The 53,883-nt window shown below is 43.2% G+C and overlaps 1 protein-coding gene across 1 annotated transcript; it reads left to right on the forward strand.

The window, feature by feature from the left end:
- Positions 1-2,679: 2,679 nt before the first annotated feature.
- Positions 2,680-43,849, forward strand: LOC311118187 (leucine-rich repeat and calponin homology domain-containing protein 1-like; the record flags this gene model as incomplete). The annotated part of the gene is made up of 15 exons (XM_084193040.1): positions 2,680-2,701; positions 4,665-4,809; positions 9,213-9,339; positions 9,970-10,075; positions 11,945-12,081; positions 12,259-12,389; positions 14,188-14,275; positions 14,974-15,079; positions 29,184-29,314; positions 31,648-31,715; positions 32,829-32,909; positions 33,707-33,784; positions 33,873-33,915; positions 42,359-42,437; positions 43,733-43,849. Coding segments are annotated over 15 exons (1,459 nt in total), but the record flags the coding sequence as incomplete, so codon positions are not given.
- Positions 43,850-53,883: the final 10,034 nt, after the last annotated feature.

Genomic DNA, 53,883 nt, shown 5'->3' on the forward strand with positions numbered 1-53,883 from the left:
ATATATACACCTGTCAGCAACGGGTGTGGCTGAAATAGCCAAATCTACTAATTTGAAGGGTGTCCACATACTTTTGTATATATAGTGTACTGTATATTTGACATTTGTATCTAAAAGCATAATTGAGAATAATGTATTAAAGTTGGCATATTTTTTTACATTTTTGCCTTACCCAGGCCTCCTTTAAGACTCCATAATGTTTCATCTGTAGAATTGTCATATGCTCTGGATAAGAGCATCTGCTAAATGACTAAAATGTAATGTGAAATGTTAGTGCTAAGCTGCTAAACTGTTTTCAAGAGTTGCACAGGACTCAGGTGAACATTATCTAGGTTACTACTGTATTCATGTTCAGAAAGGTACGCAGTACGTACTGTATGTACGACACAAAGCTGACCGTGTAAAATCCCCTCCTCAGTGTACTACAGAACATTGGAAAGGAAGCAGGAGTAAGAGGAGTCAGTTTTGACTAAGCGTTTGCACCTGTGGAAGGTTGGCACCTGTTATTTTCAGAAGGGAATGAAAGAGAAGAAAAACAAAGCTGAAAACATGACCCAATAGCAGTTTCTCTAGAACTTTTGGTCCTATTTTCTTCTCCTTTTTGTTCCATCTGTTTCCTTCTTAAAAACAGGGTGTAAATACTTGGTATTTCAGGGCTCCCAGACTGTACACACTTTATATCAACTGTGCATTGTCTTCATTGCGCTGATCTGAATACAGCCTGTTAAAATCAGCTAAAATAGGAGAGTCCCCTGTGTGTGAGTGTGTGCGTGAGCGTTTCCCAGCACTATGGGGTCATGTGAAGGGCAGTGGGGTAGGATACTGACACATTTCACCCTTGGGCCTTGAGCATGTGCATTGTGTTTGTGTGAACGGGAATGTTTTTTCTGTTGATTTTGGGTTGGCATATGGTACTCCTACTACATACACTCACACCACACACACTAATCATAAAGTGTTTCAGGTCAAGAGGCTGCTAGAGGCTTTGTGTGTGTGTGTCAGGGTTTCCTTTAGGAAAATGTGGTGTCAGACATTTGACCGGCAGCATTTTCATTTACCGGACATTTGGTCCCCTGTGGCTCAGTTGGTAGAGCATGGCGCTTGCAACACCAGGGTTGTGGGTTTCATTCCCACGGGGGACCAGTACGAAAAAAGTATGAAATGTATGAAATCTGGATAAGAGCGTTTGCTAAATGACAAAAATGTAAATGTAAATTTGGGTGTATAACCTGATTAGGGCATCCACCCACGGTGCTCAGAATGACAGAAATCACATTTAGATTATGATAGTTCATATTAACAGAACATGCAAGTCAAGGATGCAATGATGTGCAGTCCATCTTACCAAATTCTGCTATATTTAGGTCACAGGTGTCAGCTGTAGGCACAGTGATTCACCCCTCCACCTCCACCTCCACCTCATTTTACATTTTAGTCATTTAGCAGACGCTCTTATCCAGAGCGACTTACAGTTAGTGAGTGCATACATTTTCATACTGGCCCCCCCGTGGGAAACAAACCCACAACCCTGGCGTTGCAAGCGCCATGCTCTACCAACTGAGCTACACCGCCACCCCTCCACCTCCACCTGTCTGTCTCATTTCTGCTTCTCCTCTCCTTCTATTCCCCCCATTCCATTCCCCCTCCAACCATCAGCTGTGTGTGTGCGGTCTTTCTCTCCGTCCTCTCTCTCTCTCTCTCTCTCTCTCTCTCTCTCTCTCTCTCTCTCTCTCTCTCTCTCTCTCTCTCTCTCTCTCTCTCTCTGCAGATGGAGCCTGTGGTTCTGTAGACACAGATAATGTAGCATACAGCAGTCAGTCAGCCCTCTGTCTTCTTTCTTTTCTCTCTCTCCCTCTTCCCGTCTTCTCTCCTCTCCCACACACAGATGTGTTCCATGCCTATGGGTGTGCTGGATAACACATACCTACGACACACAATCACGCACAGAAGTACAGAGACTCCACTCTCTCTCTAACTCTCTTTCTTTATCTCTCTCTCTCTCTCTCTCTCTCTCTCTCTCTCTCTAACTCTCTCTCTTTATCTCTCTCTCTCTCTCTCTCTCTCTCTTCACATAAAGGAGGAGTGGAAATTATGTAAAGCAACATATGTTTCTGAGTGCTCTCTGTAGGGAGATGTTAGTGAAAGAGGTCTGGTCTCTGATAACTCTTAATGACACTGTTTACTGCCTACACACACACTGCTTCCTCTCCATCACATACCTTGTATTATACCTTTTATAGAGTCACATAGTTATAGGCCACTCAGAGCCTAACCAGGATACTTGTCTGCGTGGGTTTGTGTAGGCTACATGTATACGTGTCTGCCCATGTGATTGTATAGCTACGGTGTTAAGGGTGAATCCATCCCATGGGGATTGTTGTTCCCTTCACTTCATTTCCTGGACTGGTTCTGGGGGAGTTTCCAGCATGCTGTGCATTGACTGATGGCCCTCTGTGTGTTTCAGACATTACACACACACTTTCAAAACACATTTGTGTGTGAGTGTTAGCGTGGGTCTGTCTGCGTAAGTAAGTATATACTGTAGGTCTAAAACTAACTAGGCCCCTATGTGCGTCTATGTATTTAGACTATGTGCGGAGTGAGTGTGTGAGGCTTGATGGCTAACTCTGCAGGGAGAGATGGAGAGAGAGGGAAAATGAGGGAGAGCTTGTGAATGCGATGGATAGCGAGAAAGAGGGAGGTGGGAGGTAGGAAATGAGGAGGGAGGGTGGAGGGGTTGTTAGTTCTCTGTTTCTCAGGGAGATGCGGTTCAGCTGCTGTACAGTGGAAATATGAGGTCTTCAGAGAGCTGTGAAAGAGAGAGGGAGCTAGAGCAGAGGGAGAAAGAGAAAGAGAGAGCTGTAAAAGTCTGCTTTCTGGAAACACTTCAGTCTGGGGTAGCTGAGGTCGGGGAGGGGAATGGACTCACTGCTCCAGAAGAGTAGTACAGAGATTAACATTAATGTGTGTGTGTGTGTGTGTGTGTGTATGTATGTATGTATGTATGTATGTATGTATGTATGTATGTATGTATGTATGTATGTATGTATGTATGTATGTATGTATGTATGTATGTATGTATGTATGTATGTATGTATGTATGTATGTATGTATGTATGTATGTATGTATGTATGTATGTATGTATGTATGTATGTATGTATGTATGTCTACTAGTGTGTGTGTGTCTGACAGGAGGGTTGTCATGGAAGCTATCTGAACGTTAATTACCCAGAGGGCATTGCAGTGCGAGGTGCAGGATGTCACAGTCACATGGTTGTCTCCTTGCATGGAATGTCACGCATGCACAAACATACGCAGGTGTGTTAGGCCTAATATGTGTATAAATATGTTTACATTGATGCTCCTTTGTCTATGGTTTGTGTGTATGTGTCGTGGGGTGGGGTGGTTACCATGGTGACGCTCTAATATACAAGGGTGGTGGTGTGTGTTAGGGTATGTGTGTCTATGGGGGGGGGGGGATTGACCCTAGGCCATGTCATCATCAGTGTCGCGTCACATGACCGTTGTATAGCCCATAATGCCTGCCCTGCAAACACATACACACACACATGCACACGTCCCCACCCCCTAATATGTGTCTCAGTTTGAGCCTTAATTTGTCTGTCATGCCATACCCAGGTACCCTCAGGTAACATCCATGTCCTTAATGTTGTTGTAGCGTAACAGGAGCTGTCTCTCATTAGATGTGTAGGATAATAGTATAATAGGAGGTGGTCGTAATGATGTGATGCTACGTGACACGGTGACACCATTCACTGTGGGTGATTTGTCTTTATAAATACACACCACAGGAGGTTGGTGGCACCTTAATTGGGGAGAATGGGCTCGTGGTAATGACTGGAGCGGAATCAGTGGAATGGTATCAAGTACGTCAAACTCATAGTTTCCAGGTGTTTGATGCCATTCCATTTGCTCCGTTCCGGCCATTATTATGAGCCGTTCCCTCCTCAGCAGCCTCCTGTGATACACACATACTACACACATATAAGCACACATGCACACTCACACACATCGTGATGTTATTTTCAGGCCTCAGTCCTCATTATTTCCAGTCAGCACTACTAGTGCTAGCAGGCGTTTGAGTCACACTGAAGCTGTTTTGCTTGAACGGAAGATCAACTATGAGTAGCATTTTGATTCTGAGTGTTGCTGTTTTTAACTGAACTTCCTTCCACTGTGGTGTCCATGACGTCATACAGGCTTCCATATAGACGTGAGCGCTTTAGGACATCACAGTTGAATTCACTAAATCACTGTGGAACAATAGGCAGGAGTGGAGTAGAGTGGAGCGAATGTGAACACTGAACAGTGAACACAGTAGCTAACTGATATCACTGTTGTTATTCGCTGTTGTGAGCCAGTAGCCAAGAATACAGGAAGTATTGTGTTAACCTGTAGCCTTGGACAGCTTAGCTCAGTCCCCCTCTAAAGCTATTATCTCCCTGTTGCTAAACTGGGTTGTATGGAGGTACTGAGCTTGGGAGAGAGACACCTAGTGGCACTAGTATACAACTGCAGGTGATATCTGTCTCTTCTTCCTATTTCTCTCTCTCTCTCTCTCTCTCTCTCTCTCTCTCTCTCTCTCTCTCTCTCTCTCTCTCACACTCTCTCTCTCTCTCTCCCTCTTTCCCTCTCTCGTCAGACCTGTCGAGGAATCGTTTGGCGGAGGTCCCCTCGGAGGTGTGTCACCTGGTCGCCTTGGAATCGCTGAACCTCTATCACAACTGTATCAAAACTATTCCTGACACCATTATCAGCCTACAGTCACTCACCTCCTTAAACCTCAGGTAAGACTTGGACCTACAGTTAACAGGTGACTGTGTTGAGTGAGAAACACATTAGTTTTCAATGATATTAGAAACACCTCCATTCTTTTTCCAAGAGTTGCTGAATATCAGTGGTTGATCCTTAAAGTTGTGTTGGCACAGTTATCCCTATGAGGTGCCAGTATTGGTTCAGTAATGGATTAAATACAATAGATGTCAGTTGATATTTGATAAGCAGAAGAGGGTTAACAGTTAGCAGTAGTCTGTTCGGCCCATGGCTTGTTAAGACCCAGGTGTTTGGTGCCAACTGTTCCCCAGGGCTGACACCCTTGTTAGCCTTCATGCATCACGACACCTCTCAACGGGCTGATGTCACCACTTCCAAACTCATGGCAGGACCACAAGGCAACAGCACATCCTGTCTGTCTGTGTTTGTGTAATACGCTATGATCTCATACCCAGGTCACTCTTACTGTTTCATTCTATCTTTCTCCAGTGTCCACTCACTCTTTATCTAGCTATCGACAGAGAGAGATATAGATAGATAGAGAGAGATAGATAGATAGAAAGAAAGAAAGAAAATGAGAGCGCGAGAGAGAAAGAAGAGCAGAGAGAGAGAGATGAGAGAGAGATGAGAGAGAGGTAGGGAGAGAGAATGGGGAAGAGGGAGAGAGAAAGACAGACAGAGCGAGAGAGAGACAGATGGGGAGAAGGAGAGACATAAAGGGAGAGGGAGGGAGAGCGAAAGTGTCATCATATCAGTGCTAACCTGTTTTTCTACTGCCAGCTGTATGCGTCATCAACCTGAGACAGACTCAGTATTCTCTGTCCTTCATGTCTCTAATGTCTTCATCCATGCTCACACCACCGTGTAAGGCAAATGCATTAGTCATATCTCTGACACACACACACACACACAGATAGAAGAGCAAACATACACGCACATGCGCATGCATGAATTCACGCATGAATACGCATATCGTGTTGCGGTCATATCACTCAGGTTAAGTTAATTAGTAATTTAATAAGTGATTAATTTAATTAGTTATCTAAATGATACATCTGAAGGAAGTCTAGTTTATCTTCTCATCACTGAGCTGATGTAGGGTAAAGTGTGTGTGTCTGTGTGTGTGTGTGCGTGTGCGTGTGTGTGTCTGAGTATAATGTGATGTGAGCGCCACAGTGACAGCGCCAGGGGATGTGTTTTACACCACTAGACATGAATGTTATCAGACACCGGCAGATATTCTCATTTAAATATGTGGCTTTTCATAACGGAGTCAAAACAGGAAATAGAGAATGCTCTCCATGTCTGCACCAGGAACACATAAAAAGGACTGCTTTATTTTTAGGATCGTTCTGTTCCTGGCCTGTATCATGGTGGAAAGAGAATGAAAGCTCTTTGTTGTCTAGATCAGTGGTTCCCAACCAGGGGTACTAGGACCCCTAGGGATACTTGGCCTATCCACACGGGATACTTGAGAAGACTCATGAGACCATAGGCCTGCTGGAAAATGCACACGAGGGTGTACTTCAGGGATACTTCGGGAAGAGCAAAGTTCAGTTGGTGGTACAGTAACTACAGTATCTAGACCACTAGTGTAGATTGAATTTGGCAGTTGTAAAAAAACAACAACCTTATTTTGAAGTTGTCTAGGAAATTTACATTTTAGTCATTTAGCAGACGCTCTTATCCAGAGCGACTTACAGTTAGTGAATACATTTTTTATTTTTTTATACTGGCCCCCCGTGGGAATCGAACCCACAACCCTGGCGTTGCAAACACCATGCTCTATCAACTGAGCTACATCCCTGCCGGCCATTCCCTCCCCTACCCTGGACGACGCTAATTGTGCGCCGTCCATGAGTCTCCCGGTCGCGGCCGGCTGCGACAGAGCCTGGATTCGAACCAGGATCTCTAGTGGCACAGTTAGCACTGCGATGCGGCGCCTTAGACCACTGCGCCACTCAGGAGAAATGGGATGAAGGCTGTTTGGAGCTGTCAGCTGTTGTTGTCATGGAGTTTGCTGATTTCTATTGCTGCATTTTAGTGTGAAGTGCTTTCATTCTGTTAGCTTTTATTTAGGCAGGCAGCTTTTAATGTGCACTGTTGTAATGCTAGCTTGTTGCTCTATTGCGTTAGTTTGTGCTGTTGTGCTAGCTGCAGTGCAGTGTAGTGGGAGTGTAGTGTGTGCTCTTTATGATTGTGTTTTTGTCTAATGATGTGATGTCTCTTCTTGTGTGGTCCTAGCTGACAGCTCCTAGCTCCTCTCTCTTGGCCTGTGTGTTGTTATGTTACTACTCCACAGGGCTTTCCATTCTGCTAACACAGTTAGCTAATGCTAGCTAATGCTGTTATGAATGAAAAAGATTTGTACCTACACACTGAAGAAGGCTGCAAAGTTGAAACGTATGATGCAGTAAAAAATAAATAAAAATGAAGTAAGCTTTATCTTTTTGAGTGCAGACCGATCACACTTAGATAAAATTATGGGATTCAGCCAGTGTTGTCTATACCTTCTCCCTCATCATAATGGAGTGGATCTAAGTGGATCTTGTGGGAGGATCCTAGAGAGGAACTCATCCCGTCTATAATCTCTTGGATCAGAGACGGAGACAGTGTTTGACAGCTCTGGCTTTGTGGAGGCTTTGGCAAGCCCCTGGACTGCACTGTTCCCCAATACTGGAAGGGGGGCCTGAGTGAAAAAGTTTGGGAACCGCTGGTCTAATTGATTCAACGAACAAAAACACATATCTAAGTTTTGCTTTTTTAATTAACCAGAAATGTAATAGTTACTTCTGGTTGCTTTTCAAAGTTAGCTGGCTAACTCATTGATTCTGCTTTGTAGTATACCCCTCAGAACAAGAGGCTTTCCTGTGTGTGTGTGTGTGTGTGTGTGTGTGTGTGTGTGTGTGTGTGTGTGTGTGTGTGTGTGTGTGTGTGTGTGTGTGTGTGTGTGTGTGTGTGTGTGTGTGTGTGTGTGTGTGTGTGTGTGTGTGTGTGTGTGTGTGTGTGTGTGTGTGTGTGTGTGTGTGTGTGTGTGAGAGAGAGAGTGAGAACAGCTGGATAAACTCAGTTTCATTTCATTTCCGGAATATTCCTCCCAGTGCTGAGTCAGAGGACTTTTGCAGCCTCATGGTTTTGTGTGTGTTTGTCCATGGGTTGGTTCTTCTGTCCTTGTGGGGACCTAAAATCCCCAAAAGTCCCCACAAGTAAAACAAGGAAAATTCTCCCTTGAGGGACATTTCCCATGTCCCCATGAGGACAAAGGCTATTTTAAGCTTAAGGGTTAGGGTTACAATTAGGCTTAGGGTAAGGGTTACGGGTTAAGGTTAGCTTTAGGGTTAGGGGTTAGGGAAAGTAGGACTCTGAATGTAAATCAATTTTAGGTCTCCACGAGGATAGAAGAACAAAGCATGTTTGTGTGTTTACCGATGGGTCAATTCCAGGATAATTTGGAGCCTTTGTTGTGGAGTGGAGAACTTAATTTATCTGGGGTCATCTGTAATCCACTCTGCTCATACTCTGCTCCGTCAATGTTAAAAGACCTCTCTCCCAGTCTCTCTGTCTGTCTACATTATGAGGCCTCTCTCCTATCCTCCCCTCCCTACACTGCTCTGCCACTGACATCCTGCTGTGTGCTTGCTAACTGCAGCTGTAAGCCGGAGACAGAACACCAGAAGCCTGTTTTTATGAGAGGTTTAAACTGTTTGGAGGTGTTCTGCTCTGTTTTGAAAAGGGCTTGGATTGTTTTCAAGCGTTTGGCTAACTGCTAATGTAAGCCAGGGAAGGAACACCAAAATCCATATTTTTATGAAGGGTTTTTGGAGGGTTTTGGGACTGTTTTGGGGCTGTTTTGTCGTGCTGGACTGAACTGGATTGAGATTCAGGTTGTGTGTGTTTATGTTTTGCAGAAGTACAGTACAGTGCTGGCAGAGGAAGTGTTTATTGGAAAGCTACACTACACTACACTACACACAAACAGCCATAAACACTGACTCACTGACTCGTGTACTGTAAATATGAATACCATTATGCAACACATTGTTACAATGCAGATAGTGTCCCTTTGCCTTCTCCCTCTTAAGTTGAATTGATTTAAAAATATTAAAATGTCTATTTTCCCATGTAAACAAAAGCTCCTTAACAAGTCTTCCTCCCACTGGGTATATCCATGTCTTTCTTAAGGAAATTAGTTCAGTTGGTATGGGTCATGGATCATGTACTCTAATGTAAATTAATAAGGTCCAACACACATCTCATCTGACACCTTTATTGAAGTTTCCATCCAAATGGATCTTTGTCAGCTCTAGATGGTAGACACTCTGGACATCCCATTCATCTCTCTCTGATCAGCATCTCTCAGTGTCAGTCGTCATGCTGTCTCAGGCTGTGTGTAATATATAGCGGTTTGTGTTCACAGTCGGAACCAGCTGTGTGCTCTGCCAGCCTGCCTGTGTGGGTTGCCCCTACGAGTCCTCAATGCCAGCAACAACAAGCTGGTGTGTATACCTGAGGCCATCGGTCAGCTCAGAAGCCTCATGGAGCTGGTAAGAGTCTCTCTCTCTCTCTCTCTCTCTCTCTCTCTCTCTCTCTCTCTCTCTCTCTCTCTCTCTCTCTCTCTCTCTCTCTCTCTCTCTCTCTCTCTCTCTCTCTCTCTCTCTCTCTCTCTCTCCTCTCTCCTCTCTCCTCTCTCTCTCTCTCTCTCTCAAAATGCCAGACACAGCTCTTAGTTTCCTGTGTGAGTTCCTGGCCAGGCTTAGCCTTACGTAACTGTACTGTTCTTCACTGAGTGGTGAAATGAATGGAACCAGTCCTCATGGAGGTAGCGCTGCCAGCAAACAGGGGAGGAGGGGAGACTTTGTTTGACTCCATGTGAGGAGACAGGCTAGACCAGTGGGATAGGAAGCAATGGGGCTGTAATAGGGATGTGTCATGAGCCATACAAACCCCTTACCTTAGGTCCTGTACACCAGGTGTGACCAACCATCCTCGTGTAGAGCTACTGGGTTTACAGACCAGACCTTCTCTGACACACCTGATTCTACTTATCTGCTGCTCATCATTACCTTGATTAGTTGAATCAGGTGTGTTTGAGTAGGACTAGAACAAAATCCTGCACACACACCAGAAAGTAATATTTGTGTGTGAGTTAACTCAGTGTGTTGTGCCCCCTACAGGATGTGAGCTGTAATGAGATCACTGCTCTGCCCCGTCACATCGGCCGACTCAAGGCCCTCAGAGAACTCAACGTCCGCAGGAACCTGCTCTGTGTCCTACCTGAAGGTGAGTTTAACCTCTGTTCACAAGAGGAATTCTACAGGAAAACTTCCACAGGTGCGTCTAGAAAATATCAATATATTCCAAGCTGTATTGCAAGCCCAGCCAAATAAGAGCCAGACAGATCTAATTTATAATCACTGTGTCTGTGTCTCAGACAGATCTATGATCCAGTCTCCTGGTATGTCTCATGGCCCAAGGGTATTGAGCAGCACTAGTCTTTGTGGTTTGAGATGTCTAGTAGAGCAGTGTTTCCGAACTCCAGTCCTCAAGTACCTCAACAGCATTCATTTTTGTTGTAGCCCCGGACAAACTCACCTGATTCAACTCATTGAGGGCTTGATGTTGAATCAGGTGTGTTTGTCCGGAGCTACAACAAGAATGTGTGTTGTACTGGAGGACTGGAGTTGGGAAACACTGCTGTAGAATAAAAGACGTCTGTGACAGGACGCTCTCTAAGTCCGAGAGACGCCACCCGTCATCTGTCAGAACCTGGCAACCTCTCGTTGTCTGAATGATGGACGAGTATTGTTCAGAATATTCTTCCTACATATTTTCCCCGGATGCGTCTCTGTTGTAGATTTACAGTCAGTGATTTCTGATCGCGCTGCAGATGCTCCATCTATAATTTTTGGGTTTGATTGATGAGCCTGGATCTGGCCAGGCGGCTCGACTCCCATGGGTGGAGGACAGGAGTGGAGACAGGAGATTGGACGAGAAGCCTGGGGAGGAGGGGGATGTTGGGAAATAGAGTTTTAGATTATTTGTTGAACTTTTGGGGCATCACTCCTCAAATTTATTTTGGAGAGACCCCCTTCCTGGGCCACCAAGGCACTAAAGTATTGTAGTTACCCTGCCAAAGATTGTCAATGACAGGAAAGTGTTTATTTTTATTGTATTTTATTCCTATGGTTACCTATACGGTAGGTGATATGGATGCTGAAAATATTGTCTGAAGGTTGAGATCCTGTTGTAGAATATGTTGGTAAAGTCCTTGAAAGCTTTGGAAATGGAATTGATTCACTGGACTCTATACAGGATGAGATTTCCCCCTTTTTATACTGAATGATGGTAAGAAATCCCTCATAGAAGTTATTCTAAGGGGTGACCTTGAGGGAAGAGGACGTGAGAGACTTTCTCATTTCAGCTAATTAAGAGAAGTGTACTCTGCTGGTTGGTTTTAAAAATAATATTTGGGGCTCTCCCTCATGGCCTCCCTGCTAAGATTATCTCCGTTGTCTCAGAGTGATTTTAATTATAAAAGGTTGTCAGAGAGATAAAGTCATAATTGTTTCGCTTGAATTACGACCTCTTGGGGAATGTGTTGCTGGCACAGAATTGCTGAGACTCTCTCGCTCTGTCTTTGTTACTATTTCTCTGTTACTCTCTCTCTCTCTCTCTCTTTCTCGCTCTCTGTCGTTTACCTCTCACTGTCTATTTTCTCTATCCATCTGATTTCAGGACTACTTTATCCCATTTGCCCATAAAATGCATGTGATACGACAAAGTTACACCAGTAACACCCAGCGCTGCTATTTATTGTAACAGTATTTTCCAAGTCTGTGGTTTTCTTCTGTTTCCTAGCAATGTCTCTCCTCTCATATTGACTGGGTCATAGTGGTTTGTGCTGAGGTTAGCGCCTAGGATACGTTCCTTCAGTAAATTTTTAACTTTTGGCATGGTCCACATTAGCGGAACTTTGGCAGTGAGGGAGTCTTGAAGTATCAGGGCTGCTGGGCTCTGTGGGTTTCTAGGGGGGAAAAGTTCTGTCTGAGGATCCCAGTGCACAAACACACACATGCACACACACACACACACACACACACACATAACAATTACTCCTTAAACTCTAGGGATTGTGTGTTTGTCCCTCAGACTTGGCGGAGCTTCCCCTGGTGAAGTTTGACTTCTCCTGTAACAAGGTGTCCACCATCCCAGTGTGCTACAGGAAGATGGCCCAGCTCCAGAACCTACAGCTGGAGAACAACCCCCTACAGAGCCCCCCTGCACAGGTCGGTCTGGGGCTACGGCTGTCTCCACAGCTTGGCATGTCATACGGAGCAATGGAATATAGCATTCATCATAGGGCATGTCTCTCTGTGTGTTCTGTTTTAGCTATTTGTGTACCTTCTACTTTTGTATCAGTCATCTACTTGCTCTAATTCACCCATTGATTATCTGTTTTCTAGATCTGCATGAAAGGCAAAGTTCACATATTTAAGTACCTGAGCATTGAGGCATGTCGGAGTGACAAGATGCCTGATTCTCTCTATCTGCCTGTCATGGAGCGCCTCAGCCTATCACGACCCGCCGCCGGCAGGTGAGTTGCTATGCCAACCCTAACGGAGGCAACTGTTAGTGCTGGGCTGGTTCAAAAGCCTGCACACACTTTGGCTCTCCAGGACCACTGATTTACCAATGTGTATTGTGCCAGATTCTCCATCAGACCTGGGTTCAAATACTATTTCAAGTGTCTCAATTACTTTCACATACATTTGAAGTAAGTATTCAGATATATTTTATTTTAAAAGACAAGTAGTTGAATATTGTAATTTTTGTAAATGCACTTGGAAAGTTTTTGAAATACTCAAGGACACTGACGCAAATACACTCCCATGCATTTAACCCAGGTGTTTAAAAATAGTATTTGAAATAAGTATTTGAAAATACTGTAATATACAATTTGTCAGACTATTTGGTTTTTACAAATAACCATTCAAATACTCAAATAAAAGTACTTGTTTTGGGCTGTGTATTGGAAAATACTCCAATACAGAGAAAAAGTATTTTAAATACCAGATACTCAAATACATGTGTTTGAACCCAGGTCTGTTTTCCATTAATAACTGTTGTTTTAGTGCTGTGGCTGAGCCTTCGTCTTTCAGTGTGTATGAGAGTGAAGTGTTTTACAGGAAGGTAGGATCTTATGTTCTGTAATGTGCCTACTGAGGTATAAAGAACTGCGTCCAAGATGTCCAACCGTTGTTTTCAAGGTAATCTACTCACATTCACATACGCCAATTCATGGATCGTCTATATCCGGGTTGCATCCGGTTTACATGGACCAACATTACATGTGCACTAGCATTCAGTGTCATCACGTCATCCAGAACATTGGATGAATATAAAATGTTAATATCTTCGGCTGTGAGAGATGGATTTTCTTTGTTGCCTCACAACAATTATTTCAATAATTCAATGGATGTTTTGTGCACAAAGGTGATGACTAAAGTCTCGTATTATGAATTTTCTAATCTAACTTCTCTATGTAGCCATCAATGGAAATTGTCTTTCTGGGCCAGGTGTCAGTTAAATTGCAGGACCGAAACAAGACTGTAGGAGCAGTCGAAACTGTGCTTCTAGACCGGAACCCTGGGCCTTTGTTTGTGCCCTTTAATGCCTGCCCCCACCACTATAACCCACCCCACTGCAACGCGTGGGCAGGAAAATGGTTCCTTTTGTCCGGGAGAGCTTAGAGACTCACACTCACATCCCACTCACATACACACACTCCTGGCAATGGAGGAAAAGAGCAGCAGAACTATTTATAATACAGCCATAGAGACCCACAGTACTGGAATCCAACAGACTTGTCCAATGTTTCAGTAGAACTACATTCACATTGATTCTCATTTGACTGATATATTGAATGATGATAGTGATGGCGAATGTGTGAGGCCAGAATGGGCTAGATATGAATGAAGACAAGGACAGATATGCCATATGCTTCACAGTGATCAGTGAACATGCTCCCTAGGGATGCAAATGTAGGTGGCCTAGAAACAACGAGACGTGTGTGCGCGTGCATCTGTGTGTGTGAGAAGTGTATCTCAGACCACATCACCATTCAGTTGTCTGGAGACTCCGTTAGTAGATCACTTCCCTCGAATGTAGCTTCCATGAGTGTGTGAGAGAGCGTTTATGTGAGTATGTGAGTGAGAGCAAGAGAAAGAGAGAGAGTGACAGAGCCCTGCTGTGTCTGTGTGATCGGAGCGATTAGACGCTGCTATCTCTGTCATTTTCTCTCCTCTTTCCTCTCTCCTCCGCGTGCCTTTTTACCTCCTGACCCTGGCCGTCCCATAATCCTCCTCTCTCACCCCTCACCCCTCTCTTCTCAGCACGGAGGACATTGACCAGAATAAGAAACAGGACACTGACTCAGGAGTTGGCAGCGACAACGGGGACAAGAGACTGTCTGCCACCGAGGTAGGATGAGGGGGTGTTTGTGAGTTTGTGTTTGTGTGTGTGTGTGTTCACGTGAATGCATGCATGCACACGCTTGCACTCATGCATGCACATACTGTATGTGTGTAACATATGCATTTTGTATTCTACAGTATACATTCTCAAACAAAAAACTATTATGGTTCCTTTGTTTTGCGTCATAACATGAACGTTTAGAAATGTACATTAATGTAAAGTTATGCAAGAAAGAACACATCTGCCTGGTGAAGTTGAATAGTCTCTTCAAAGCAGTTCTGGACTCTGACAGTTGAGCACACAGCCACAGCCTGATATCTTCTATCTTTCTTTCTATCATTTGTTTGTTCTTTCATTTTTTTCTTTCTTACTTTCATATACGCTTGTTCACCATGACCTCACTGTGTTTTGTGGTGACCAGATAAAAGTAATGAGTAAGATGGATATTGTCAGGTATGATACGACACTTCTCTAGAATGATGCATTTGGGATGTGTTATTGAAGAGAACCCAATTCTGAGTATCTGTTCAGCAGTATGTTGCACTTTGATGTTTGAAAAAAAAATGAGTAGCTGAAACATTTGGCTTATTTTGACTGAAATACACACTGTTGCGTTGTAGCAGTTGTAGAGATGCTTTGATTTTGTTTCAGTAACATAAATGTTTGCTGGTGTTTTTGATAACTGAGCTGTGTGGATGTTTCAGCCTTCAGACGAGGACAGCTTAAGTCTCAATGTCCCCATGTCACACATCACAGAGGAGGAGGGGCTAAGCAAAGACGACTCCAGCGAACACATCAGCGCTCTAACAGGTAAACCCCCACCCCCCACCCCCCACACACACGCGCACACACGCACACACAAACACACACTTTTTTGACACCACACTCCACAAAGCAAGTCCTGCAGGTTTTATCTAGTTTTATCTTATCTTGATTATTGACCAATCATATGGTGAAGTGCTGCAAAGAAAGACCTAGTTAAGCTGTCGCCATTGGCATCGGCTAATCGGGATCATAATAATTTAAAGAAATTGAATTTAAAAAACACACACACAAAATGAAAGTAACCACAACATGGTCTGAATGATTCCTAATCCAACATATGACTAGACACTCTCAGTGTGGATATCTCAATCCTAACCTGTCAATGAGTAACCGTCCACCCCTGATAACAGCCCTCCTGAATGGGAGAAGGGGACAGCCTGTGTGTGAGGCACAATGTCTGTCTTTCCGGATGCCAGACATGGTCAGGTTGGGATAACACAGTAACACAGCCCAGACAGATACTGTAGAGAGGCCTCTGGTTTATGTCCCTATCTGCCACCAGAGGAAACAGAGGATAGAAACATTGTCACTGTTGCGCTAAAGAGAGGAAGTGGGATAAAAGAGATGTTTCCGGAGCCTTCACTATGTCTCTCTGTGGCTCAGTGGGTAGTTTTTCCTGATTTGTTGTTTTTGAGGAGTGTGTGTGCGCATGAATGTGTGTGTGTGGTGGGGACAGGGAGTAAAGATATACACCAGGAAGGCTATGTCAGCACACCCAGGGAGTAGTCTGGGAGGGCGTCACTGATAGGCTGGCGGGCCTCAGACTTGGTGGGAATGGCGTTGAAAGTGACTGTGTGTACAGTACAAATGTGTGTGTTAAATGGCAGGCTTAATCAGATTGACTTAGATAAGAGAAGTTGGGGTCCGTCACCTTTTAGTCCCTAAGCCCTCTAATGGATTGGAAGACACCAGCCTGGTACAAAAATGGTGGACTCATCCATACTGTAGAATATAGTAGCAGACAGCAGAATACAGCTACCTCTATCCAGAGCTATCAGAGTTTCTGGGCTGTTATAGCATCTGATGGATTCTCTGTAGACCATCACTCCCGGACCAGAAGAGTGGCTTTTAATAGACCACCTCGATCTCTCTCAATCAGGTCAGAGAGAGGGAGAGAGAGTGGGAATTGTGCAGCTTCTCTCTGTAGGTTTCTAGACCATGAGTTAAAATCCTACAGCAGCACTCTGATAAACCCAAATGATAAAACAAGGCAAAAAAACCGATATATATATATACAGTGGGGAGAACAAGTATTTGATACACTGCCGATTTTGCAGGTTTTCCTACTTACAAAGCATGTAGAGGTCTGTAATTTTTATCATAGGTACACTTCAACTGTGAGAGGCGGAATCTAAAACAAAAATCCAGAAAATCACATTGTATGATTTTTAAGTAATTAATTTGCATTTTATTGCATGACATAAGTATTTGATACATCACAAAAGCAGAACTTAATATTTGGTACAGAAACCTTTGTTTGCAATTACAGAGATCATACGTTTCCTGTAGGTCTTGACCAGGTTTGCACACACTACAGCAGCAATTTTTTTAGCCCACTCCTCCATACAGACCTTCTCCAGATCCTTCAGGTTTCGGGGCTGTCGCTGGGCAATACGGACTTTCAGCTCCCTCCAAAGATTTTCTATTGGGTTCAGGTCTGGAGACTGGCTAGGCCACTCCAGGACCTTGAGATGCTTCTTACGGAGCCACTCCTTAGTTGCCCTGGCTGTGTGTTTCGGGTCGTTGTCATGCTGGAAGACCCAGCCACGACCCATCTTCAATGCTCTTACTGAGGGAAGGAGGTTGTTGGCCAAGATCTCGCGATACATAGCCCCATCCATCCTCCCCTCAATACGGCGCAGTCGTCCTGTCCCCTTTGCAGAAAAGCATCCCCAAAGAATGATGTTTCCACCTCCATGCTTCATGGTTGGGGTGGTGTTCTTGGGGTTGTACTCATCCTTCTTCTTCCTCCAAACACGGTGAGTGGAGGTTAGACCAAAAAGCTCTATTTTTGTCTCATCAGACCACATGACCTTCTCCCATTCCTCCTCTGGATCATCCAGATGGTCATTGGCAAACTTCAGACGGGCCTGGACATGCGCTGGCTTGAGCAGGGGGACCTTGCGTGCGCTGCAGGATTTTAATCCATGACGGCGTAGTGTGTTACTAATGGTTTTCTTTGAGACTGTGGTCCCAGCTCTCTTCAGGTCATTGACCAGGTCCTGCCGTGTAGTTCTGGGCTGATCCCTCACCTTCCTCATGATCATTGATGCCCCAGGAGGTGAGATCTTGCATGGAGCCCCAGACCGAGGGTGATTGACCGTCATCTTGAACTTCTTCCATTTTCTAATAATTGCGCCAACAGTTGTTGCCTTCTCACCAAGCTGCTTGCCTATTGTCCTGTAGCCCATCCCAGCCTTGTGCAGGTCTACAATTTTATCCCTGATGTCCTTACACAGCTCTCTGGTCTTGGCCATTGTGGAGAGGTTGGAGTCTGTTTGATTGAGTGTGTGGACAGGTGTCTTTTATACAGGTAACGAGTTCAAACAGGTGCAGTTAATACAGGTAATGAGTGGAGAACAGGAGGGCTTCTTAAAGAAAAACTAACAGGTCTGTGAGAGCCGGAATTCTTACTGGTTGGTAGGTGATCAAATACTTATGTAATGCAATAAAATGCAAGTTAATTACTTAAAAATCATACAATGTGATTTTCTGGATTTTTGTTTTAGATTCCGTCTCTCACAGTTGAAGTGTACCTATGATAAAAATTACAGACCTCTACATGCTTTGTAAGTAGGAAAACCTGCAAAATCGGCAGTGTATCAAATACTTGTTCTCCCCACTGTATGTATATATATATATATATATATATATATATATATATATATATATATATATATATCGTTTTTTTTGCCTTGTTTTATCATTTGGGTGTATCAGAGTGCTGCTGTAGGATTTTAACTCATGGTCTAGAAACCTACAGAGAGAAGCTACACAATTCCCACTCTCTCTCCCTCTCTCTGACCTGATTGAGACGTTTACATAGACTTTAGCCAAATACATTTAGTCAAATACACAATTCCTGACATTTAATCCTAGTAATAATTCCCTGTCTTAGGTCAGTTAGGATCACCACTTTATTTGAAGAATGTGAAATGTCAGAATAATAGTAGCGAGAATGATTTATTTCAGCTTTTATTTCTTTCATCACATTCCCAGTGGGTCAGAAGTTTACATACACTCAATTAGTATTTGGTAGCATTGCCTTTAAATTGTTCAACTTGGGTCAAACGTTTCGGTTAGCCTTCCACAAGCTTCCCACAATAAGTTGGGTGAATTTTGGCCCATTCCTCCTGACAGAGCTGGTGTAACTGAGTCAGGTTTGTAGGCCTCCTTGCTCGCACACGCCTTTTCAGTTCTGCCCACACATTTTCTATAGGATTGAGGTCAGGGCTTTGTGATGGCCACTCCAATACCTTGACTTTGTTGTCCTTAAGCCATTTTGCCACAAGTTTGGAAGTGTCATTGTCCATTTGGAAGACCCATTTGCGACCAAGCTTTAACTTCCTGACTGATGTCTTGAGATGTTGCTTCAATATATCCACATAATTTTCCTTCCTCATGATGCCTTCTATTTTGTGAAGTGCACCAGTCCCTCCTGCAGCAAAGCACCCCCACAGCATGATGCTGCCACCCCCGTGCTTCACGTTTGGGATGGTGTTCTTCAGCTTGCAAGCATCCCCCTTTTTCCTCCATACATAACGATGGTCATTATGGCCAAACAGTTATATTTTTGTTTCATCAGACCAGAGGACATTTCTCCAAAAAGTACGATCTTTGTCCCCATGTGCAGTTGCAAACCGTAGTCTGTCTTTTTTATGGCGGTTTTGGAGCAGTGGCTTCTTCCTTGCTGAGCGGCCTTTCAGGTTATGTCGATATAGGACTTGTTTTACTGTGGATATAGATAATTTTGGACCTGTTTCCTCCAGCATCTTCACAAGGTCCTTTGCTGTTGTTCTGGGATTGATTTGCACTTTTCGCACCAAAGTATGTTCCTCTAGGAGACAGAACATGTCTCCTTCCTGAGCGGTATGACGGCTGCGTGGTCCCATGGTGTTTATACTTGCGTACTATTGTTTGTACAGATGAACGTGGTACCTTCAGGCATTTGGAAATTGCTCCGAAGGATGAACCAGACTTGTGGAGGTCTACAAATTTTTTTCTTAGGTCTTGGCTGATATCTTTTGACTTTCTCATGATGTCAAGCAAAGAGGCACTGAGTTTGAAGGTAGGCCTTGAAATACATCCACAGGTACACCTTCAATTGACTCAAATGATGTAAATTAGCCTATCAGAAGGTTCTAAAGCCATGACATCATTTTCTGGAATTTTCTAAGATGTTAAAAGGCACAATCAACTTAGTGTATGTAAACATCTGACCCACTGGAATTGTGATACATTGAATTATAAGTGAAATAATCTGTCTGTAAACAATTGTTGGAAAAATAACTTGTGTCATGCACAAAGTAGATGTCCTAACCGACTTGCCAAAACCATAGTTTGTTAACAAGACATTTGTGGAGTGGTTGAAAAACGAATTTTAATGACTCCAACCTAAGTGTATGTAAAATTCCGACTTCAACTGTGTGTATATATATATATATATATATATATATATATATATATATATATATATATACAGTGAGGGGAAAAAAAGTATTTGATCCCCTGCTGATTTTGTATGTTTGCCCACTGACAAAGACATGATCAGTCTATAATTTTAATGGTAGGTTTATTTGAACAGTGAGAGACAGAATAACAACAACAATAAATCTAAAAAAACGCATGTCAAAAATGTTATAAATTGATTTGCATTTTAATGAGGGAAATAAGTATTTGACCCCTCTGCAAAACATGACTTAGTACTTGGTGGCAAAACCCTTGTTGGCAATCACAGAGGTCAGACTTTTCTTGTAGTTGGCCACCAGGTTTGCACACATCTCAGGAGGGATTTTGTCCCACTCCTCTTTGCAGATCTTCTCCAAGTCATTAAGGTTTCTGGAGACTGGCTAGGCCACTCCAGGACCTTAATGTGCGTCTTCTTGAGCCACTCCTTTGTTGCCTTGGCCGTGTGTTTTGGGTCATTGTCATGCTGGAATACCCATCCACGACCCATTTTCAATGCCCTGGCGGAGGGAAGGAGGTTCTCACTCAAGATTTGACGGTACATGGCCCCGTCCATCGTCCCTTTGATGCGGTGAAGTTGTCCTTTCCCCTTAGCAGAAAAACACCCCCAAAGCATAATGTTTCCACCTCCATGTTTGACGGTGGGGAGGGAGTTCTTGGGGTCATAGGCAGCATTCTTCCTCCTCCAAACACGGCGAGTTGAGTTGATGCCAAAGAGCTCAATTTTTGTCTCATCTGACCACAACACTTTCACACAGTTCTCCTCTGAATCATTCAGATGTTCATTGGCAAACTTCAGACGGGCCTGTATATGTACTTTCTTGAGCAGGGGGACATTGCGGGCGCTGCAGGATTTCAGTCCTTCACGGCGTAGTGTGTTACCAATTGTTTTCTTGGTGACTATGGTCCCAGCTGCCTTGAGATCATTGACAAGATCCTCCCGTGTAGTTCTGGGCTGATTCCTCACCGTTCTCATGATCATTGCAACTCCACAAGGTGAGATCTTGCATGGAGCCCCAGGCCGAGGGAGATTGACAGTTCTTTTGTGTTTCTTCCATTTGTGAATAATCGCACCAACTGTTGTCACCTTCTCACCAAGCTGCTTGGCGATGGTCTTGTAGCCCATTCCAGCCTTGTGTAGGTCTACAATCTTGTCCCTGACATCCTTGGAGAGCTCTTTGGTCTTGGCCATGGTGGAGAGTTTGGAATCTGATTGATTGATTGCTTCTGTGGACAGGTGTCTTTTATACAGGTAACAAACTGAGATTAGGAGCACTCCCTTTAAGAGTGTGGTCCTAATCTCAGCTCGTTACCTGTATAAAAGACACCAGGGAGCCAGAAATCTTTCTGATTGAGAGGGGGTCAAATACTTATTTCCCTCATTAAAATGCAAATCAATTTATAACATTTTTGACATGCGTGTTTCTTGATTTTTTTGTTGTTATTCTGTCTCTCACTGTTCAAATAAACCTACCATTAAAATTATAGACTGCTAATTTCTTTGTCAGTGGGCAAACGTACAAAATCAGCAGGGGATCAAATACTTTTTTCCCTCACTGTACATATACACATATATACATATACAGTGGGGGAAAAAAGTATTTAGTCAGCCACCAATTGTGCAAGTTCTCCCACTTAAAAAGATGAGAGAGGCCTGTAATTTTCATCATAGGTACACGTCAACTATGACAGACACATTGTAGGATTTTTAATGAATTTATTTGCAAATTATGGTGGAAAATAAGTATTTGGTCACCTACAAACAAGCAAGATTTCTGGCTCTCACAGACCTGTAACTTCTTCTTTAAGAGGCTCCTCTGTCCTCCACTCGTTACCTGTATTAATGGCACCTGTTTGAACTTGTTATCAGTATAAAAGACACCTGTCCACAACCTCAAACAGTCACACTCCAAACTCCACTATGGCCAAGACCAAAGAGCTGTCAAAGGACACCAGAAACAAAATTGTAGACCTGCACCAGGCTGGGAAGACTGAATCTGCAATAGGTAAGCAGCTTGGTTTGAAGAAATCAACTGTGGGAGCAATTATTAGGAAATGGAAGACATACAAGACCACTGATAATCTCCCTCGATCTGGGGCTCCACGCAAGATCTCACCCCGTGGGGTCAAAATGATCACAAGAACGGTGAGCAAAAATCCCAGAACCACACGGGGGGACCTAGTGAATGACCTGCAGAGAGCTGGGACCAAAGTAACAAAGCCTACCATCAGTAACACACTACGGCGCCAGGGACTCAAATCCTGCAGTGCCAGACGTGTCCCCCTGCTTAAGCTAGTACATGTCCAGGCCCGTCTGAAGTTTGCTAGAGTGCATTTGGATGATCCAGAAGAGGATTGGGAGAATGTCATATGGTCAGATGAAACCAAAATATAACTTTTTGGTAAAAACTCAACTCGTCGTGTTTGGAGGACAAAGAATGCTGAGTTGCATCCAAAGAACACCATACCTACTGTGAAGCATGGGGGTGGAAACATCATGCTTTGGGGCTGTTTTTCTGCAAAGGGACCAGGACGACTGATCCGTGTAAAGGAAAGAATGAATGGGGCCATGTATCGTGAGATTTTGAGTGAAAACCTCCTTCCATCAGCAAGGGCATTGAAGATGAAACGTGGCTGGGTCTTTCAGCATGACAATGATCCCAAACACACCGCCCGGGCAACGAAGGAGTGGGTTCGTAAGAAGCATTTTAAGGTCCTGGAGTGGCCTAGCCAGTCTCCAGATCTCAACCCCATAGAAAATCTTTGGAGGGAGTTGAAAGTCCGTGTTGCCCAGCGACAGCCCCAAAACATCACTGCTCTAGAGGAGATCTGCATAGAGGAATGGGCCAAAATACCAGCAACAGTGTGTGAAAACCTTGTGAAGACTTACAGAAAACGTTTGACCTGTGTCATTGCCAACAAAGGGTATATAACAAAGTATTGAGAAACTTTTGTTGTTGACCAAATACTTATTTTCCACCATAATTTGCAAATAAATTCATAAAAAATCCTACAATGTGATTTTCAGGATTTTTTTTTCTAATTTTTTCTGTCATATTTGACGTGTACCTATGATGAAAATTACAGGCCTCTCTCATCTTTTTAAGTGGGAGAACTTGCACAATTGGTGGCTGACTAAATACTTTTTTTCCCCACTGTGTATATATATATATATATATATATAACTCAGCAAAAAAATAAACGTCCTCTCACTGTCAACTGCGTTTAATTTCAGCAAACTTAATATGTGTAAATATTTGTATGAACATAACAAGATTCAACAACTGAGACATAAACTGAACAAGTTCCACAGACATGTGAATAACAGAAATTGAATAATGTGTCCCTGAACAAAGGGGGGCTCAAAATAAATAAAAAAATACAGTTAGTATCTGGTGTGGCCACCAGCTGCATTAAGTACTGCAGTGCATCTCCTCCTCGTGGACTGCACCAGATTTGCCAGTTCTTGCTGTGAGATGTTACCCCACTCTTCCACCAAGCCACCTGCAAGTTCCCAGACATTTCTGGGGGGAATGGCCCTGGCCCTAGCCCTCACTCTCCGATCCAACAGGTCGCAGATGTGCTCAATGGGATTGAGATCCGGGCTCTTCACTGGCCATGGCAGAACACTGACATTCCTGTCTTGCAGGAAATCATGCACAGAACGAGCAGTATGTCTGGTGGCATTGTCATGCTGGAGGGTCATGTCAGGATGAGCCTGCAGGAAGGGTACCACATGAGGGAGGAGGATGTCTTCCCTTTAACGCACAGCGTTGAGATTGCCTGCAATGACAACAAGCTCAGTCCGATGATGCTGTGACACACCGCCCCAGACCATGACGGACCCTCCACCTCCAAATCCATCCCGCTCCAGAGTACAGGCCTCGATGTAACGCTCATTCCTTTGACCATAAACGCGAATCTGACCATCACCCCTGGTGAGACAAAACCGCGACTCGTCAGTGAAGAGCACTTTTTGCCAGTCCTGTCTGGTCCAGCGATGGTGGGTTTGTGCCCATAGGCGACCTTGTTGCCGGTGATGTCTGGTGAGGACCTGCCTTACAACAGGCCTACAAGCCCTCAGTCCAGCCTCTCTCAGCCTATTGCGGACAGTCTGAGCACTGATGGAGGGATTGTGCGTTCCTGGTGTTACTCTGGCAGTTTTTGTTGTTGCCATCCTGTACCTGTCCCGCAGGTGTGATGTTCGGATGTACCGATCATGTGCAGGTGTTGTTAAACGTGGTCTGCAACTGCGAGGACGATCAGCTGTCCGTCCTGTCTCCCTGTAGCGCTGTTTTAGGCCTCTCACAGTACGGACATTGCAATTTATTGCCCTGGCCACATCTGCAGTCCTCATGCCTCCTTGCAGCATGCCTAAGTCACGTTCACGCAGATGAGCAGGGACCCTGGGCATCTTTATTTTGGTGTTTTTCAGAGTCAGTAGAAAGGCCTCTTTAGTGTCCTAGGTTTTCATAACTGTGACCTTAATTGCCTACCGTCTGTAAGCTGTTAGTGTCTTAACGACCGTTCCACATGTGCATGTTCATTCATTGTTTATGGTTCATTGAACAAGCATGGGAAACAGTGTTTAAACCCTTTACAATGAAGATCTGTGAAGTTATTTGGATTTTTCAGAATTATCTTTGAAAGACAGGGTCCAGAAAAAGGGACGTTTCTTTTTTTGCTGAGTTTATATACAGTGGGGAAAAAAAGTATTTAGTCAGCCACCAATTGTGCAAGTTCTCCCACTTAAAAAGATGAGAGAGGCCTGTAATTTTCATCATAGGTACACATCAACTATGACAGACAAATTGAGAAAAAAAATTCCAGAAAATCACATTGTAGGATTTTTAATGAATTTATTTGCAAATTATGGTGGAAAATAAGTATTTGGTCACCTACAAACAAGCAAGATTTCTGGCTCTCACAGACCTGTAACTTCTTCTTTAAGAGGCTCCTCTGTCCTCCACTCGTTACCTGTATTTATGGCACCTGTTTGAACTTGTTATCAGTATAAAAGACACCTGTCCACAACCTCAAACAGTCACACTCCAAACTCCACTATGGCCAAGACCAAAGAGCTGTCAAAGGACACCAGAAACAAAATTGTAGACCTGCACCAGGCTGGGAAGACTGAATCTGCAATAGGTAAGCAGCTTGGTTTGAAGAAATCAACTGTGGGAGCAATTATTAGGAAATGGAAGACATACAAGACCACTGATAATCTCCCTCGATCTGGGGCTCCACGCAAGATCTCACCCCGTGGGGTCAAAATGATCACAAGAACGGTGAGCAAAAATCCCAGAACCACACGGGGGGACCTAGTGAATGACCTGCAGAGAGCTGGGACCAAAGTAACAAAGCCTACCATCAGTAACACACTACGCCGCCAGGGACTCAAATCCTGCGGTGCAAGACGTGTCCCCCTGCTTAAGCCAGTACATGTCCAGTTCCATCTGAAGTTTGCTAGAGTGCATTTGGATGATCCAGAAGAGGATTGGGAGAATGTCATATGGTCAGATGAAACCAAAATATAACTTTTTGATAAAAACTCAACTCGTCGTGTTTGGAGGACAAAGAATGCTGAGTTGCATCCAAAGAACACCATACCTACTGTGAAGCATGGGGGTGGAAACATCATGCTTTGGGGCTGTTTTTCTGCAAAGGGACCAGGACGACTAATCCGTGTAAAGGAAAGAATGAATGGGGCCATGTATCGTGAGATTTTGAGTGAAAACCTCTTTCCATCAGCAAGGGCATTGAAGATGAAACGTGGCTGGGTCTTTCAGCATGACAATGATCCCAAACACACCACCCGGGCAACGAAGGAGTGGCATCGTAAGAAGCATTTCAAGGTCCTGGAGTGGCCTAGCCAGTCTCCAGATCTCAACCCCATAGAAAATCTTTGGAGGGAGTTGAAAGTCCGTGTCGCTCTGGCGACAGCCCCAAAACATCACTGCTCTAGAGGAATGGGCCAAAATACCAGCAACAGTGTGTGAAAACCTTGTGAAGACTTACAGAAAACATTTGACCTGTGTCATTGCCAACAAAGGGTATATAACAAAGTATTGAGAAACTTTTGTTATTGACCAAATACTTATTTTCCACCATAATTTGCAAATCAATTCATAAAAAATCCTACAATGTGATTTTCTGGATTTTTCTTTTCTCATTTTGTCTGTCATAGTTGACGTGTACCTATGATGAAAATGACAGGCCTCTCTCATCTTTTTAAGTGGGAGAACTTGCACAATTGGTGGCTGACTAAATACTTTTTTTCCCCACTGTATACAGTACCAGTCAAAGGTTTGGACACACCTACTCATTCCAGGGTTTTCTTTATTTTTACTATTTTCTACATTGTAAAATAATAGTGAAGTCATCAAAACTATGAAAAACATACATGGAATCATGTAGTAACCAAAAAAGTGTTTAACAAATCAAAATATATTTTATATTTGAGATTCTTCAAATAGCCGACCATTCTCTCAACCAGCTTCACCTGGAATACTTTTCCAACAGTCTTGAAGGAGTTCCCACATACAGTGGCTTGCGAAAGTATTCACCCACCTTGGCATTTTTCCTATTTTGTTGCCTTACAACCTGGAATTAAAATGGATTTTTGGGGGGTTTGTATCATTTGATTTACACAACATGCCTACAAACCAGATGGGATGGCGTATCGCTGCAGAATGCTGTGGTAGCCATGCTGGTTAAGTGTGCCTTGAATTCTAAATAAATCACAGACCGTGTCACCAGCAAAGCACCCCCACACCATATCTCAGACTGGCCAATAAAAAGAAAAGATTAAGATGGGCAGTCTGAGATATGGCTTTTTCTTTGCAACTCTGCCTAGAAGGTCAGCATCCCGGAGTCGCCTCTTCACTGTTGACGTTGAGACTGGTGTTTTGCGGGTACTATTTAATGAAGCTGCCAGTTGAGGACCTGTGAGGCGTCTGTTTCTGGCTATTTTGAGCCTGTAATCGAACCCACAATTGCTGATGCTCCAGATACTCAACTAGTCTCAAGAAGGCCAGTTTTATTGCTTATTTAATCAGTACAACAGTTTTCAGCTGTGCTAACATAATTGCAAAAGGGTTTTCTAATGATCAATTAGCCTTTTAAAATGATAAACTTGGATTTGCAAACACAACGTGCCATTGGAACACAGGACTGATGGTTGCTGATAATGGGCCTCTGTACGCCTATGTAGATATTCCATTAAAAATCAGCCGTTTCCAGCTACAATAGCCATTCACAACATTAACAAATGTCTACACTGTATTTCTGATCAATTTGATGTTATTTTAATGGACAGAAAAATTGCTTTTCTTTCGAAAACAAGGACATTTCTAAGTGACCCCAAACTGTTGAACGGTAGTGTATATATATTCTATACATATATATATATATATATATATATATATATATATATATATATATATATATATATATATATATATATATATATATATACTTAAGCAATAAGTATTTGTGGTATATGACAAAGTGCCTTCGGAAAGTATTCAGACCCATTGACCTTTTCCACATTTTGTTACTTTACAGCCTTATTCAAAAATGTATTAAATTGTTTTTTTCCCTCATCAATCTACACACAATACCCCATAATGACAAAGCAATAACAGGTTTTTAGCAGTTTTTGCTAATTTATTAAAAATAAAAAAACAGAAATATTACATTTACATAAGTATTCAGACCCTTTACTCAGTACTTTGTTGAAGCACCTTCGGCAGCGATTACAGCCTCAAGTCTTCTTGGGTATGACGCTACAATCTTGGCACACCTGTATTTGGGGAGTTTCTCCCATTATTCTTTGCAGATCCTCTGCTGAACGGGTTCAAGTCCGGGCTCTGGCTGGACCACTCAAGGACATTCAGAGACTTGTCCCAAAGCCACTCCTGCGTTGTCTTGGCTGTGTGCTTAGGGTCGTTGTCCTGTTGGAAGGTGAACCGTCACCCCAGTCTGAGGTCCTGAGCGCTCTGGAACAGGTTTTCATCAAAGATCTCACTGTACTTTGCTCTGTTCATCTTTCCCTCGATCCTAACTAGTCTCCCAGTCCCTGCCACTAAAAAACATCCCCACAGAATGATGCTGCCACCACCATGCTTCACCTTAGGGATGATGCCAAGTTTCCTCCAGACAGATGCTTGGCACCTTTCCAACAAGTCCGTTTGTCAAATTTCTGCCCTGCTAGAGCTGCCCCGGCCAATTGTAAAGCGCTGTTATTGTGAATTGGAAACGTCTAGGAGCAACAACGGCTGTCCTCGGTTGCAGAACTCACTACTGAGTTCCAAACTGCCTCTGGAAGCAAAGTCAGCACAAGAACTGTTCGTTGGGAGCTTCATGAAATGGGTTTCCAAGGCCGAGTAGCCGCACACAAGCTTAAGATCACCATGCTCAATGCCAAGCGTCGGCTGGAGTGGTGTAAAGTTCGCCGCCATTGGACTCTGGAGCAGTGTAAACGCGTTCTCTGGAGTGATTAATCATGCTTCACCATCTGGCAGTCGATGGACGAATCTGGGTTTGGTGGATGCCAGGAAAACGCTACCTGCCCGAATGCATAGTGCCAATTGTAAAGTTTGGTGGAGGAGAAATTATGGTCTGGGGCTGTTTTTCATGGTTCGGTCTAGGCCCCTTAGTTTCAGTGAAGGGAACTCTTAACAGTACAGCATGCAATGACATTCTAGACGATTCTGTGCTTCTAACTTTGTGGCAACAGTTTGGGGAAGGCCCTTTCCGTTTCAGCATGACAATGCCCCCGTGGGATGAATTGGAATGCTGACTGCGAGCCAGGCCTAATCGCCCAACATTAGTGCCCTACTTCACTAATGCTCTTGTGGCTGAATGGAAGCAAGTCCCCGCAGCAATGTTCCAACAACTAGTGGAAAGCCTTCCCAGAAGAGTGGAGGCTGTTATAGCATATTAACGGACATGATTTTGGAATGAGATGTTCGACAGCAGGTGTCCACATACTTTTGGTCATGTAGTGTACCACGGCTAAGGGCTGTTCTCTGCATGACGCAACACGGAGTGCCTGGATACAGCCCGTGCACCACAAATCCCCAAAGTGCCTTATTGTTATTATAAACTGGTTACCAACTTAATTAGAACAGTAAAACCTTTTTTTTTTGTCATATCCGTGGTATACCACGGCTTTCAGCCAATCAGCATTCAGGGCTCGAACCACCCAGTTTATAATTTTATATAGAGTACAGAGTTTGTAATGTTGTTCCACCCAAATCCCATAAACAAGCGATCAAACACAATATTCGAATTGGTCATCGTATATAAGCGACAGTGTCTCCATACAGTAAATTACTTTGAAATGTGACATTCTTTGACCTGACCTCTAACTTCTGACCTTAATCTCTGCCCCCTGTAGTGGACCCCCACGGGGACGGTGTACGACTGATAGAGGAGAGCCCAACAGAGGCCCTGAAGGACCTGAAGGAACAGTTAGGCTACAGAGACTCCTCTTCGGCTCTCAGCAACCGCTTCCGCAGCTACATCAAGGCAAGGGCCTTCTCTCTCTCTCCCTCTCTCTCTAGCTCTCTCTCTCTCTCTCTCTCTCTCTCTCTCTCTCTCTCTCTCTCTCTCTCTCTCTCTCTCTCTCTCTCTCTCTCTCTCTCACTCACTCACTCACTCACTCACTCACTCACTCACTCACTCACTCACTCACTCACTCACTCACTCACTCACTCACTCACTCACTCACTCACTCACTCACTCACTCACTCACTCACTCACTCTGAAAGACTTGGTTTAAAGTGACTTAGGCGAGCAACGTGCTGAATTCACACATTTTGACATTTGGGGTTAACTATCCCTTTAATAACTGATTTTGGTCATATTTTTCTACCTGAGTCTCAGCCTCATCCATTATGAGCTACACTCTTAGAAAAAGGGTTCCAAAAGGGTTATTTGGCTGTCCCCATAGGATAACTGTTTTTGGTTCCATGTGGAACCCTCTGTGGTAAGGGTTCTACGTGGAACGCAAAAGAGTTCTACCTTGAACCAAAAAGGGTTCTTCAAAGGTTTCTCCTATGGGGACATCCGAAGAACCCTTTTAGGTTCTAGATAGCACCTTTTTTTCTAAGAGTGTAGCTGTCTAGGCTGACTCTGGAGCTGTTACTAAGGGAATAATTTAATGTGCACCCTATTATACACTACAGTATGACATCCATAAAGGCTGTCTGTATTGTGAAAGATTCATGAGGAAATGGCTGTGCTGTAAATAATGAAAGAGTTGGTGTTTTTAACAAAAGGAAAAGGGAGATTCCACACCAGGATAGCCCAGGATAACCCATTCTCCCTCTTTTATTCTCTGCCTGTCTATCAATTCAATTTAATTCAAAGGGCTTTATTGGCATGGGAAACATATGTTTACATTGCCAAATCAAGTGAAATAGATAATAAACAAAAGTGAAATAAACAATCAGAAATGAACAGTAAACATTACACTCACAAAAGTTCCAAAGGAATAGAGACATTTCAAATGTCATATTATGGCTATATACAGTGTTGTACTGATGTGCAAATAGTTAAAGTACAAAAGGGAAAGTAAATAAACATAAATATGGGTTGTATTTACAATGGTGTTTTTCACTGGTTGCCCTTTTCTTGTAGCAACAGGTCACAAATCTTGCTTCTGTGATGGCACAATGTGGTATTTCACCTAATACAGTAGATATGGGAGTTTATCAAAAAAAAAAATGTTTTCGAATTCTTTGTAATCTGAGGGAAAGATGTTTCTCTATGGTCATACATTTTGCAGGAGGTTAAGGAAGTGCAGCTCAGTTTCCATCTCATTTTGTGGGCAGTGTGCATATACTGTAGCCTGTCTTCTCTTGAGAGCCAGGTCTGCCTACAGTGGCGTCTCTCAATAGCAAGGCTAATTTCACTAAGTCTGTACATAGTCAAAGCGTTCCTTAATTTTGGGTCAGTCACAGTGGTCAGGTATTCTGTTTAGGGACAAATAGCATTCCAGTTTGCTCACTTTTTTGGGTGAATTCTTTCCAATGTGTCAAGTAATTATCTTTTTGTTTTCTCATGATTTGGTTGGGTCTAATTGTGTTTGTGAACAGAGCCCCAGGACCAGCTTGCTTAGGGGACTCTTCTCTAGGTTAAGCTCTCTGTAGGTGATGGCTTTGTTATGGAAGGGTTGATAATTGGCGGGTAGTCTGCTCTAATTCTGCTCTGCATGCATTATTTGGTGTTTTATGTTTTACACAGAGGATTTCTTTTACAGAATTCTGCATTCACAGTCTCAGTTTGGTATTTGTCCCATTTTGTGAATTTTTGGTTGGTGAGCGGACCCCAGACCTCACAACCGTAAAGGGCAATGGGTTCTATAACTGATTCAAGTATTTTTTGCCAGATCCTAATTGGGATGTCAAATTGTATATTCCTTTTCATGGCGTAGAAGGCCCTTCTAGCCTTATCTCTCAGATCGTTCACAGCTTTGTGGAAGTTACCTGTGGTGCTGATGTTTAGGTCTAGCTCTCCCTGTCTCTCTTTCTCTCTCCCCCTCTCCTTCCCTCCCCTGCTGTCCCATGTGTGTGTGACAGTGAAAGGCAGGGTGGTCTCATCTAAAACCCCATGTGGATTGTGTCAGCAGATCTTTGAGGGAGGGAGGGAGGGAGGGAGGGAGGGAGGGAGGGAGGGAGGGAGGCACACTGGCCTGCTTATACACTCTCATTCACTAGGAAAAATTTAAGTGAACCGCAGCCAATCGCTGGCTTGTTCTCTGGATCATGTGACTTGACTGCAGCTGGTGCTGATGTCGCGTGTGTGTCTCGGTGTGTGTGTGTAACTAGGTGTGTATGTGTGTGTTCTTGCTTGTGCAGGGACGGACGGCAGACTACGACGAGCCCCTCAGGATAGAGGAAGACACACACTGGGCCTCTGAGCAGACGTGAGTATCCCTCCATCCATCTGTCTCTCATCTTTCCTCCATCCAGTTCTTTCTCTTTTTCTCCTCCCTCTCTCTGTTCACTGTAGTGGGTGGGTCTCTGTGTGTCAGTCTGTTTCTGTCCCCTCTATCAGTCTCTCTCGCTCTCTCTGCTATAAGGTGTTTTTCCTCTTTATACTGTATGCTTCTATGGGCAGTACTCTTTGCCCATCTGTATTCAAGTTGGTTGATGTACACTGTCAGCTCTTTACTGTAAGCTAGAGTAGAAACGTCTTTGGTGGCTTTTGAGAAGCTGTGCTCCTCGTAAGTTGTTCTTGGCTCTTAGCTGATTATAATACTATTACACCTTTCTCACTTTAACTATGATACTGGCCTTATTTAATAATCATTGTTACCAGCATGTTCAGGATAATTTTCAAGGTGAAATTGGTCATTGCCATGATCATAATAATGATTGTTATCTTCATAAGCAGATCTCTATATGAAGTACCATTGGAACGTTGCATTGTAAACTTGAGTACCGTTATCCCTACTGAGTCAGAGGTTACATTTCTGACCTAAACATGTACATCCCCAAACCCAACAGATGGCTCATTATCATATTATGCAGAGAGAGGCAGTCAAAATCTCCCACACAGCCCAACACTAACACTAATATATTATCCACCACGCGTCATCTAACCATATTTCAGGTCAATGTTGTGAGGAATTGTGGGTGAAATGTCCCACTTGGCCATATCAGAATGTTGTCATTGTAGCTACCATGATGTCTTTGTGTATTTTTGCTGAGTCAGAGCCCACTCTTAGATGAAAGATAGAGACCCACACACTGTCGAACAGGAGAATGTGGCCCAAAAAGGGGCTTGGGATTTAGAAATATGCTCTTTAGTTAAACAAACCATCACCATACTATTTTCTTGCCACAGCAAAGCTATGTGTGTTCTGCTACATATCACACCATGTATTTTGTTTGTGCCTTTATCTATACCAGGGCAACATTAGGTTAGAGTTTAGATTTCTTTTAAATGCATGACGTATTCGAAAGCATGTTTTATTGATGAAACACAGCTCTGAATTGTAAACAATATGACTCACTTCCTGTTTCCTGTCCCGTAGGTCAAAGGTCACAGAAGGAACGCACATTGCCATGATCAACCAGCTGAAGGAGGCTGTGGAGCTACTACAAGACCCTAACAGGTGGGCTCCGTTATGAATCTGTTATAATACTGGTTAATTCTGGTTATAGCTGGTTATAATACTATTACACCTTTCTCACTTTAACTATGATACTGGCCTTATTTAATAATCATTGTTATCAGCATGTTCAGGATCATTTTCAAGGTGAAATTGGTCATTGCCATGATCATAATAATGATTGTTATCTTCATAAGCAGATCTCTATATGAAGTACCATTGGAATGTTGCATTGTAAACTTGAGTACCGTTATCCCTACTGAGTCAGAGTTTACATTTCTGACCTAAACATGTACATCCCCAAACCCAACAGATGGCTCATTATCATATTATGCAGAGAGAGGCAGTCAAAATCTCCCACACAGCCCAACACAAACACTAATATATTATCCACCATGCGTCATCTAACCATATTTCAGGTCAATGTTGTGAGGAATTGTGGGTGAAATGTCCCACTTGGCCATATCAGAATGTTGTCATTGTAGCTACCATGATGTATTTGTGTATTTTTGCTGAGTCAGAGCCCACTCATTGTCACACACACTGTACCACATGCTGCTCCCTCCTACTCTGCAACATGTATGGTAGCAGTAATAATGTATTTGGCTGTCTTCCCTGGTTCTGTGAACATATAGTTCAGTGCAGAGACTGGAATGACTCCAGGCCTGGCTCACTGGAGGTAAAAGACAGTCATTGGGCATTGAGCTGTGAAGCTGTGAGGATCTGTGTAGTTGTCTGACCCCCCTACTCTGTCTCTCTCTCTCTTTCTCTCTCACTCTTTCTACTCTCTCTGCTCTCAGAGTGAGTATGGAAACAGAGGACCTATCTGGAGTTCAGCTTTACCCTGTTGAGATGGTCATGGTGGAAGACTCTCTCAAGTAAGACTGTTTGTGTGTGTCTGTGTATGTGCGTTGCGTGCACACGTGCGTTATTTCTTACTCTCTCTCTGTCTCTCTCTCACTACAGTGGCCAAGACAGTGACGGCAGTGAAGGACAAACCACACCCAAGGTGAGACATCATTCCTATGAGAATCACGTATGTGGTTTTACTGCATAATGTACACACCTACAGTGCATTCGGAAAGTATTCACACCCCTTGACTTTTTCCACATTTTGTTACGTTACAGCCTTTTTTTTTATTTAGGGGGTAGATCAGCTTTAATATTGCAGATAGATTGTAACTTCCAACAATGTAATTGTCTGCATCACTTCCAATCCCCCATATGTTTCTTTTTCTTTTTTTTCTCTCGCATATATATATATATATATATATATATATATATCCTTAAAAAATCTATATATTTCCCTTTATTACTTTCTAACCACACTATCCCTTCCCTAATTGGAGTAAACTAGTGAACAACAATGCTTAGGCCTCTACTTCATGCGTATACATACTATATACATTTTATGGACACAGTCAATAATTATAATTTGTTTGTTTTTACTCCTGAACTTCCTCCGATCATTTTCATGATGTCCATCTGGTATGCTTCTATATGCCATATCTTTGTAACTGTGCTCTTTCACAAAAGCTCACAATATTTAACCTATATACTTATTATGGACACAGCATGTCTTACACTAGTTATCTTGTTGTTATTAGTTGTTGTTATTAGTCCCATCCTTCAGCTCCATTCAACACCTCCCATCTATCGCTTTACACCATCCATATTGGATTTCTATTTGCCATATATTTTTCAACTGTACTGTGATGTTTTACAAAAGTTCTGAACCTTTTTATTCTCATTGTTTCTACAGTTTGTGAATTGAAAATAAAAATTGTTTCTAAAAGTATTATTATATTATTGATCGATTGACTATGACTTTTCAGATCACCCAGTAGTGCTATCTGCAGGGTCAGCTCCATGCAAATATTGCAATCCTTCAGCCATTCCTGGACCTGTGTCCAGAAACAAGCTACAAATGGACAGTACCAAAGCAAATGATCTAATGATTCTGTCTCTTCACAGCCAAATCTGCAGAGCTGGGAAGATTGCATCCCCCATACAAATAACATTATATTGGTAGCAAGAATTTTATATAATAATTTAAATTGAACAATTCTAAGTTTTGAATCCGGCGTCGTTTTGCGTATCAGTTCATAAACACTATGCCATGGAATCGGTATGTAAAAAATCTCTTCCCAACTATTTTGCAATCTATATGGGACGGCTGTCAATCTTTTGATCCTTAAATGAAACTGGTAAACTTTTTTATTTATCACAATTTTCTTTAACCAATTATGTTCTTTAATGCAAGGCCGACAGACAAGTTCCTTACGTTACAGCCTTATTCTGAAATGGATTAGATAGTTTTCCCCCTCATCAATCTACACACAATACCCCCTTAATGACAAAACAAAAACAGGTTTTTAGAAATTTTAGCAAATTTATTAAAAATAAATAACGTAAATATCACATTTACATAAGTATTCAGACCCTTTACTCAGTACTTTGTTTAAGCACCTTTGGCAGCGATTACAGCCTCAAGTCTTCTTGGGTATGACGCTACAAGCTTGGCACACCTGTATTTGGGGAGCTTCTCCCATTGTTCTCTGCAGACCCTCTCAAACTCTGTCGGGTTGGATGGGGAGCGTTGCTGCACAGCTATTTTCAGGTCTCTCCAGAGATGTTCGATCGGGTTCAAGTCCTGGCTCTGGCTGGGCCACTCAAGGACATTCAGAGACTTGTCCTGAAGCCACTCCTGTGTTGTCTTGGCTGTGTGCTTAGGGTCGTTGTCCTGTTGGAAGGTGAACCTTCACCCCAGTCTGAGTGCTCTGGAGCAGGTTTTCATCAAGGATCTCTCTGTACTTTGCTCTGTTCATCTTTCCCTCGATCCTGACTAGTCTCTCAGTCCCTGCCGCTTAAAAACATCCCCCACAGCATGATGCTGCCACCACCATGTTCCAAACTTCTTCCATTTAAGAATGATGGAGCCCACTGTGTTCTTGGGGACCTTCAATGCTGCAGACATTTTTCGGTACCCTTCCCCAGATCTGTGCCTCGACACAATCCTCTCTTGGAGCTCTACGGACAATTCCTTTCACCTCATGGCTTGGTTTTTTCTCTGACATGCACTGTCAACTGTGTGACCTTATATAGACAGGTGTGTGCCTTTTCAAAATCATGTCCAATCAATTGAATTTACCACAGGTGGACTCCAATCAAGTTGTAGAAACATCTCAAGGATAATGAATGGAAACAGATTCACCTGAGTTCAATTTCGAGTCTAATAGCAAAGGGTCTGAATACTTATGTAAATAAGGTATTTCTGTTTGTTTTTTTGTTTTTATTTGCAATCATTTCAAAAAAATCTGTTTTCGCTTTGTCATTATGGGGTATTGTGTGTAGATTGATGAGGATAAAAAAAAAAAAAAACATTTTAGAATAAGGCTGTAACATAACAAAATGTGGAAAAAGTCCAGGGGTCTGAATACTTCATGAATGCACTGTACGAGCACCCTTTGAGCACCTATACTGCATGACCTCTGACTATGACCATTGTGTGAGTATGTGCACCATCTGTATGTGCAGTTAAAGGGTGTGTGTGATGGTGTCAAACTAAAATATATCAGCATCTGTGTTACAGACTAAGACCCCTCTCCTGAGTTGGTGTGTGTTTAGTCTCCCTCCCTGAGCAAGCAGCCCTGCACTTCCTATTCCTCTGATGTCATTTCCTGTGTTCTGTAATATAGCTCTGCTGCTCGTTGGTAGTTGAATATTGTTAAGATGACTTGTTTGTAGTATAACTTATTTGAGTTGTGGTGAATGTTGTTTTGGAGCCGTATTAGAGTGTAAGCTTGTCTCCTTTGTAGAGTGTAATGATTTCTGGAAGTAAAGCTTGAATTGGTGTGGTAGATGTACAAATAAGTTCCACTGGTTGGTATGTTCTATCTAGTGGGACACTCCCGATGGAGGCTTTGAGTTCCAGAAGAAACGAGAGTTGATTCTAGAGAGGGCCAGGCTGGAGGCCCAGCTTGCATGCCAACAATATGAGAGACATATGTCCAACCAGGTAACCCTAGTAACAAGCCATGGGTGGCCACGCCCCCTCAGGCTTACCAGCCAATCCCTGCCTCCGACTTACCTCATCTAGTGTCAGTGTGTTTGTGTGTGTGTTTATGTGTGTGGTCACTTCATGCTCTTAACCACTGGTCCCAAGTCAGTTTTTGTGTAAAGTGTTACATAGTTCCGAAGAGGGCTACAGTAGGGGTAGCTCATCCTAGATACAGTGGGGAGAACAAGTATTTGATACACTGCTGATTTTGCAGGTTTTCCTACTTACAAAGCATGTAGAGGTCTGTCATTTTTATCATAGGTACACTTCAACTGTGAGAGACGGAATCTAAAACAAAAATCCAAAAAATCACATTGTATGATTTTTAAGTAATTCATTTGCATTTTATTGCATGACATAAGTATTTGATACATCAGAAAAGCAGAACTTAATATTTGGTACAGAAACCTTTGTTTGCAATTACAGAGATCATACGTTTCCTGTAGGTCTTGACCAGGTTTGCACACACTGCAGCAGGGATTTTGGCCCACTCCTCCATACAGACCTTCTCCAGATCCTTCAGGTTTCGGGGCTGTCGCTGGGCAATACGGACTTTCAGCTCCCTCCAAAGATTTTCTATTGGGTTCAGGTCTGGAGACTGGCTAGGCCACTCCAGGACCTTGAGATGCTTCTTACGGAGCCACTCCTTAGTTGCCCTGGCTGTGTGTTTCGGGTCGTTGTCATGCTGGAAGACCCAGCCACGACCCATCTTCAATGCTCTTACTGAGGGAAGGAGGTTGTTGGCCAAGATCTTGCGATACATGGCCCCATCCATCCTCCCCTCAATACGGTGCAGTCGTCCTGTCCCCTTTGCAGAAAAGCATCCCCAAAGAATGATGCTTCACGGTTGGGATGGTGTTCTTGGGGTTGTACTCATCCTTCTTCTTCCTCCAAACACGGCGAGTGGAGTTTAGACCAAAAAGCTCTATTTTTGTCTCATCAGACCACATGACCTTCTCCCATTCCTCCTCTGGATCATCCAGATGGTCATTGGCAAACTTCAGACGGGCCTGGACATGCGCTGGCTTGAGCAGGGGGACCTTGCGTGCGCTGCAGGATTTTAATCCATGACGGCATAGTGTGTTACTAATGGTTTTCTTTGAGACTGTGGTCCCAGCTCTCTTCAGGTCATTGACCAGGTCCTGCCGTGTAGTTCTGGGCTTATCCCTCACCTTCCTCATGATCATTGATGCCCCACGAGGTGAGATCTTGCATGGAGCCCCAGACCGAGGGTGATTGACCGTCATCCATTTTCTAATAATTGCGCCAACAGTTGTTGCCTTCTCACCAAGCTGCTTGCCTATTGTCCTGTAGCCCATCCCAGCCTTGTGCAGGTCTACAATTTTATCCCTGATGTCCTTACACAGCTCTCTGGTCTTGGCCATTGTGGAGAGGTTGGAGTCTGTTTGATTGAGTGTGTGGACAGGTGTCTTTTATACAGGTAACGAGTTCAAACAGGTGCAGTTAATACAGGTAATGAACAGTTAATACATGTAATGAGTGGAGAACAGGAGGGCTTCTTAAAGAAAAACTAACAGGTCTGTGAGAGCCGGAATTCTTACTGGTTGGTAGGTGATCAAATACTTATGTCATGCAATAAAATGCAAATTAATTACTTAAAAATCATACAATGTGATTTTCTGGATTTTTGTTTTAGATTCCGTCTCTCACAGTTGAAGTGTACCTATGATAACAATTACAGACCTCTACATGCTTTGTAAGTAGGAAAACCTGCAAAATCGGCAGTGTATCAAATACTTGTTCTCCCCACTGTATGTGGTTAAGGGCATTAGAGGTTGAATCCTAACTCTGCAAAAACCTGCCATTGACTTCAATGCAAGATTGCGTGAACGTTTACTTGGATCTCAAGTTAGGATTCAGCACTATGCGACCAGTAGGTGTGTTTGCTGGTGTGACCTCTATCCTGTTACCTAGCTAGCCAACCCATTACTTTTTAGACCTGTGTGTCAGTCTGCTGTTTTGCATATCTGTAACTTTGATCTTACCTTTGTTTACGCTTCTAGAGGTACAGTAGATGAAGGGAATTATTTGAAGCAGGTGCTTGTGTGTAGTGTTGATGTTTTTGTTGTGTCTTTGTGAGATTTTGTTGTGTGTAGCATGTTGCTATAGTTTGCAGTATGTGAAGTTGACCAATAGTTTACAAACATGAGGATTTTACCCTGACCCAGTCTGGGTCAATACCATGGGAGCTGTTGCACAGATATGATTGGTCCTGAGCTTCAGAGCAAAACAGGGATTGGCTCACACACTTTATAGGCCTAACCAAATGCTTTTGAACTTAAACGTTGGTTTCATTTCTTTAACAAGCTCTAGCCAGAGGGTTGAAAACCCTGAAGTTGAAACACACCAGGACCAAGGAAGAAGGAACAACAGCATAGCACATAACAAGGAGAAGACATTAGCTGTGTTCTAATTCTATTCGCACAAACCGTACTATTTGTGACGTAAATTGAGTATGTAGTATGCTTATTGGTCATTGTATGGATATAGTTAGTATGCCAAAAGTTCCCGGATGTCGTACTACATTCGCCAAAATATGACTTATACATGCAGTGGACACTATTTCTGTGCTTTTAGGGCCCATAATGCAATTATTCAGAAAATGGGCGTGGCTTCACAACTTTTCAGATTTGAAGAAAATGGCTGAAAATATGCAGCTGAAGTCTGTCGAGAGCTGATACAAATTAATTGCTTTAACTAATAATAACAAATGTTAAGAAAATGTTGAGCAATGTAATAAAGTAATGACTTTTCAAATAAGTTACGTTACACGTTATGTTGGCTGACAATTTGTTAGCTACGCTAGCCTTACGAACCGCATAGCATATCATTACAGCAGTTGCTTGTACAGTGAGGGAAAAAAGTATTTGATCCCCTGCTGATTTTGTACGTTAGCCCACTGACAAAGACATGATCAGTCTATAATTTTAATGGTAGGTTTATTTGAACAGTGAGAGACAGAATAACAACAAAAGAATCCAGAAAAACGTATGTCAAAAATGTTATAAATGTATTTGCATTTTGATGAGGGAAATAAGTATTTGACCCCTCTGCAAAACATGACTTAGTACTTGGTGGCAAAACCCTTGTTGGCAATCACAGAGGTCAGACGTTTCTTGTAGTTGGCCACCAGGTTTGCACACATCTCAGGAGGGATTTTGTTCCACTCCTCTTTGCAGATCTTCTCCAAGTCATTAAGGTTTTGAGGTTGACGTTTGGCAACTCGAACCTTCAGCTCCCTCCACAGATTTTCTATGGGATTAAGGACTGGAGACTGGCTAGGCCACTCCAGGACCTTAATGTGCTTCTACTTGAGCCACTCCTTTGTTGCCTTGGCCGTGTGTTTTGGGTCATTGTCATGCTGGAATACCCATCCACGACCCATTTTCAATGCCCTGGCTGAGGGAAGGAGGTTCTCACCCAAGATTTGACGGTACATGGCCCCGTCCATCGTCCCTTTGATGCGGTGAAGTTGTCCTGTCCCCTTAGCAGAAAAATACCCCCAAAGCATAATGTTTCCACCTCCATGTTTGACGGTGGGGATGGTGTTCTTGGGGTCATAGGCAGCATTCCTCCTCCTCCAAACACGGCGAGTTGAGTTGATGCCAAAGAGCTCGATTTTGGTCTCATCTGACCACAACACTTTCACCCAGTTCTCCTCTGAATCATTCAGATGTTCATTGGCAAACTTCAGATGGCCCTGTATATGTGCTTTCTTGAGCAGGGGGACCTTGCGGGCGCTGCAGGATTGACAGTTATTTTGTGTTTCTTCCATTTGCGAATAATCGCACCATCTGTTGTCACCTTCTCACCAATCTGCTTGGCGATGGTCTTGTAGCCCATTCCAGCCTTGTGTAGGTCTACAATCGTGTCCCTGACATCCTTGGAGAGCGCTTTGGTCTTGGCCATGGTGGAGAGTTTGGAATCTGATTGATTGATTGCTTCTGTGGACAGGTGTCTTTTATACAGGTAACAAGCTGAGATTAGGAGCACTCCCTTTAAGAGTGTGCTCCTAATCTGAGCTCGTTACCTGTATAAAAGACACCTGGGAGCCAGAAATCTTTGTGGTCCTCTGTAACTCAGCTGGTAGAGCACGGCGCTTGTAACGCCAAGGTAGTGGGTACGATCCCCGGGACCACCCATACACAAAAAAATAAATAAATGTATGCACGCATGACTTTAAGTCGCTTTGGATAAAAGCGTCTGCTAAATGGCATATTATTATTATTATTATTATTATTATTATGATAAAATACTTATTTCCCTCATTAAAATGCAAATCAATTCATAACATTTCTGACATGCGTTTTTCTGGATTTTTTTGTTGTTATTCTGTCTCTCACTGTTCAAATAAATCTACCATTAAAATTATAGACTGATAATTTCTTTGTCAGTGGGCAAACGTACAAAATCAGCAGGGGATGAAATACTTTTTTCCCTCACTGTATGTACCTGTATGTTAGCTAGCTACCTAACATTAGTTGGATACTAATACATCGAACTTGCCAGTATATTAACTATATGCTATCTAACTAACTACCCAGTGTTTATTGACTTGATTATTCACGTAATTCTTAGATTAGCTAAGTGGTATAGTCGTTGTGCGTTCTCAATGGAGTCGTAAGATGTCTAGCTAGTAATTTGTTATGCTAACAAGCTAGAAAGAAGTTGCATAGCAACCACATCAACATCCGGTAGACAGGCGAAGGGCTAGTACACTCAACTGAAAGGATACAGTTTGTTTACAGGATACTAAAATGAACTTATAGTATATACTCATCAAGTTTGTAGTATACAGTATGTTAGTATGGGTATTCGAACACAGCTATTGTCTGGTGGTTCTTTCAAAATCTTCAACATTGCTCTAGCGTTGTCACACACACACACACACACACACACACACAGACAAGGCTATTGGGGACAGGGCACACATCCAACACTGACCACATGAAGAGAGCACTGTCACCACATAGCAACACCATGTCCAATACCAGCTACATGGCCATAGCAACAGTGACCTCAGCACAATCAAGCTAGAGGACAACTGGCCATACCAGTCAATCTGGGTGAGGGTCAGCGAGAAAGGGACAGAGTGAGTTATGATCTAGTTAAGCCAGCTCAGAGGTCATCTGTAGTGTTACATAGTCACAGTATAGGACGCCAAACACCAATCTAAATCCTGCACACACATGTTCATCATACACACATACACAGTGGACAAACAGAGGTCACACACATACACATTCAACACCAGCTGGCTTGTCCCCAATTCCCCCAGTAGACCTGGATAATGTGTGTGTTGTTTAAGTGTACTCTCAGGAGAAGAGGGTCCCTAACCTTTATGTGTGTACTCCCTTTGATTCTCTACCAGGGAGAAGACAGAGTTCCAGGCAGCGGTCCCACGTTTACCACCCCTCTCACCCCTCCCTTCGGGCTGAAGCACCGCTCGGGTGAGTGCCGTCTGGGCATGGCTCACTACCGGGGTTGGGTAGAGGCCTGGATGGGTGGGTGATGGCGGATACCCCTCTATAGTCTTCATAATCAATACAATACACACATCTCAGTCAGATAGGTGCACAATACCTCCGACTGTCTACACAGACTACAGTCCTTAATAGAGTCCATTCATGCGTCCATCCTTTCTCTCCAAAATGAAGACATGGACGTCCTCAATCCCCTCCGCTCTGCTTCTCCCCCAAACCCCAAATCCTCCCACACCCCAATCCAGCTTTTATAGGGTTATACCATTACCCCAAAGTAAGAAAGACCTGGGTTCAGTTCCTCCAATAGTCAAGAGTCAATCCCCCCCCAAAAGTCACAACTTCTAATGAGGCACATAATACCTCATAACACCCTCTGTCCCCAAAAGCAGCAGCAGTTGGGTCATGCTGTAGAGGCTACCAGCCCTGTCCTGACTAACATGCATTGCTCCCACAATGTTTCTGTAACGCTGTGTGAACATGGCCCAGAGAGAAAGTGATGTGTGTTTGCTGAGAATACGTGGGTGTGAGTACTCTGCAACCAATCCCAAAGAGTGGCTATGGAGGAAGCGGATACAAACACACATACAGTCTCTTCCTTCTTTGAGTTAACTAACTGATGGATTGGTTAGCTACATCCCATGGAACAGAGCAATCCTTTCCGAACACTCTATACCTGTCTGGTACTCCTCATGGTCAGATGGCTTTGGGTGCAGGTTCACTGAAATTACTCTAGCGTCTGATATTTGCTGCTTGTAGAAATAGAGCTAGCATCCATCCAGCTAGTTGCTACGTACAGTAGGTTACTACTGTAGTGTGTGAAATGTAGCTTTACCTGCTAACATTAACAGCATGTCATGAAATCTGTATTGTGAAATGGCACTAATATTGATTAATTTTTTTATCTTTGTTTTGTGTTGTTTTTTTTCTCTCGCATATCCTTTGTTTCTTCTTTTCCTCTTTCCTCTTCCTCTCCTTTACTCCCTTTCTATCTTTCTACCAACTGCTGCATGACCTCTCACACCAATTCTCACTCCAATCACATCCCTTTATCTAACCCAATCTGCCTTTGCATGCGATTATCAACTGCCGCTGCCTGTTTCGTTCCCTTGTCTTTTAAAATTCAAACCGATTTTTCTATAACCTTTTCTGGTGTCTCGTGTTTTGGGGGTGTGGTTTTGGAATGGACCTGTCTTGTTCTACTTGGCCCCTCCCCCCTGTGCCACGCCCCACCCTGCCCTTCACCCCTCCCCCTCTACCTCTAGCCCCTGCCTCACTGCCCTGCTCGCCCCCGCCCTGTCTCCGCCCCCCCCTCACACAGGCCTTGTCCGTCGATAAAGACACTCCCCCTAGACCAAGCGATGGAGGCATGCACAGCAGTGGTAGGTCACTCCTTCCGACTATTCGGCCAATCGGAGGCCTCGAAAATAGACAGCTCAACAGTCTCTCAGATGTTTGCAAATAATGTGCATTTGTGTGACTCACATTCCTCTCTCTCTCCCTCTTTCTCTCATTGTTTCCTTTTTTTATTTTCCACCTGTTTTTTCTCTGTGTCTCTTTCTATCTATCACTCTCTCTCTGTGATCTTTCTTCTCTAATCTGTCGTTCTAATCTATCTAATCTATCCCTCGTTCCAAGCCATGGGTGTGTGTGATGAAAGTGTGCACTGTACTTTTGCAGTCACATCTGTGCCTTGGACCACATGTTTGAGTTGTTTCCGATGACTCCACTCCCTGATTCTGTGTGTGTGTGTGTGTGTGTGTATGTGTGTGTATGTGTGTGTGTGTGTGTCTGTGTGTGTGTGTGTGTGTGTGTGTGTGTGTTAGGCTTGGGCGATACACCTTTTGTACCGTATACCGGGGTATTTCGAAATACCAATGATATGATTTTCAATACCGCTAAAACAGCAGCAGCTTGCAGGGGGCTGCGTGCTACACCACTACTTATAACTAACTAAAAGTTATTTATAACTATAAGAAATCTAAGATGTGTCAAATAAATTATATCCAGCTCAGGGCTCCAGCTATGCATTTGGTTTGCTAACTTACTAGGTAAGTTGCTAGATGTCAAGGTCAAGCTTCTTGGTTACAGCAGAGACATTCAATCCCATCCTGGATCAAATCCCTGTTGCCTAAATTGTTTTGTGCGTGCACATTTTTTAATTTATTGCGCCCCTTGTGTGCACTTCCGCTAATACCATATACCCGGTATGGTACAGAAACGGTATGATGGTATGAAAATCTAGATAACGCCCAACCCTAGTGTGTTTGTGTGGGAGCGGAACTCTGCCACTCATGTGGAGTGTGAGGCCCAGTAGATCAAATGAGAGCCTCCACACTTCACACTCCTCCTCTTCCTTCATCCCTTCATCTTTCCATCCCTTCATCTGTTCTCATGTTGGTGAGTGTGTTCTGGTCATCTATATTATAATAAGCTAAGCATTCTAAGCTGCAGGAGGGTCCTCCTACAATATTGGGATGATTTTCTTCATTTTAGGCTCAAAAGAAGAGCATTGTCCTCTTATATCCAGTAGGCCTCTTTATATTCCGCTGTGTTTTATATTTTTCCCTATTAACCCGGATCATAGCACTTGCTTTCTCTTTCAAATTCAATTTTGGCCTACCATGAACCCATGTTATCCATATATACCTATGTAAGAATGCTTTTAATTGACTATAGCTCAGCATTCAACACCATAGTACCCTCCAAGCTCATCATTAAGCTTGAGGCCCTGGGTTTGAACCCCGCCCTGTGCAACTGGGTCCTGGACTTCCTGACGGGCCGTTCCCAGGTAGTGAAGGTAGGAAACAACATCTCCACTTCGCTGATCCTCAACACTGGGGCCCCACAAGGGTGCGTGCTCAGCCCCCTCCTGTACTCCCTGTTCACGCATGACTGTGTGGCCAAGCACGCCTCCAACTCAATCATCAAGTTTGCAGACGACACAACAGTAGGCTTGATTACCAACAATGACGAGACAGCCTACAGGGAGGAGGTGAGGGTTCTGGGAGTGTGGTGCCAGGAAAATAACCTCTCACTCAACGTCAACAAAACAAAGGAGATTATCGTGGACTTCAGGAAACAGCAGAGGGTGCACCCCCCTATCCACATCGACAGGACCGCAGTGGAGAAGGTGGAAAGCTTCAAGTTCCTTGGCCTACACATCACTAACAAACTGAAATGGTCTACCCACGCAGACAGTGTGGTGAAGAAGGCAGAACAGAACCTCTTCAAACTCAGGAGGCTGAAGAAATTTGGCTTGGCACCTAAAAACCTCACAAACATTTACAAATGCACAATTGAAAGCATCCTGTCGGGCTGTATCACCGCCTGGTACGGCAACTGCACCGCCCGCAACCGCAGGACTCTCCAGAGGGTGGTGCGGTCTACCAAATGCATTACTGGGGGCAAACTACCCGCCCTCCAGGACACCTACAGCACCCGATGTCACAAGTAGGCCAAAAAGATCATCAAGGACATCAACCACCCCAGAGCCGCTGCCTGTTCACCCCACTATCATCCAGAAGGCGAGGTCAGTACAGGTGCATCAAAGCTGGGACTGAGAGAATGAAAAACAGCTTCTATCTCAAGGCCATCAGACTGTTAAATAGCCTTCCCTAGCACATTAGAGGCTGCTGCTGCCTATTGAAATCACTGGCCACTTTAAGAAATGGAAAACTAGCCACTTTAATATTGTTTACATATCTTGCATTACTCATCTCATATGTATATATTGTATTCTATAATATTCTACTGTATCTTAGTCCATGCCGCTCTGTGATTGCTTGTCCATATATGTATATATTCTTAATTCCATTCCTTACTTAGATTTGTGTATATGTTGTGAAATTGTTAGATATTACTTGTTAGATATTACTGCACTGTCGGAGCTAGAAGCACAAGCATTTTGCTACACCTGCAATAACATCTGCTAAACACGTGTATGTGACAACTAAAAATTGATTTGATTTACACTGTATATATAACAAAAACAGTACAGGAGGGCTCCAGATGTATTAAAGAAATAAGTTGTTTCATCTAACATGTCCAAGCAGGAATGCATCATACAAATATTTTGTTGTGCAATACCAGTGATTGGTATGAATTTGTTGCTATAACTTTACTGTCAAAATAGGGCTCCAGAATTGCAGATTTGCATACAAATTTTGCTTACATCTTTTGAGTACAAATAGGCTATCACATAGGCTAATTCACTTGTGGTTAAATCACTGAGGAAGGGGAAACTCGAAACCAAAGAACAACAAAACCACAACTGTAGCTACTACATTTTGAAATGTTGCGGCAAATTTTTCTTTTTTTTATCTTCCTCCCCCCTCTGCTTTAATGCAAGAATCAGCATGCTACTGTTTGGCACGGTTACTATTACATTTACATTTACGTCATTTAGCAGACGCTCTTATCCAGAGCGACTTACAAATTGATGGTATTGCATCATGTCAATGCCATTATGATGTAATTTTGCTCCCAAGTCAAAGCCTATAAAAGCACAGCTACTCAGTGGGTATAACAATAGTCATGTCCTGACGCAGACGATACACTTCTCGCCCAGTCCACAGGAAGCATAAAGCCACTCGGACCATGAGGCGCAAGAGGAGAGTTTGCTCCCTGTTAAGTGTTCTTTGGGCTGCAAAGCTCACTGGCAAAAATGTATTCTAAATAAAAATGAGGGCTTTTAACTAACTTTGAAGACTTTCTTTTTTTTAATTAGATGGTTATTTGTTTATTTTCCAGGTTTTTGTGTTTGAAATGGCACCTTTACTACAGGAGATGAAGCTGTCATAAAGCATTTGATGGAAGCGTTTGTAGACCAATTTTGAATCTGTAGAATTAGGCCTACATTTCTCATAATGCTCATTGACTGGACATGGCAATTATACGTCACAATAGTAATATACATTTTGCAACATGCAGCAATCCACAGTACAGTATCAACTGCGCTGCTTCGCTTATGGTGGACCCGTGCTTAAAATCTTCAACAGCATCTCACGATAACCCACTGCCCTATTTTCCACAACTCTTTAACTAACCCTCAAATCCTTTCAAATAATGCTGTCAAATAAAGCAAGTTACAGCATATAATGAGTAAAATAAGCACTAGGCCTAAAACATATGCAACAAATGTGAGCCGGTAGACACACTAGAGAGGTGGAAATTACACTTCCAAGCTTAGATGTGATTGCATCCGTGTGAGCTACAAATTCTAGCTGGTCACTTCACTCAAAACGTTATATTTTTGGGGCAGCTAAAACCATGATTCGGTCCAACAGTAGCATCCTGATTCCTGCATTAAAGTGCTCGGAATAGACTAGATGGAGAGAAGGGGGAAGGAAGATAAAAAATTGAACTTCTTTTGCGCAACATTTCAAAATGCAGTAGGCTACAGTTGTGGTTTTGTTGTTCTTTTTGTTTCGAGTTTCCCCTTCCTCAGTGATTAGCCCCAAGTGAATTAGCCTATGTGATAGCCTATTTGTATGCAAATCTGCAATTCTGGAGCCCTATTTTGACAGTAAAGTTATAGCAACAAATTCATGCCAATCACTGGTTTAGGTATTGCACAACAAAATATCTTTATGATGCATTCCTGCTTGGACATGTTAGATTAAACAACTTATTTCTTGAATAAATCTAATCTAAGTCTGGAGCCCTATTGTACTGTTTTTGTTATATATATATATATATATATATATATATATACAGTGGGGAGAACAAGTATTTGATACACTGCCGATTTTGCAGGTTTTCCTACTTACAAAGCATGTAGAGGTCTGTAATTTTTATCATAGGTACACTTCAACTGTGAGAGACGGAATCTAAAACAAAAATCCAGAAAATCACATTGAATGATTTTAAAGTAATTAATTTGCATTTTATTGCATGACATAAGTATTTGATCACCTACCAACCATTAAGAATTCCGGCTCTCACAGACCTGTTAGTTTTTCTTTAAGAAGCCCTCCTGTTCTCCACCTGTATTAACTGCACCTGTTTGAACTCGTTACCTGTATAAAAGACACCTGTCCACACACTCAATCAAACAGACTCCAACCTCTCCACAATGGCCAAGACCAGAGAGCTGTGTAAGGACATCAGGGATACAATTGTAGACCTGCACAAGGCTGGGATGGGCTATAGGACAATAGGCAAGCAGCTTGGTGAGAAGGCAACAACTGTTGGTGCAATTATTAGAAAATGGATGACGGTCAATCACCCTCGGTCTGGGGCTCCATGCAAGATCTCACCTCGTGGGGCATCAATGATCATGAGGAAGGTGAGGGATCAGCCCAGAACTACACGGCAGGAGCTGGTCAATGACCTGAAGAGAGCTGGGACCACAGTCTCAAGGAAAACCATTAGTAACACACTACGCCGTCATGGATTAAAATCCTGCAGCGCATGCAAGTTCCCCTGCTCAAGCCAGCGCATGTCCAGGCCCGTCTGAAGTTTGCCAATGACCATCTGGATGATCCAGAGGAGGAATGGGAGAAGGTCATGTGGTCTGATGAGACAAAAATAGAGCTTTTTGGTCTAAACTCCACTCGCCGTATTTGGAGGAAGAAGAAGGATGAGTACAACCCCAAGAACACCATCCCAACCGTGAAGCATGGAGGTGGAAACATCATTCTTTGGGGATGCTTTTCTGCAAAGGGGACAGGACGACTGCACCGTATTGAGGGGAGGATGGATGGGGCCATGTATCGCGAGATCTTGGCCAACAACCTCCTTCCCTCAGTAAGAGCATTGAAGATGGGTCGTGGCTGGGTCTTCCAGCATGACAACGACCCGAAACACACAGCCAGGGCAACTAAGTAGTGGCTCCGTAAGAAACATCTCAAGGTCCTGGAGTGACCTAGCCAGTCTCCAGACCTGAACCCAATAGAAAATCTTTGGAGGGAGCTGAAAGTCCGTATTGCCCAGCGACAGCCCCGAAACCTGAAGGATCTGGAGAAGGTCTGTATGGAGGAGTGGGCCAAAATCCCTGCTGCAGTGTGTGCAAACCTGGTCAAGACCTACAGGAAACGTATGATCTCTGTAATTGCAAACAAAGGTTTCTGTACCAAATATTAAGTTCTGCTTTTCTGATGTATCAAATACTTATGTCATGCAATAAAATGCAAATTCATTACTTAAAAATCATACAATGTGATTTTCTGGATTTTGATAAAAAATTACAGACCTCTACATGCTTTGTAAGTAGGAAAACCTGCAAAATCGGCAGTGTATCAAATACTTGTTCTCCCCACTGTATATATACAGTGGGGAAAAAAAGTATTTAGTCAGCCACCAATTGTGCAAGTTCTCCCATTTAAAAAGATGAGAGAGGCCTGTAATTTTCATCATAGGTACACGTCAACTATGACAGACAAAATGAGAAAAGAAAATCCAGAAAATCACATTGTAGGATTTTTAATGAATTTATTTGCAAATTATGGTGGAAAATAAGTATTTGGTCAATAACAAAAGTTTCTCAATACTTTGTTATATACCCATTGTTGGCAATGACACAGGTCAAACGTTTTCTGTAAGTCTTCACAAGGTTTTCACACACTGTTGCTGGTATTTTGGCCCATTCCTCCATGCAGATCTCCTCTAGAGCAGTGATGTTTTGGGGCTGTCGCTGGGCAACACGGACTTTCAACTCCCTCCAAAGATTTTCTATGGGGTTGAGATCTGGAGACTCCAGGACCTTGAAATGCTTCTTACGAAGCCACTCCTTCGTTGCCCGGGCGGTGTGTTTGGGATCATTGTCATGCTGAAAGACCCAGCCACGTTTCATCTTCAATGCCCTTGCTGATGGAAGGAGGTTTTCACTCAAAATCTCACGATACATGGCCCCATTCATTCTTTCCTTTACACGGATCAGTCGTCCTGGTCCCTTTGCAGAAAAACAGCCCCAAAGTATGATGTTTTCACTCCCATGCTTCACAGTAGGTATGGTGTTCTTTGGATGCAACTCAGCATTATTTGTCCTCCAAACACGACGAGTTGAGTTTTTACCAAAAAGTTATATTTTGGTTTCATCTGACCATATGACATTCTCCCAATCCTCTTCTGGATGCACTCTAGCAAACTTCAGACGGGCCTGGACATGTACTGGCTTAAGCAGGGGGACACGTCTAGCACTGCAGCATTTGAGTCCCTGGCGGCGTAGTGTGTTACTGATGGTAGGCTTTGTTACTTTGGTCCCAGCTCTCTGCAGGTCATTCACTAGGTCCCCCCGTGTGGTTCTGGGATTTTTGCTCACCGTTCTTGTGATCATTTTGACCCCACGGGGTGAGATCTTGCGTGGAGCCCCAGATCGAGGGAGATTATCAGTGGTCTTGTATGTCTTCCATTTCCTAATAATTGCTCCCACAGTTGATTTCTTCAAACCAAGCTGCTTACCTATTGCAGATTCAGTCTTCCCAGCCTGGTGCAGGTCTACAATTTTGTTTCTGGTGTCCTTTGACAGCTCTTTGGTCTTGGCCATAGTGGAGTTTGGAGTGTGACTGTTTGAGGTTGTGGACAGGTGTCTTTTATACTGATAACAAGTTCAAACAGGTGCCATTAATACAGGTAACGAGTGGAGGACAGAGGAGCCTCTTAAAGAAGAAGTTACAGGTCTGTGAGAGCCAGAAATCTTGCTTGTTTGTAGGTGACCAAATACTTATTTTCCACCATAATTTGCAAATAAATTCATTAAAAATCCTACAATGTGATTTTCTGGATTTTCTTTTCTCAATTTGTCTGTCATAGTTGACGTGTACCTATGATGAAAATTACAGGCCTCTCTCATCTTTTTAAGTGGGAGAACTTGCACAATTGGTGGCTGACTAAATACTTTTTTTCCCCACTGTATATATATATATATATATATATATATATATATATATATATATATATATATAACATGGGTTCATGGTAGGCCAACATTGAATTTGAAAGATAAAGCAACTGCCATGATCCCACAGGAAATAGCCCTATGGGAGTTTTTTTAATTCTCTAGAGTTGAGAAAAATCACATATAGCCACAGACCAAAAAGCAGAACAGTTAAACACATTTTTGATTTGAAGGAGGGGGAATTGCTAGTTACATAATATATCATATATGCCTTTTAGCAGACGCTTTTATCCAGCGACTTAGTCATGCGCACATACATTTTAAGTATGGGTGGCCCCGGGAATCTAACCCACAAGCCTGGCGCCATGCTGTACCAACTGAGCCATACAGGACCACGTCATGGTGGTGTGTGTGTGTTATGGTGGTGGTGGTGGCAACGTTAAACCGTGTGTGTGTACGTCACTGGATCAATGTGGTTGAAGACATTGGAAGGGGGTCTGCTATACAGAAGCTAGCTCCAAGCCCACCCAACAACACTAACACACACATCCACATACTGTAAACACACATACTCTCCAATACACATACACATTTATACACATGGATTTGTGTGTTTCTGTGTGTACGTGTGTGTCTGTCTGTGTCTGGGTACAGGATGTTGTTTTAAAACATTCTGTCTGACAGAGAGAATGTGTTCATTCCTTCTGTAGTCATTAGAACAGCATGTGTCTCAGTATGTTCACTCCCAGTACAACCACAGTCCAGATCAAGCAACACACATAGACACCCTCCATTAAGTCCCCTCTGATACAGGCTCTGCCTGAAAACTCATTAAACACAGACACAGGATATTTCATGCCAGGGTTGATATGGATGGGAAAGCAGGCTGGGTACTGGGTTCATACACACTCACTCACACACTCACACAGCTTCTATCCCCAAGCCATAATACTACTAAATAGTTAACCAATAGCTAATCGGACTATCTGCATTGACCCTTTTTGCACTAACTCTTTTGACTCATCACATACACTGCTGTTACTGTTTATTATCTATCCTGTTGCCTAGTCACTTTATTCCTACATATATGTACATATCTACCTTGTACCCCTGCACATCGACTCGGTACTGGCACTCCAGGTATACTGTATAGCCAAGTTATCGTTACTCATAGTGTATTTATTCCTTGTGTTATTTTTTATTATTTCTCTTTTCTCTCTGCATTGTTGGGAAGGGCCCGTAAGCATTTCACTGTTAGTCTACACCTGTTGTTTACGAAGCATGTGACAAATACAATTTGATTTGATTTGTTTTGACACACGGCTTCGTACTGGTCTATCTTCTGTTTCTCTCCTCCGGCTTCCCTTCTATAGCTCAGGGTATTTATGGTTTTATATTTTAACTGTTAGATAATGGTCTCACTGGGGATATCCCACTTCCATCAGGAGGGAAACAGAAGCTGCCAGCAGCCATTTCCCCCCCCCAGGGCAACTCATGTTACAGGATTGTTCAACATGTTCTATGGGTGCGTTTTTATGACATCAGCATGGAGTCAAAGTCAACATGAGCTTTTTATTACTCTCCTGTAGCTAATGATAACAATTTTATTTATATAGCACTTTTGATTTACTACCATTTCAAGGGTTTTACATTACATGTGTAAGAGTCAAACATCAATGGCAGGGTAAAAGGCCAATAGGTATTATAATAACATAGACATGCAGAAAGAATGACCCAAAGAAAGAAAATACAAATGTTCAAAGGAGCAGTAATGTTGAAAAGGAATGTTGGACAATCTGTCATATGGAATATCCTAGTAGTGAGAACAGTGTTGATAGCTGCATATTTGTTTTCAAATAAAGAGCCAATCATAGCCATGCATCAATAAATGGGTCAGGCCTCAGGGAGGTGACATCACCAGTAACCAATATGAGTTGAGATCACGAGTGTCTGACCGCATTAACAGCCAATCAGGTCCCAGAACCCGAGGTAAGGGCACCATTCCAAATCTAAGTGTGTCTAGGGTCACACCAGCAGTAGTTGTTGGTAACACGGTTAGCCTGTTTGTGTGTGGATGCCTGAGGGCAGAACTACGAAGCAGAATGACTGTACTGATACTGATGACTGTGTGGTGTAGTAGCTGTTATTGACCTTTGACCTCGTAAACAACACCAGCTGCAGAGAGATTTTACTCCTCTGTTGGGTGATGTCACACAGTAGCAGCCTTGACTGACTAGAGAGGAACCAGGATTGGAAACTTACTCTGTGATACAGGACTTCCTTCTGGGGTAGAACGCCACTGGGTGGCCATTAGACAGCGTTAAACTGGGTTTGTTGTTGAAAGGAAGACACACAGAGCTCTCTCTCTCTCTCTCTCTCTCTCATCTCTCTCTCTCTCTCTCTCTCTCTCTCTCTCTCTCTCTCTCTCTCTCTCTCTCTCTCTCTCTCTCTCTCTCTCTCTCTCTCTCTCTCTCTCTCTCTCTCTCTCTCTCTCTCTCTCTCTCTCTCTCTCTCTCTCTCTCTCTCTCTCTCTCTCTCTCTCTCTCTCTCTCTCTCTCTCTCTCTCTCTCTCTCTCT

Source organism: Coregonus lavaretus, assembly GCF_964263955.1.
Source record: "Coregonus lavaretus genome assembly, contig: HAP1_SCAFFOLD_4112, whole genome shotgun sequence".
NCBI lineage: Eukaryota > Metazoa > Chordata > Actinopteri > Salmoniformes > Salmonidae > Coregonus > Coregonus lavaretus.